Below are 61,775 nucleotides of genomic sequence, written 5' to 3'. Positions count from 1 at the left end.
TAATCAAAACGATTTGGACTTTGGGGTCAAGTGAACTTGGATTTGTGTTTTCTTTCACATATATAAAGACGTATCCACCATGTATTGAGGCATGAATATGTATCAGAATGCAGGAAACAATGTGTCTGGCGCTCAGAATTTCCTAGGAGAGGACCCACAGACTTCCCCCCGCTTAATGTGCCCCCCCCAAAAACCCAGGAAAAACCCTGTACTATATTTTTATTATTCAATTCAATTCAATTTTATTTATAGTATCAAACCATAACAAGAGTTATCTCGAGACACTTTACAGATAGAGTAGGTCTAGACCACACTCTATAATTTACAAAGCCCCAACAATTCCAACAATTCCAGTAATTCCCTCAAGAGCAAGCAGTGGCGAGGATAAACTCCCTCTTGGGAAGAAACCTCGGACAGACCCAGGCTCTTGGTAGGCGGTGTTTGATGGGCTGGTTGGGGATATGATGAACAGTTGCGATAATAGTCAAATTAATAATGGAACAGTGACTTCAAATGGAAGTCGTAGTAGTTCATGTCATATCAGTGCCCTGCAGGGCGTTCCAGGATGTAGCGTGGCCCAGCAGAGCATGGATGGACGTAGCAGGAAGCAGCAGGGTTCACCAGGACACAGCATGGCATTGAAGGGCACTGCTGAGCTCAGCAGGGAGTGCAGCAGGACCACGGCGACAGCTGCAACCAGGATCTTGGTGCCAACGTTCTCCAAGGAAATACGCTAGGGGAAAAAAACATAAGGTATGTAAACTCCCCAGAAGCTAGGATTAGTAACAAGCATTTCTGGGACGGGATACACACAAACAGTGTCAAAGGAAGGAAGAAAGTCCCCCAGCAGTCTAAAACTATAACAGCGTAACTAAGAGAGACAGGACATAAGGAGAGGTATTAAACTCCTGCACTGATATTTCACAATAAAAGCCTCCCAGTAGCTCATTAGAGACAATCGCTCCCTTTCCTGGTAGCTTTTTAGGTGGAAAGAGACACCAAAGATTATTAAAGTCGCTTTTGTAACTGATTATAAAGATGATGTATGGAGGAAAATGTGACATTTTGTTGCACCATATAATCTGCAGAGCCAGTCAAAGAAAAGCTGTAGTATGTTAGCTATTAGTGTGCCTTATTCATTGATAATCAAGTACTGTCACATTAGACAAGTGTATATGTTTAACTATATTCTTTTTTCGTCCCTCAAGAAAATGTGATCTTTTTTACAATAAAAGAAATATGCAATATAACAATTTTTGACCATTATTATTATTATCATATATGTGTGTAAAACATATGAAAAACTAGAGCACACATTGATTTTACATTTATTCTGCTTAGGTGCTGTCCAAAACGGCTTGGGTATGACGGCAGGGAAAACTGTAAATGCATTAGTGAATCAAACATGTTGGTAATCTTTACACCCCCCATGTGTAACTGCTAGAGTTCTGCACAGATCTTAAACAAGACCCAAACCTGGCCCGGACCTACGTGGTTCTCCTGAACCTGATCAGAGATAATGTATTTTAATGTTTTCTTTCTTCAAAGACAAAAGTTATATGCTTACTTTGTAATACCTGTCCACCACTAATATATTTATATTATTTTTGATATTTTACACATTATACTCAGCTTCATATTTTAACTTTGAACTATTTTAAGTTGTGGATTCTCTTTTCTTTAATGATTTTCTTTTTAAACACATTTAATGAGCGTTGTTGGAGGGAGCCCGAAATCTATGAATTTCATTTCAATGATTGCTTTTCTGTAATTGATGTGCATGTGACAACTTGTTGAACACATGAATGTACAGTGGAGAAATGGAGGATTCTGCAGGAGCAGTTTGATCTGTTTCTATACAGGATTTTATATATTAATAAATAATACAAAGTAGCCATTATGGTCACATTTATCTCACACTGTTATATTTGTTGTAATTGAAGTTAACTACAGCTGCCATGCATTGTTAACAAAACAAATGGAGTAGCTTTCAAGTCAGGAGCTGAGTGTTTAATATTCAAAAGATAAAGAGGTTTCTCTGCTGAGACTGCTGATCAGAGAAGAGGATGACAAACTGGGATAAGAAACTGATAAACGGTCCTAAGGTCCCAATTATCTCTTGTCACAAACATTTCCTTCTGTCTTTTAGAACGTTTAAAAGTTGGCTCATTCACTCTGGACTTGCAAAGCCTTGTAAGTAATGAGTAGGATTTTAAAATGCATTGCAAAATAAACTGGCAACCAATGGAAAAGATACTAAACCATATTTAAAGTGGTGATAGAATGATTATATAGGGTATTTTACACTGTTCCTTAAGGTCTCATAATGGGGTATGTAACATACCCTGTGAATATGGCTCTATTTGGAACAAGAGCTTTTCTTCCAAATATGGTATGCTCATGAATATTCAGAATGAGCTGCGCGCTGATTGGTTTGAGCAAACTACAGAGAAACACATGGGAGACTCGACAGCAGGTCTCACATTTCAGACACTGCAAAGTTATACATTGTTTGTCGGACTAGTTTGTTATTAAATTCACATATGCGACTTTTTTAAGAGAGAAATCAACTATATAAAGCTCAAATATGGGCCGTTTTACGAAAATGTATGGATAATTGCAAATTTGGTAAGACTGTGTCGGATTTCAGCGCCGGTGCTGCCTGTGTTGCTGCCTTGCCGCCCGGCCTGCCTTCCTTCACAGACCCCTGCCTGCTATGAGGTACTTGGAGCTCCGTCACAACTGGCAGCCCACAGCACTCCATACCCGCGCAAAGTCACCGTCTTTTGGGCTAATGGACAACCAAATGCTGCTACCCTGACAGAGCTCCAGGGCCTGCAACTCCCCTCTTACTGCTAGTTAAATGGCCCATGTGTGAGAGTGAGAGCGCGGTTAGCGAGCTTGTTACACCAGCAATCTCTTACCAAGTTACACACGTCACGCCACCTATACAACATCTAACTAAATTTCTTATAAAGCTAACAACGGTGTCCGATTTCAAATTAATGAATATTTGTGAAGACTAGGTGTTTTGTTACCTGCTAGCTATATGTAGCTACAAATCACGGATAGATAGCTTCATTTTTGGCGTAATTCAAGTATATTTACAGTTTGAATTTCGTCACGCCACTTATACAACATCTACCTAAATGTTTTGTTTTCAAGGTAATGAATATTTGTGAATTTCAGAGGAATTCTAAGAGGAGGCTTGCTAGCTCTCATTGATAGAGCTACATCCAGCTGCAGGCTCTATCAATGAGACTCGCGGACAAGCGGCGTTTATTTCCCCAATCGTTTGTTTAAATAACTCAACACATTATAATTACACACATTATAAGATTAACTGAAACCTGTGGTAAGAGATTGCTGGCGTAACACTCTCGCTGACTGCGCTCTCACTCAAACATACCGGGCATTTAGCTAGCAGGAATAGGGGAGTTGCAGGCCCTGGAGCTCTGTCAGAGCAGCGGCGTTTGGTAGTCCATTAGCCCCAAAACTGTGATTTTGAGCGGGTATGGAGTACGGTTGGCTGCCAGCCTAATGGAGCTCAATCGAGCTCACAGCAGGCCGGGGTCTGTGAAGGAAGGCAGGCCAGGCGGTGAGGCAACAACCCAGGCAGCACCCGACAAAATTTGCAATTAGCCATCCATTTTCGTAAAGCGGCCCATATTTGAGCTTTACAGGGAAATGCACACCCGTCGCTATGGGCGGGCCATAGGGGGCCGGGCCCGCCCCCAAAAATGCTTGTGCCCCCCCACTTGAGGCACAGACCTCTTAAAAAAATTACTTATCATATCATAGTTATCATAGTTGCTAATTTTGTGTTGCATTAATGTTGCATTCTTTATCATTAAAACATTAAAAATATAAATAAACAATGTTGTGATTTTTGTTTGATTGATGGGAATCTACACTGCAACAGCCTATCACGGCCTTACTAAAAAGAAATTTAGGCTACGACGGCGCGTAGCCACGTCAGTGTAGCCGCTCAACAGTTACGCGCACATTTTTGAAAGCTGGATGAGTTTTCGCCGGCTTACTTTCGCTTCAGTTCGTCATGGATATCCGGAAGTCGTTGAAAAGCCCCACCAACATTCTCCTCTGCCAAATTGGATACGAGGCCCGGCCTCCTGATATTGTCGTTGGAGAAGGAGCCCTGGACGACAGTCTGAGCCTGATGCTAGTAGCTCCGTGGAGCCTGACCCTGGGCCTGGCAGGACCTGCAGGTCAAGTGCAACTGCGACTGGGGCAGCATTTGGGCCACAACTAACTGTTGAATCAGGGGTGTGACGGACAAACCCAAACAGGTTGTGTTGAGGAAATATCCAGTCAAAATGTTTAGTTAAAAAAAACGATAATTTTCCTCTAGCTGGTATTTGAACAGGGACTGGCTTGCGTGGTGCGTCGGTGGAAAAGGACTCCGCATTTTGTTATGCCTGCAGGAAATTCACATCTGTATCATCGGACGCGACCTTCTTCATTAAAGGGGTTTAAGATTTACAGACAAGGGCTTAAATAAGCATGCAGCTTCAAATGACAGGAGGGACTGAAGAGAGGACATGCTGCCTCCACTCAAAGTACCGGTAGGTTCAGTGTGTGTGTGTGTGTGTGTGTGTGTGTGTGTGTGTGTGTGTGTGTGTGTGTGTGTGTGTGTGTGTGTGTGCGTGCGTGTAGGCTATATAGGCTACCTGGTCATATTGCTGTTGGTTATGTTTAACGTGATGATTACGTGCGAATAGTATAACAAGAGTATATGATTATTATAAATATACGTACTGTACGCTAATAATAATTGTGCCCTCCCATGTATTTCATATGCCCCCCTTAAGACTGAGGTCTGGCGACGGGTCTGGGGAAATGTAATGGAATAGCAAAGATCTGCTTGACCTAGATTCAGAAGACTACCTGATCTCAGGTCAGTTGTGTAGCATATGTAAATGTTGGGGCGTGACTGTTCTCTTAATACACCCATGGGCGTGACAAAGTTACAGGTCTTGGGAGGTTGACGTCAACTTCCAGCTTTGTTGAGATTCGCCCATTTTCAGCGGCAGTTTCAAAATATGAAAGTTTCATAGTAAAGGGGTGTCAATGGGATTTTGAGCTTCTATGTATGTCCTATTTACCCACCGAACTGTCGTTATTCAACTATGACAGAGTAAAATCGGTTTTGCATTCTATCACCCCTTTAAAGCAGAAAACAATACACATAACTCTTGCAAAGTTATAATGTGAATAGTTTCCCCTTCAGGCTTCACACTTTTGCCGGTGCCGTGCCAAAAAGTGATCACCTGCTAAAAACTGATTGCTGTCAGTGGGAGCGTGTGTATACACTTCCACAACTTACATGAACAACTGTGTGTTTCTGGATGTATTGTCCCTTAAAAAAAGGTATTTCAACAGTAAAGTAAAGTTCTGTATGGGCTATGATCTGTCAGATATAACCCTCAATCATTAAATCAAGATATTTTGAGGCAGAAACAGCCTTTCAAAAACAAGGTAGGAGCTGCGATCACTTTTTGGCAAAAGCAAAAGTTTATGGGTTGTATTGCATCTTTAAAAAAGGTATTTCTACAGGTAAAAAGTTCTGGGTGGGCTATAATCTGTCAGCTAAAAGCTTTATGAATGAAATCAAGTCGTTTTGAGGCATGAATAACCTTTCAGTAAGAAGGTAGAAGCTGAAACCACGTTTTGGCAAGTGGTAAAAAGGACTGGATTAGTTATAATCAAGGGGGCAAGCGTCTGTCAACAACGCTTACCTGAAAAGTGATTCTAATATCCTTCACTGGTCTCAGTCCAGAGCAACGGGATCTGTTGGTCCATTCTATATACTGTGTATGGTTATAATCAAGGGCACAGGGCTCTCCCACAGACATCAATCACTTTGTGGGACAACACCTGTCCACAATCCAGTTCTAGTAAGTAAATGGTACTGTATTACCTGAAATGATCTAATGAAGATTCAGCCGTTATTGATGAAACATTACGAGATGTCACTTCAACTGGCAGCTTCCTGTTGGCATTTCTAAAATCAAATTGATGGATATCCGTTGTAGCAATGGAGAACTTTAATCCCTGGCTGTAGTATGTAGTTTCTGTTGCCCCCATGAGGAAATCTAAGTAATGACAACAACACTGTGGGCGCATCCATATAATACAAGCTTTCTGTGACCTCCCCCCCCCCCCACCCTGCCCCTTCCTCCACACAGTTGTGAGTATCGCAAGGATGACACGGAGGATTACAATAACATGATGGACTCTTCAGAAGTGGATATTATCTTCTTGAGTTTCTGCGCGGGAAAGTCCCCGGACGCCACAGTCTTCTTAACATAGTCACACTGAGAAATACAGAGAGAGTTGTGTGGAGATGATAGTCTTAATTAGCTTTGTAGCAACTCAATTGGCAACGGCTTGAATGTAACGGATGTTCATTAATAACGAAAAGTTAAACACTAAAGCTTTAATTTTACAGTGATAATACTGGGCAGAATGTGGTTTAGATATTGCCGGAAAAGGAACAATGTCCACTTCTGTTTCCTTTCCTTTTAAATTGTGAGATCATTGTGCTCACACAGCGAATAAGGAATCAGGGAAGATAACTTGAGACACTCATCATCTGTCGCTGTGTATAATTGGTGCCAGTTTGACCACAAGAAAATGTTGATATGACACACATGGGGATCAGGTTATATGCATATACGAATAATATGTCAAATCGAGAAAATGCCCTTAGACCTAACAATGTGAACATCATCCAGCCACTAACAGATACATTTAAATCTGATTCATTCGATAGTAAGTTATTATTTTGTGTCTTAAATCCATCAGCCATTTTCATATTATATAGAGGGACTACCAGCAGTTGCAGCATCCTGAGCCATTTTGGTAAGGCTACTTGGAACAATCAGTCCAGAGTAGTTTGATTCTCCCTGAAAGAAGTTGAAACAAGTTGGCAAACTGAGAACGAACACAAAACCTGATGAGGAACTAAGAGAGGAAACTGCACATCCAAAAGGGGGGCTGAAAGACACATATAAGATCAAGAGACAGTACGTGAAGACGATAGAGTGGCAGGTGACACACCAACTGGACATGGGTCGTGTACTGGTTCTGTTCATGTTGCTCTGGAGCTCAGGTAGGACTTCAACCTGTTTAACTACAGTACAGCTGCCCACACAACACAAGTCTGGATTGTTGTTGGTTTTTATGTGCTTTTTCTTTATACTTTGATTAGTTAACTGTCAATTGTTTCTGGATGTTTGAGTTGAGGACAGTTCCGCTTGTTATCGTACTTGCAATAAAAAGTTAAAGGCCAATAAGTAGTAGACTACTTTATCAAACCGTGAGTGAATGTGAATGTGTGTCATAGGCCAGGATGGAAATTAACCCTCTGAGGACATTAATACAAAACCGTTTTTTCCATTTGCATTCGCACTGGCCAAGTGTCCATAGGGACTATAGAAGGGGTAAAAGAGTGATGCAAGCATGGCAACGGTCTTTATGGCGTTAAAAAAGTATGAACTCAATACTAAATCTAATGTATATAGCATATTTGTCATAATTCAAACAAGTCTCCCAAAGAGAAACAGTATCTCTCTCTCCCCCGCCTCTGCCTGCTGCACTGTTTTGTGTGTGTGTGTGTGTGTGTGTGTGTGTGTGTGTGTGTGTGTGTGTGTGTGTGTGTGTGTGTAAGACGGCCGGCCGACAAGGTTGGCAAAAGGAAGTTAACAATAGGTTCCTGTTAATCTTATGATGGACATGTGTTGTGATATTTAAACAAACAAACAGTCAATGGCAAAATAAAAGCCTCTTATTTACGAGAGCGGTCTGAGAGACCTCCTGCTTACAGCGGGGTCTCTGAGCAGGACTGGCCGAGTGACGAGCAAACGGCTGGGGCAGGCACTGGCTGGCTGTCGCGTCACTTTATGGAGCTGCTCAACTCCGAAAACCTTTAAGCAAATTTTCAATTCGGCATCGATTTTCACAAGACTGCCTATATTCGTAATCTAAACAGTTCATTTCTCGCCTAAAACTTTGTCAGAAGTGAATTTAGTGATGAATAAGATGGCGAAAACTGTTTAAATTGTCCCGTTGTTGATCTGTCAAGTACTGGAAAACCGACCCTCATTGACCTAGGTTCTTATGCGGAAAAGGGAACAGCGAAAAGACCCTGCCCTGAAGTAGGAGCTGAAAGAGGTACAGGAACTGCGGTCAGAGGAACTTAAAAATCCCCAAATTGGTCCGGTCAGAACATGAGAAAAAAGGGTTCTAGGAATGTTATGTTCTTAGAACTGCAAAAATCCCTAGAGGTTATTGTGCTCACACAGCGAATCAGGAATCAGGGACGAGAACTTGTGACACTCGTCATCTATCTCTGTGTATAATTGGTGCCAGTTTGGCCACGTTTTCTTTTTTTTACAAGAGATTTGAAGAATTTCAATAAGCAAACCTTAGACCTTCCAGCTTTAGGGCCAAATGGTCTCTTTACACATTGCTCTAGGAGAGATTTGGGCCTCACTATACAGAAAGCTGAGTTTGTTCTGAAAATGTTGATATAACACACATGGGGATCAGGTTATATGCAAATACGAATAATATGTCAAATTGAGAAAATGCCCTTAGACCTAACAATGTGAACATCAACCAGACACTAACAGATACATTTAAATCTGATTCATTCGATAGTAAGTTATTATTTTGTGTCTTAAATCTACCAGCCATTTTCATATTATATAGAGGGACTAGCAGCATTTGCAGCATCCTGAGCCATTCTGGTAAGACTACTTGGAACAATCAGTCCAGAGTAGTTTGATTCTCCCTGAAACAAGTTTGCTTTTATTTTTAAAGAATTATGCACACAAAAAATTCTCAACTGTTTTTTTTTTTTATATTTATTGTCTCCCGCAATTTCAACGCAACAAAAATGTCCAACTATTTGACAAAAGCTGTGCAAAAAAAAAAGGCATTTTGAGCTAAGCACCCCCCCCCCCCCCCCCAAAAAAAGGCTGCAAAAACATGGAGGGACGCGTTATTATGGAACCCACGTAACTTGTAGGAAAGGGTTTCCTAGAAGCATAGAGCTTGTCAGTCTGTGTGGGAGGATAATGTATATATTTATATGGGTGTAGTAATAATTTCCAATTTTTCAAACATGTTTGAAGTAATGAAGATCTAAGTAGGAATGTGAATAAACTTTTGTTGCTTGGAGAAAGTGTGCAGCCGTTACCCTTTCTTCACTGACGCTGCTTTCTGACTGTGATGTGCTGATGACTCACCTTTACCATAGAAACCTAAGTCAAAAACACAGACACAAAAATACTAGTTTGGTATTACCCCCTGGTGGTTACAGCTAGAAAGACTAAATGTTGACCCTGATAAAATAGTCAAAATAATATAGGCCTATATATGTAATTCCCTCGCAGGCACAAGTGTCTCTTTTGCTACTAGTTTATTCAAAACTTATCTCTAAATTCATCGTGAAAAAACTAAACACAAAGTATAAGGAAAACATATAGACCATATTAGCATCCTACTCAAAACATAAACCATTCATCAAAGCAAAATACAGAAATACAATGCTACAAAGAAGGGAATCGTCTTCGGAGGTCTCTTTAATCACTGACTTTACATTAAAGTCTCTTTTATTACCATTGTCAAACTTTTCACAAGAGCATAAACCGTGCTTGCTGCTAGCTTGCTGTTGTTTGTTGTGGGTCTCTCACGTGCATCCCAAAGAGCCTTTCTCAGAGACTTCAAAATAAAACTACTTTGAGTCTTACCAAAATAAATCACTTAAATACCAAAAGTGATTTAAATATATTTTCAATTATACATCATGTTATGAAGTAATTTCAACAATTACAATTATAAAAAATAGTTGTTTTAGGGGAATAGAAGTTGAACTCTTTAGATTTGTTATTATTAACCACTGTGTTATTATTCCTTACAGTTGATTTATAGAATAGCTGGCTAAATAACTCATGTGGTTGATTGTAGAAGTACCCCAAAAGATGTTTCAAGCTTTTTAAAATTCTGTTTTTAAATTTCATATTTTTTTAGGAATAACATCTTAAAACCGGCATAATGCAATTCTGAAATATTTAATCGTCTTTACATTATCATCACAACTTGTTATCGGCTACAGTTGTTATTATTTCTAAATGATCTTTTATTTAAGTTAAAGTTGCATTAATTTAATTTGTGTCTACTAGGAATATTAGAACAATATATAAACACAACATCTGATATATCTTATGAAGTTGTTTAGCTAACAGCTTCATATTTAGATCCAAGAAAAATATTTTTTGCGCAGCATTGCTAATTTAAGGATTTGAATACAAAGGCCCTACTCACCCAGAAAATGATCATATTGTAATACAGATTGTGTGAGCAGCTCATAGCAACCGACAATTACGTTTCTTGTTAGCCGTAAAAACTCTCGTGGCTGTAGTAATTATCGCGAGAGCAGGTTTTAATGTCACTGCTACTACATTGCACATATCTGTACATGTTGTTCATACATTGTTCATATTACATAGCCATATTTATTCTGCTCTTATAACACTGCAATATATTTCTTGTCCTGCCTATGCACCACCTGTCTATACTTTGTATATCAGATTGCACTTTTCTGCTCATTTTGCACTTCTGGTTGGACGCAAACTGCATGTCGTTGTCTTTGTACTTGCACTCTGCACAATGACAAAGTTGAATCTAATCTAATCTTTTAAACCGTCAGTTTTTAAGCCCTCAATGTGTTTCGATGGCTTGTTTGAATAATAACTGTAGAAACTGTAAAGGATGTTTCTACTGTAACCTTTCTGCCTGACCTGTCCAGAGCAGGACACATTTTTCGTCACACATCGTTTTTTTTTTTTTTTTTAGGATTCCTCCCAGGTTTCCAGACAGAGGGAAAAGGTAAAACAGAGAAACTAGATATAAATGAAGACTTACACAGGAGATTATTTTAGTAATTACTCTCTTGTTGCAAAGAAACTCTCGCACACTGTCTGACTTGCAAAGATACATTTAAAAAGGTTTTTGATCTAGGTTTAGTACCGAAACGTCACCAGTTATTAAAGTTATCTTATCAAGTTGGACAGTATGCAGGAATTTCTTTTAAACCTTTGACCTACCCATCCCTCTCCTACACACCTGTCTCATGTAATAGATGTGCGAAATATTTCTCTGTAATAATTACTCTCTCACCTGTGTTCAGATATTGATGATATCCGGTTGTTGGGAGGATCCAGCCGCTGTTCTGGTGTGCTACAGGTGAAGCGCCAGGGAGAGTGGTCAGAAGTGGATGACGACGAATGGGACCTTGTTGAAGGTAGATGCGGAGAGTAGCCTTGAGCAGGTATTAACACTCAAGGTGAGGCAAAGGTGATGTGAAAAAAATGATGGGCTTTATTATCAATGACCCAAGTAAGGTCCATAAGAAAAAATGACAATAGAAAGAATTAACAAAATTAAGGAAAGTAACTAAAAAGCACTTTCAAAAAAAGATAAAATTCAAATTGACTTAAGTCAAAACAATCAAAAGTATAAATACACCACTATTCGCTATAGTAGACCTTAAATCAGGTTTAACGTGGAGATCCTCCAGCAGACTTACGTCCTACTACCTTCACGTTATACTCCAGCTCTCTCCCTTCCTGAGCAAACACATGGCCACATCTATAGCCTGACGCCACCCCTCAAATTGGAACATACCAACCTGTAAAACTCAGGGGTGGCTCAGGTGAGTAGGCCGTAATGGCTTCATACAGCACACATAAATATACAACAATCTAAATAGATACAACATATAATTTATACAATAGGTATTACCATTAACCACAGCCACAAGGTATCTTGTTGGCTGTAAAATATAATACACCACAAGTCATGTTTGTGACAATCTATAGCTTTTAAACAAACTATGATAAATGCATTTAGCTAAGCCTATCAAATAGTAAATCACCGCAGCAATAGATGTTAAAAATTTGTGCACAAAACTACGGGATTAATACAGGGAATTCGATAAATGACAGACAATATAAAACCAGTATAAATAACCGGACATAGACAGTCAAACAAACATGTACAAGCAACATTCTTCACTCAGTCTTTGAGATTAAAACAGGTAGCGCATCGCTACCGTGACGGCAGCCATGCGCCCCGTCACAGACCTGAAGTTAGCAGACGTAGTTTGCAGACATCTGGACTGTGGCTCTGTGGTTCAAGCTTTATCAAAAAGACGTTCATTCTCAGACCCTTATAGCAGTATCACATCTTCCTGTCTTGCATCTGGACCTAGACTGAAGAAATGTTTAACAAAAAGGTCCCAGACTTGGCCTACCCGTTTGGAAATCATCTGCTCAGGTAACAACATTCAGTAACACAAAAACACAAATTCCAAAGCAAGCTCATAAGTAGGTTTGTTGCTGGAGGCTTATGGCTTCAAACCTTCCAAGCTATTCCTCTTACATCAGCCACCAGAAGCGGACTGTCACTGAACTGGCCTGTATCAACGCATTATGTAATAACTTATGTAATAACATTGCAAAATGTAATCCATTTATACTTCATTATGTAATAACACTCTCATTATTCAATAATTTGCCACATTTAGTAATAAAACCCTGCTACAGACTCTGTGACGCCAGGTGGAAGTTGTAGGTAGCCGATATAGAGCCCCATACAATAAGCAGTAGATGGTAGTTCAGTTTACCTGATAAAGGGGACTTTAGCTGGGTACAGGGCACCCGAGTTGCTGGTCATTTTAAGTAGACGACAAAAGTGGGCGTCATGTGGCGACGGCAGTTAAGTTTAGGCACCAAAACAAAGTTAAGTTTAGGCCCCAAAAATGACTCAGTCGGACAACACATGATTGAAATGTTTATTATAACAGCAGAATATTGTGGTTGGCGGCCAGACTCTGACCTCATCACTCCATGGTGATTGGGTTTACACAGTGATGGGAATAACGCCGTTATAAATAACGGCGTTACTTTTTTTCAATAATGAGTAATCTAACTGATTACTCTTCCCATCTTAATTACGCCGTTACCGTTACTGCCAAAAAAAAGTGGCGCCTTACTATAATTGAAGCTGTTTTTTTCATCAGACCAACTAGATTTATGAGTCTGAGCAGAGAGGCAAAGACTTTTTTTACTGTTCTTCATTGGTTAGGGCAGTGCACGACACAAGCGCATAAATGCTGACGATTGGCTGAGGTTGAATAAAATGTCATGGCAAGCCAATCAGAGGTAGAGTTGGGTGGGTGTTCGAAAGCATGCATAGTCAGACACACAACAAACAACACAAGCGAGTCAATCAACGAGAAAGAGACATATGTAACCGTTGATGAAATCAAGGAGACGGTTAACTTTTCCTGCTCCAGATTTTCCACCTTGGTCAGAAAGAACAGGGGAGACTAGAGTTACTACTCGCTCCAAAGCTAATCGCCGTCACTTTCTCATTTCTCCCTCATTCTATCACCTGCACACACACACACACACACACACAATTTTTTGCACTACAATGAGTGTATATATTTGTTATTTATTTTTGGTATAGTGCTTAACAAGCATAATTTAATTTTGCCCAGTTGTGGCCTGTTGAGGTTTTGTGTTATTTGTATCGATCCACTAGCCTGACAAGCCAGACCCACATCCAGATGTTGGGTCTGGGAACTCACCATTGAAAGGGCTCAATCCGAGGGGTGGGATAAATGGTCGTCTATCAAGTTCCCTCTGCACGTAATAGGATAGCACTACAACCAGGCAGAGCAACAAAGAAGGTGAAGCTAGTTTATCGATTAAACTTTTGCTGTATCCGGTCGACAAAACTCCTAACGCATCTTCCTTTTTTAACAATGACTTCAGTGCCGTTCTTTGTCCTTTTCTCAAAGAAAAGCTGAACTCCAAGTCTTCCAGGCCCACAGCGTTCCTTTACAGCAGCAGTTAATGTGGTGCACACAGTGAAAAAAACATGTAATACATAGGAATAACAGTGCCTAACATTTCGTAGCTATATGTAGGAATACTTCTGGTTTGGCAACATAAGGCCCCGATCACACAGAGAGCACGTTTTAGCAGCCTTGGGCGGATTTTTGTAATTGTTTTCAATGAGAGTGACATGTTTTGCTCGCTGCTTTTACATTGCTGAGCGCCTCGTATTTTTCTGCTCTACGTGCCGTCCATTTTTGCAGCATTACCCTGAATGCCTTGAGTTGAAAAAAACTTTACTCAGAGTGCCCACCGTCTTATTGCTGTTTGTCTTCATTGTAATGTGTCATTAGTGTTATTTTGCCATGCCATATACACTTTCAATTCTCTGTCTGCATGTTTTTCTGTCTTTCTTTCTCTTTCTCTGTCTGTCTCTCTCTCTTCTCCAGACTCTGTCAGGCTGGTGAATAGGACTAGTCTGTGTTCAGGCAGACTGGAGGTGAAGTCTAACCATTCTACCCAGTCATGGTCCTCAGTGTGTGAAGATGACTTTGACCTGCAGGATGCAGAGGTGGTCTGCAGGGAGCTTGGCTGTGGGGCTCCTTTAGTCCTCCAGGGGGCGCTCTATGGAGACATAGAGGCTCCAGTGTGGACCAAAGAGTTTCAGTGTAGAGGCCATGAGTCTGCTCTGCTGGACTGTGACAGCTCAGATAATAACACCTGCTCTTCTGGCAAAGCTGTCGGACTCACCTGCTCAGGTAGAAGAGGAGTTGCAGCCAGGGTTGGACTGGGACAAAAAATTGGTCCTGGCATTTTTTGGCCCATGCGGCCCACACCCACCGTGATTGGTCAGACACATTCCCTGCAGACAGTCCTCTTAAAATAGGCGTGCATTCTATTATATGAGTTGCCTAGTGTTCTGCATTCATGTGATAGTTTTGGATCCTTCAAGAGGGGTCTCAAGACTAATCTGTTGATGTTAAATAATTCATTAATTTTTAGAGTTATGAATTGTATATTTATGGTATTTTATTTATTGATATTACATATTGTATTGCCATTATTATATGGGATTAGTTTTGTGACTTTAATTCCAAGCAAAACTTCTTAAGTATCAAACAAAAAACACTAACTCAAGCAAAAAAAATGTCTCCTCAAAGGTAAAACTTAAAACTTGCAAACAAAACATTTGTGTAGTTGTAAACTATTGGTCTTTTATTTGTTTGATATTATGTCCTTTTGTTTACAGTTCCCTCTGCTTCTTTCTCAATGATCAGTCTTTTGCTCTCTCCATCACGTTTGCAGTCATGCTCCCAGCTTTCTCCCCTTGCGCTCCCTGAGTTTTGCTTGCGCGATTGTGACACAAACATCTCGCATGGCCGGGTCTTACAGGGGGCGTCCCCATTGGCTAATGAGTGTTAAGGGAAACTTAATGGAACCTTTGAGTGACAGCTCCCTCAGTGCAGGTAAACTAACTTTAATAATTTATACAACTTTAGGGAGGGTAGATATAAAACATAAAAACAAAAGCAACAAAACAAGTAAAAAACAAGATAAGGAAAAAGGGGGGGCAGGTGACTATGGGTAGGCTGAGGTGAAGAGATGGGTCTTGAGGGGAGGAAGATGGTGAGGGACTCAGAGGTGGGACTCTTGGGGAGGGAGTTCCAGAGCCTGGAGCTGTGGAGAAGGGTCACAGCCCACAGAGAGGTGAGGATATTTTTAAAGGTGGCAGAGATAAGGGTTCTGATGTAACTGAGGGGAGAGTCAGTAGTCCAGTCGGGAGGAAGGCTGAATGAGTCTGGGGGTGATTTGGGATTGGGAGGGAAAAGAAAGGAGCTCGGAGAGGGTGAACAAAGATACCCAAGTGGGGCCTGGGAGGGGAACGCCGGTTATTGGTGATGGCAAAATTTTTGTTTAGTTGAGATTGCACCAGGTTTTGGACAGCCGGGGGGTGGGGGAGGGGGGATTGCGAGGTAATCGGGTTCGTGTCAGCTAGCAGTGGAGTCCAGGTAAGTGGCGGAGTATCGACCAGAGGGAGATGTAGATGAGAAGAGGAGGGGGCCAGACGAGCTTGGGGAACACCTTGACTGTGTGTGGCAGAGGTGTGTTGGGGAAAAAATGTTGGAAAGGTAGGGGAGTACCACCGAGGTTTGACGGTGAGCAGATTATGCTCACAGTACGGGCTGCCCAGGGAGGAGGATGAGGATGTGAGGGAACCGGTCAGCAAAGGTGAGGAGGTCGTTGAGGACTTTGAGGAGAGCGTTTCTTTGTGTAGGGGCAAACCATGAGAGGTTCAATAGGTTATTGGCAAGAAGATGGGTTGTAGTGGGGAGGCACTAGGTTCAGGGTTTTAGACAGAAAGGGGAGGTTGGATATGGGTAGTTGTTGAGAGAGGAGGGATCCAGACCAGGTTTTAAGATTGGGGTGACAGTGCAGTTTTGAAAGCAGAGGGACAGTTCCAAGGGACAGTGGAGTTGAAGAGGTTAGTGAGTAGGGGGACCGGAGGCAGGACTTCAGAGTGGAGTGGGAGGGGGTCAAGGGAGCAGGAGTGGGTTTGGAAGAGCTGATGAGTTTGGAGATTTCGGAGGAGTGACTGGGTTAAACTGGGAGAGGAGGAAGTGTGGAGGGGTCGGGAGGTCTGGAGGGATGGAGAGGGAGGGTCCAAGGTAGGTGTGGATACCTGGAAGTCGAACAGGGGATAGATTTAAAGATTATTTTGTCAGTGAAAAAGTGGGGAATGAGTTAGAGATCCGGAGGAGGTAGGAGGCTGTTGGTCCGAGGCTTGATGAGGTTGTTCAATGTGGAGAAGAGGGTTCTGGGGGTTTGCAGGGGTGTGGGTGGTGAGAGTAGGAGATTTGGAGCAATGAGGGCATCTTTGTAGGGATGAGATGGGATTATAGGCTCATGATGGACTGTGAGGGATATTTCTTGTCAGCTTCGTTGGCCAGTTTGTTTCATTTTCGAGTGCAGGTGTGTACCAGGGTGAAGAGGTGTTAAAAGTGACGAAGTTTTGTTTTGAGGGGGCCAGGATGTTGAGGGAGGTAGACAAGGTGGAGTTGAGGTGGTCTGTGAGGTCATCGGGTGAGGTGAGGGTTGAGTCCAGGTGGAGAGTGGTGGAGAGCAGGTCGAGAGATGGTGGGGATAGATTTGAGGTGGAAGGTGATTTCTTGAGGAGGCGGGGCGGGGTTGAAAGGGATGGACCGTATCAGTTTGTGATCAGAGAGGGGAAAGAGGCATGATGGAGGTCGAGCACTGGTTGGTTGTGGACAGACCAGGTGAGGATACCTTTTCTGGGTGGGGAATGTGACATGTTGGGTGAGAGAAAGTTATCCAGTAAAATTTTGAATTCTGATGAGAGTTGCATGGGGGAGTCCATGTGGATGTTTAAGTCACCGATAGCAGCAGACGGGGAGAGAGAGATGAGGCTAGTGTGGGAGTTCAGTAAAATCAGAGAGGAAGGAGGGATTTGGTTTAGGTGGGCGGTAAATGAGGATGACTGTCATGGAGGAAAGAGTTTTGAGGCAGATATTCAAACGATGATACTGAGGGGGAGGGTGAGTTCTGTGATCCGGAAGTTCTGATTGAAAAATGACGGCACTCAATGCTGGAGCGGGTTTGCAGATGTAGTTGTAGCCGGGGGATGCTTGGTTGAGGGAGAAGAAGTCGTTGGGTTGTTGCCAGGTTTGGTGAGCAGAAGTTATAGACTCAGAGTCTGGTCTGGAGGACACACAAGCCACTCCACAGGGGATTACTACAAGATTAATAAAGTGTAAGTATTGATCATATATATTATCTGTGATCTACGTTGCAAGCATGGTTACTAGACATTTGTTGTTTCGTTGTGTTAAGTTACTAGCTAGCTAGCTAGTAAAGCTTTTTTAAGTTAGCATTTAAAGTTAGCTATACTGCTAACGTTATCTAAAACTTGTAGCCACCGGCTCCCTTACTGAGCTAATTTACCATGGGAATCATGTATTCTTCGTGAGGCCTTACTCAATGGAGCTGTATTAATTATCGTCTTCTCTCTGTAGAGACCTGCAGGACCCGAGCAGAGCTACGATGCTCTCCCAGGTAACCTTAGGTTAGTAACGTAGCTATATTATGGTCTATTAGGAAAAAATATTATCCAGCTAACTACTAATCTAATTGTTGTGGTTGTTATTGGCCTGATAATACACAATGCTAGGGTATTGGTTAAGTTGTACAATGTTGAAGCTGTGAATATAATGTATTATATCTAGAGGTCGACACATACTGTACAGTACAAATGCAGTGTTGGCACTGCTTAACTTGTTCATCTTTATAGTTTTGTGCTCATCTATACTTTCCTAGTTATGACAAAGACTGGCTATCCTAACTCTAATTAAATGTCTGTTGCATTTGCAAGCAGGTCAGCATAAGGAAAATGTTCATAGTGTTTTTAAAGGCTACACATTTGCTAATGGCTACTTAAAAGCAAGTTATTTTTAATTGTAAATCACACAACCTTGGAAGCCTCAGTTATCAGTAAGAACTTTGTTACCATTTGATTTGTGTAAGAAACTTTTTATAATTTTCTATCACAGCTCACATCAGGCAGCAGGCAGACCAACCAGGAGGACGTGGAGCAGCAGAGGGAGAGGAGCCTTCGGTCTCTCCGTGGAGGAAACACTGTGTGCGAAGGCTTCAAACAGCCAGGGTATAGACCAATAGCGTATGTGTTGATCATATTTTGCTCAGATACTCAATGAACACTTACAATAACCTTTTTCTTAAGTTTTCATTGGTGTACTTTTAGTTTCTTAGTCCATTGTATGTCAATATATCCTACTACAGTATACTGTCCTGTAATTTAATAGTTTACATTGTCTTACTGTAATTATATTTTAAATTGCACATATATTAAAACATTTTTTTACATTCACCCTTGTCTGTTTGGTTCATTATATAAAACAGGAAATAAGGTTGAGACTATTATAATGCTTTATTTTTAGTCCAATATAAAACTTCACATACATAATGGATATTTGAACATATTTTGCTGGGGCCCCGGTGGTAGAAGAAGCTGGAACTCAGTGTCAGTCATTATTTGCAGTACATCACAGGTCAGGGTCAGTTTTTCATCACCAACAATACACAAACATACTGAGTAATTGGGTTATGTATTATATATATTTCACATATTCAGTTTCACCTAAGGCAAGCTGTATTTCTCTGCTGACTTGTGTCTGCAACAACACTTCTGAGGGTGGTGCCGGAATATCACACAACTCCTGGACGCCTGCGATCATCTGGTCTCCTGAGCTCACTGATGGGCCACCGCTCCAGTCTGGACGACAGCCTTTTCTGCAGGACAGTTCTCTGAAGGGCTGGGATGTGGCTGTAGTCCTTCACTTCCTTGACTTCTTATTGTAAAGCTTGAAGTACCTTATTGGATGATAAAAAGTGTTTGAAATTAGCTCAATAATAAATAATTGTAATAAAGCCTGCACTCTAGAAACATTTTTCTAGCTTTTCTGAACACTACTGGAACACTTATTTCTGGAATATTATTGATCACACTTTCTAGATTCCTACCTCCACGTTGACTATATGTGTAAAGTAAGATATGGCCAGCCACCAGGACACATGCACATCACATCAAACCATAAGGATCACTAAGCAAAGTATTTGTCAAGGGCCTGGTGTGTTAGTTAAAGTACATAGTTTGGACAGTAGTAACACTATGCATTAATTCTAAATATTGTTGACATTTACAGTGCTAAAAAATACAAAAAAAACGTCCGTTATCTGCCATCTTAAGGTAGTGAAAAGAAAGAAGAAACAGTGTGTACAGATGGAACATTATCTAATGTATGTGTTGAACTCTATATATGATATATTACATCCACAGCTTCTACATTGTACAACTTAACCAATACCCTAGCATTGTGAATTATCAGGCCAATAACAACCACAACGATTAGATTAGTAGTTAGCTGGATAATATTTTTTCCTAATAGACCATAATATAGCTACGTTACTAACCTAAGGTTACCTGGGAGAGCATCGTAGCTCTGCTCGGGTCCTGCAGGTCTCTACAGAGAGAAGACGATAATTAATACAGCTCCATTGAGTAAGGCCTCACGAAGAATACATGATTCCCATGGTAAATTAGCTCAGTAAGGGAGCCGGTGGCTACAAGTTTTAGATAACGTTAGCAGTATAGCTAACGTTAAATGCTAACTTAAAAAAGCTTTACTAGCTAGCTAGCTAGTAACTTAACACAACGAAACAACAAATGTCTAGTAACCATGCTTGCAACGTAGATCACAGATAATATATATGATCAATACTTACACTTTATTAATCTTGTAGTAATCCCCTGTGGAGTGGCTTGTGTGTCCTCCAGACCAGACTCTGAGCCTCTAACGTTAGTTTACCTGCACTGAGGCTGAGCTGTCACTCAAAGGTTCCATTAAGTTTCCCTTAACACTCATTAGCCAATGGGGACGCACCCCTGTAAGACCCGCCCACGCGAGATGTTTGTGTCAGAATCGCAAGTAAAAACTCAGGGAGCGCAAAGGAGAAAGCTGGGAGCATGACTGCAAACGTGATGGAGAGAGCAAAAGACTGATCATTGAGAAAGAAGCAGAGGGAACTGTAAACAAAAGGACATAATATCAAACAAATAAAAGACCAATAGTTTACAACTACACAAATGTTTTGTTTGCAAGTTTTAAGTTTTACCTTTGAGGTGACAATTTTTTTGCTTGAGTTAGTGTTTTTTGTTTGATACTTGAGAAGTTTTGCTTGGAATTAAAGTCACAAAACTAATCCCATATTATTAGCCTACTATTTTGCTTAATATTGGCTTATCAACTTTAAAAACTGATTTTATAGATCACACAGACTTCAAATACAACAGTTAGTAGTTAACAGTTAGGTTACCTGACAGCCACTAACTTTAATGTTACAGCCAAACTGCTATTTCACACACACACACACACACACACACACACACACACACACACACACACACACACACACACACACACACACACTTCAAGTTATATAACCATTGCAGGCAGACCTCTGTACTGACATGTTGGACAAACTGGACAAACTGGGAGGAAAGTAGGGAGAGGAAGAAAGAGGGGAGGAGAAAAGAAAGGAGAAACACACAAACACTGCGTCGGCCCACTGGGAAAATGCCCGGTATGCCAGATGGCCAGTCCAGCCCTAGTTGTAGCTTTGATTTGGGTTTCTATTTTATTAATGTGGCATGACCTATTTTTACCAATTAATCTTGTCTGTTCAGAGCCCGATAATTTACGGTTGGCGAGAGGATCCAGTCGCTGTGCCGGTGAACTGGAGATGAAGAAAGAGGGAAAGTGGAGTAAAGTGGATGCCAAAGATTCTGCCTGGAATCTAAAGGCAGCAGATGTAGTGTGTAGACATCTTGACTGCGGCTCTGCTGTTTCAACAGGGAAGAAAGAGAGCAATTCCTACACAGTAATATGGAGTATTAGCTCAACTTGTCTTCAATCCAAGTCTGCAGTTAGGGAGTGTATATTAACAAAGTATTCCATTTCCCTTTCCTACCTGGAGATCAACTGTGCAGGTAGGTAACACCACACCAGGCAATACTTCAGCTATAACTGTAATCTCAGTCTTTTTGTTTGCATTTACATTTCATAGATGCTTTTGTTTAAAGCGCCGTCAAAATGAGGTACCATCCAGGAGATGTCATCAAGAATATGAGCATGGAGCAATGCATAGGTTTATGGGAAATGAAAAGGCAGCATGGAGAACTATGGCTGGATGTACCCGACTCAGAATTAATTCAGATGAATCAGATTTTTCTGTTCAATACGAATATGAAAGTGCTGTTTTATGACCCACCCATCCACCCCGACCTTTTCCCTAAGCAGTCCACAGCGCTTTGATACAGCAGCAGTGTATGTGTTACCTACAGCTGTATGGTTCATGAGCAGCCTGATACGTTGGACATTTGATGTTCTGGTTGGGCGACATAAGGCCCCGATCAGACAGAGCGCGTTTTATCAGCCTTGGGCGGCTTTTTCAAGAAAAGTGAAGCGTTTTGCTCGCTGCTTTTGCGTTGCTGAGCGCTTCATATTTTTCTGTTGCATGCAACTAGCATTTATTCAGGAGTGCCCTGAACACCTTGAGTTGAAAAATCTTCAACTCAGAGAGACAAAAGTGCCCAAAGCCGGAGATTTGGTGGTTGCCTAGCAAAAATAACAGAAACACGCAACAGGCAGCTCTATTGTATTGTAAGGTGTCAGTGTTTTTTTGCAATGCCATACTTTTAAACACTTTCAATTCTCTGTCTGCGTGTTTTTCTGTCTTTCTTTCTCTTTCTCCCTCTGTCTCTCTCTCTCTTCTTCAGACTCTGTCAGGCTGGTGAAAGGGACTAGTCTGTGTTCAGGCAGACTGGAGGTGAAGTCTAACCAGTCTACCCAGTCGTGGTCCTCAGTGTGTGAAGATGACTTTGACCTGCAGGATGCAGAGGTGGTCTGCAGGCAGCTTGGCTGTGGGGCTCCTTCAGTCCTCCAGGGGGTGCTCTATGGAGACATGGAGGCTCCAGTGTGGACCAAAGAGTTCCAGTGTAGAGGCCATGAATCTGCTCTGCTGGGCTGTGATAGCTCAGATAATAACACCTGCTCTTCCGGCAAAGCTGTTGGACTCACCTGCTCAGGTAGAAGAAGAGCTGAAGCTTTGATTTGAGTTTCTATTTGGATAAATGTGGCATTTTCTATTTTTACATATTACTATTGTCTGCTCAGAGCCCGATAATTTCCAGTTGGCGAGAGGATTCAGTCGCTGTGCTGGTGAACTGGAGATGAAGAAAAAGGGAAAGTGGAGTATAGTGGATGTTGAAGATTCTGCCTGGAATCTAAAGGCAGCTGATGTAGTGTGTAGACATCTTGACTGCGGCTCTGCTATTTCAACAGGGAGGAAAGAGAGGAAGCATTACAGAGGAACATGGTGGATTAAATCAACTTGCCTTCAATCCAAGTCTGCAGTTAGGGAATGTATATTAACAAAGTCTACCTTTTCAACTTCCAACCTGGAGATCATCTGCTCAGGTAACACTACATCAGGCAATACTTCAGCAATAACTGCAATCTCAGTCTTTTCGCTTGCATTTACATTTCACAGATGCTTTTGTTCAAATCACGTCCAAATGAGGTACCATCCAAGCTACAGTAGATCCTGGAGATGTCATCAAGAATAAAAGCTTAGTTTTACATTCCATCTGACAGCGCCACATGGTTGCAGATGCATGCAGCAATGCATAGGTTTATGGGAAATGAAAAGGCAGCATTGAGTAAGTTATCTTATTCAGCCAGCAATGGAGAACTACGGCTGGATGTAACCGACTCAGAATTAAGTCAGCTGAATCAGATTTGGCTGTTCAATACGAACATGAAAGCGCTGTGTTTCTTGACCCACCCATCCACCCCGACTTTTTCCCTAAGCATTCCACAGTGCTTTGATACAGCAGCAGTGTATGTGTTACCTACAGCTGTATGTTCATGAGCGGCATGATACATTTTATTTTATTTATTTCATGTTTTGGTTGGGCGACATAAGGCCCCGATCAGACAGAAAGTGTTTTATCAGCCTTGGGCGGCTTTTTCAAGAAAAGTGAAGTGTTTTGCTTGCTCCTTTTGCTTTGCTGAGCAACTCATATCTTTCTGCTCCATGCGACTTGCATTTTTGCAGGAGTGCCCTGAAAGCCTTGAGTTGAAAAAAACTTAAACTCAGAGAGAAAAAGTGCCCAAAGCCGGAGATTTGGTGGTTGCCTAGCAAGAATAACAAAAACACGCAACTGCCAGCGCTATTGTATTGTAAGGTGTTAGTGTCACTTTGCAATGCCATATACATTTATACATCTTTCTTTCTCTCTCTGTCTCTCTCTCTTCTCCAGACTCTGTCAGGCTGGTAAATGGGACTAGTCTGTGTTCAGGCAGACTGGAGGTGAAGTCTACCCAGTCTACCCAGCCGTGGTCCTCAGTGTGTGAAGATAACTTTGACCTGCAGGATGCAGAGGTGGTCTGCAGGGAGCTTGGCTGTGGGGCTCCTTCAGTCCTCCAGGGGGCGCTCTATGGAGACATGGAGGCTCCAGTGTGGACCAAAGAGTTCCAGTGTAGAGGCCATGAGTCTTCCCTGCTGGATTGCGACAGCTCAGATAGAAAGACCTGCTCTTCTGGCAAAGCTGTTGGACTCACCTGCTCAGGTAGAAGAGGAGCTGTAGCTTTGAATTATCGTTAACACTTTATTTGAAGTGTGCAAAAGACTGACATGACGCAAGTCATGAACATGAACGAATCTTTATGAATGTTTGACTGTCATTGTAACATTGTAATGCAAAGTTTTAACAGTTTAAGATGTTTGTGTTATGACGATTTGAAATTAAGCATAACAATATAACCTGGCAATGTCTGTGTAATGACTTCTATAGGTTTAGACTACTGCTGGGGACTTCCCATGACACACTGAGCCAAGGGCGTAACTTTAGGTTCCACATGGTTGCATTGGCCAGTTTTGAATTACACCTACGCACTGAGCTCCTCTCTCCTCCTCTCTCTCTCCATCTGTGTGCATTCATTTCCCATTAATGCATGGTACTAACTTAGCTTCATGCCCGGAGCCCTTGTGCTGTCTCGCCTTGCAGATTTCCTTGGATTGTGGTGGCACCTGGATCATGTTTGCAGCTGCTGCAATGATCCTGCTTGACAGCCTGCTACGCCCTGCACTTCTACTGTTGTTATTATTAGTCTTAGTAGCCCACCAAGAGACAGGTTCTGTCTGAGGTTCCTGTCTGTTAAAAATAAGTATTTCATACCAAATGCTTCCTCTTGTAGGAATTGTTGAGTCTATCATAATTGAACTAATGACAAATCATGTTCATGATGGTGTCATGTCACTCTTTTGCACACCCTTCAAATAAAGTGTTACCAAATGTTCTCATAAAAATTACTTCATTTATGTGATTAATTATTCTGGTGTCTCCGTTCAGAGCCTGATGTCAGGTTGTCAGGAGGAGCCAGTAGCTGTGCTGGTACGCCAGAGATGAAACAACAGGGACAGTGGAGACCAGTGATTGACTGGGATTCTGAATGGGACCAGAAGTTATCATCTGCAGTGTGTAAACGGCTGGACTGTGGTTCTGCTGTTTCCACAAACATAAGCAGCTCTAGAAGAACACCTGTGTGGGGGATCAGTCGTTCTTGTGTTCAGTCTGAATGGATAGTACGGGAGTGTTTATGGTTAACAAGTTACAGGACAAGCCCCAAGAACCCGGAGGTGGTCTGCTCAGGTAACCCTAAACAGTGTATTTTTCTAATAAACTTTATCCTGTCATCTTATCCTGTAAGCGCGGTCGGGATGGTGTAGACTAGGGGCTCGGGTCAGCTATCCATCCTATAGTGTAGATGGCGCATATGGTCACTGCGAACCATCTGTTAATTCATACTGGTTGCAGTCAAAGCAGTTAAAAGGAAATTAATTGCCTTAATTTCAAGATGTTGTTTACTCCAAATACCTACCCTATCTACAGTATGTTATGTAACTTCCAAAATAGTAACATCAGTCAATTTTTGCCACTTTTCTTGTGGCAGGAGTTGTTTTGTTCTGGTTTAAGAAGACAGTTGGAGAACAATTAGATATAAAACAGAATGTAGGCTTTATAGGATGGTTCTTTTCTTTGGCAACTTTCATGTTTTTTCTCAAATGATTTACAGAGTCTTAGGCATTCTTTTATCAAATGGCTTTAAAAAATAGTGTATATAGATGCTGTAAATGGAGCATACCCTTCCCCCCCTCCCCCCAGGTTAGAGCTGAGCCCCGAATGTTTACAATGTCCGCCCCTGGATGAAAAACACATTTTACTTTGCTCAGTGTTTATCACTTTAACAAAACAAATAAAGATGATGGTAGAATTTTATATTATTGATATGAGGTCTTCATTTCTCATCCACTGTGTCCACAGATTTGCTGGCTCAGCCAAAAATCTCCTTCTCTACCCACAGTGATGGGGTTTCTGAGGCCACGCAGCAGGGGTTGCGAGTTCTCATGGGTTCCAACTTCACCATCAGCTGCTCCGTCCTGCCACAGTACCCAGGAGGCTCCTTCAAGCTCATCTTCAACACCTCCGACCCAGAACAGAAGACCTACACCCTGCCAGCTGTCAATCACTCGGCCCACTTCCTGTTCTCTGCTGCAGACTCCACCCACCGAGGGGAGTATCGCTGTGTTTATCACCTCTATGTTTTCTCCCATAACTTCTCTTCTGAGAGCCTGCCGCTCCATCTACCTCTCGCAGGTAACTTCACAGACAATCTGAGTCAAACAGGGAAATGTCACACTGACTTACATCTGGTCATTGGACTGGTTGTCCTGATGGTGCTGCTGGTGCTTGTGTCCGGTGCTGCCCTGTTTTTCTACTCCAAGGTACTACACACATACACTACACACACTATTAACTTTTATGTATCAAACTCACAGACATTTCAAATTAAAAGCCTTCCAGTGGTTCATCTCTCTCTTTCCTGGTAGGCTTTTTAAAAAAAAGAAAAAAAACATCTCCAGAAAATGCTGTTTTTCTCTCTCATGAAAGCAAACTGTAACATCAATAGAAGAGAAAAAAAAAAAAAATCGCCGGTCATGGAAACTGGACACTCTGACTACGTTTACATGCAGCCAATAACCCGTTCAAAACCGGAATATTAGCAATAACCCGGTCGCGCACGGCCATGTAAACACCGGCAAAAACCCGAATATGCTCATATTCCGGTTTTTAAAAACCCGAATATGCTACCTGGGTTACCCCTTTTCTAACCCGAAATTTTGGTCATGTAAACACAGCGTATCGGCATATCCCCATCAAAAGGAACATTGATTTGTGTTCTGGCATTGTTCTATTCGCAAGGAATCTTGGTCTTTTGAGTAGAGGAACTTCTTGTATGTGCCAGAAAACATAGTTATAATAATAATTATATACTATAATAATAGTTATATATATATTATATATATATATATATATATATATATATATGTCAATGCGAAAACCTGCGCGCGAGTATACCGGAAGTAAACAAGAAGTAGAGGTAAACATGGCGTACGCGCACAGCACCACACTTTTGGAGCGAGGAGGAAACCAATTTCTTTATTAGTGTGGTGAAAACCATGAATCTAATGTTATTTTGTTGACGGGCAGAAAGTACGAGATAGTGAGATTTATAAGAAGGTGACCGAAAACTTAGTGCGTCTTAAGGTTGTCCGTAGGCTACGTCCAGACGCTAACCGTGCGTCGCCGTTTACGTCGGGATATTGCCATTTGATTTCAAATTCCATGTATACAGGAGTAACTCTCTCTGCTCACGCATGTAAACGGGTTATTCCGAATGTTTCAGAAACCCGAATAGTGACCTTAACCCGACCATAACCCGAAAATTGACAGCTTGTAAACGTAGTCTCTGGTAGATATGCACATTTCCGGCCCTTTTCCAGCACTCTGCTGTGACACGCTTCTTCTGTAACTTCTGTCATCTCAGCCACAAATTCCTCTCGTCGCGGCCCAAGCAGTGCTCCAAAAAATCCAATTAGCCGGCACAGAGTTTTGTCAGAGAGACTTAATAAGTAACGGATATAAAAAAGAAGTCACATTTTAACTGGCCTCCACACTGCTTTGTACTGTTCACTAACCCTGTGTTGTAAGAATAGCGTATCTCTTTTGGAGAACAAAAAGGTATCTAAGACATTTCCTGTCATGTTTCTTTAGGCCAGCAGAGGGCAGACACCAAGACGAGAGGACAACATGGAGGTGCATTACCTCTGTGGTGCTGACGACTTGCTGGGTGAAGAGGCAGGAGGAGCGCAGGGCTCAGAGTAGGATCTCACAGCCAGATGGATGGCTCTGTTCTCAAACAGCCAAATCAGAGCAGTTCAGGTGTGGGATAATATCAGGCATAGCTTTCCTAGAGAAGACCCAGACAGACAAACAACAACATTGGCAAACTTTTAAACCATTGCAAAGGGGGTAACAATTATAGAATATGATTGTACATTCATGCTCTTTTTATTACAGAGATTTTTGGCACCCCCCTCCCCCCCCCAAAGAGATTTTAGCCAGCATCTAAAGGAAAATCACCAGCGCTAATACATCTTTGACTTCCAGCTGTCAACTCTCCTCCCCTCTCTCTCTCTGATATAGAGGCATCAGCATTACATTTAAACAGTCTTATAAGCGGTTGAAAGTTCCTTGTAGTCAATCAACATTTATTTGTATAGCACTTTACACCAACCTACGGGTATCCAAAGTGCTTTACAGAAAAGGACCAAGAATAAAACAACATAACATACAATAAAAAGAATAAAACATAGAATTGTAAAATCAGAAAAAGTTGCATTTAAACAGGAGGAAGAGAGATCAAATGTCACAGCCCTACTATATATTAAAAGTTATTCTAAATAAATAAGTTTTGAGTTTGGATTTAAAAAAGAGCTACGTCTTTGATAGTGCTAATGTTTATTTTTATTTAACCTTTATTTAACCAGGTAGGCCATTGAGAACAGGTTCTCATTTGCAATGGCGACCTGGCTAAGAAATCCATAAGCGTGCAAGACAACATACAGTTTCACATTCAATGCAACAATACAGAATACAATATGTTACATAAAGTAGAGTACAGGCAATACATAGCCGGTGCAAAGTGAGGTGTAAGTAAGTCGATGGATATGCAAAAGTGATATTGTAATAACATAATATATGTGAATAGACAGTCCGTATAAATGCTGAGATGTAGTAAAGAGTCAATGTACAGTTAGTGCAAAGTGTGGCCTAGATAGTTATGTAGATCAGTAATAACACAATATGCATGAATTAGGGATGCCCCAAATCCAGATTTTTGGGGTTTGGCCAAATACCGAATCCACTGGTTAAGATTCTGCTGAATCCAAATACTGAATCCTCCTCCCATCCTCAGTCCATTAACACAGTAAACACATTAATGAAGTAAACAACGTCCACAGCCTCTAAAATAGTTAAATGTAACAATTTAATGTTGAATTCACACGTTCGCACATCGCTAACCAGTGTATGATGAAGTTGTTGTGAAATGTTTGTTTAAAGCACTTAAATAAGAAATTTATGTTGTTTAGTTTAAAACAGTCTAAAGGAAATGGTACATTATAGTGTGACTAAAAGTCACTATTTACATTATTTACAGTACTTGATTTACAGCTGATATGTGAAAAGGTACAAAACCTTATTTGTTTAACAGTAATTTAGTTTTACTGCGAACCGTCACAGGAAGTGCTTTCAATTTGAAGTAGCCTACACGAAAGTTGTCTGTTGTGTACTCGTGCTAGCTTACTGAGATGAACGTGAGACGTTAGATGCAAAACATGTCCATCAAGCTTCAGTTGTTCACTTTCTTGTGTGTAAAACTGCAACATATTGAACAGTAAATGTTCATAGTAAAAGACAAGCATTTTTGGTCGTCACTACAGAAGGCGTGTTGGGTGGGTGAAATTAGAAAGCTAACGTTAGCTAACGAGCAGCAGCAGAGTAGGGTTCGGTGGAAAAAAATTCTAAGGTTTGGCAGAAACCGAACCCCGTCAAAAACCACAATATTCGGTCGAATCTGAACCCAAATCCTGGATTTGGTGCATCCCTAGCATGAATAGATAGTCTATATGAATGCTGAGATGTAGTAAAGAGTCAATATGCAGTTATTGTAAAGTGTGGCCTAGATAGTGATGTAGATCAGTGGATGTACAAAAATTGTGTGTCAACAGAGCTGGGAAATATAACAGTTGAGCATGCCAGGGCAGATGAATAGTGCAAAAGAATGTAAACAGATAAGATAGCAATGCAGGTAAAGAAGTGCATCTGTGCAATCATGCAATGGGGCATGATAGAGAAATGGAATAAGGGTGTGCAGAACACTGCATGAATGATGGAGAACAGTTAGCACATACAGTGATTGGACAGGAGTTCAGACAGATGTACTTTAAAGGCAGTTAGTGGGATAAGGGTTTTGAGTTTCCAGGTTTTTTGTAGTTCATTCCAGTCATTTGCAGCTGAGAACTGGACAGAGTGGCGGCCAAAGGAGTTGTGGACTTTTGGGGTGACCAAGGAGATGTAACTGCATGAGCAAAGGCTGCAGGTGGGTAAAGCTATTGTGACCAGTGAGCTTAGGTACAGCTGGGCTTTGCCTAGCAAGGACTTGTGAATGAGTTGGTACCAGTGAGTTAAGCGTTGAGTGTGTAACGAGGGCCAGCCAACTATTGCACAGAGTTTTGCAGTGGTGGGTGTTAAAAGGGGCTCTGGTCACAAAACATTTGGCACTATGGTAGATAACATCCAGTTTTTTCAGGAGAGATTTTGAGGCACTTCTGTAAATTACATCACTGAAATCGAGAATTGGTAAAATGAATTGCCTTTCAAATAATATTAAGTAAAAATAAAATTCAAGTTCATCGTAATGTACATTTCTACCAATTTAATTTAAAGGGGTGATAGAATGCAAAATCTATTTTACCCTGTCATAGTTGAATAACGACAGTTCGGTGGGTAAATAGGACATACATAGAAGCTCAAAATCCCATTGACACCCCTTTACTATGAAAATCTCATATTTTGAAACTGCCGCTGAAAACGGGCGAATCCCAACAAAGCTGGAAGTTGACGTCAACCTTTGTCAGCCCATGGGTGTATTAAGAGAACGGTCACGCCCCAACATTTACATAGGCTACACAACTGACCTGAGATCAGGTAGTTTTCTGAATCTAGCTAAGTCACGCAGATTTCTGCTATTCCATTAAAAAATTCACTTCTGAAACTTTTTTATGCGAGAAATCAACCATATAAAGCTCAAATATGGGCCGCTTTACGAAAATGGATGGCTAATTGCAAATCTTCTCTGACTGTGTGTCGGAGTTTATTGCCGGTGTTGGTGCTGCCTGGGTTGCTACATCGCCGCCCTGACCGCAGTGTCAGCGAGCTTGTTACGCCCGCAATCTTTTACCGCAGCCCGCAGGTTCCAGTTAATCTTATAATGGGTATGTGTGTTGAGTTATTTAAACAAACAATCGGGGAAATAAACGCCTCTTGTCCGCGAGTCTCATTGATAGAGCCGCGGTGAGATGGAGTCCATCAATGAGAGCTAGCTAGCCTCCTCCTAACTCTGACATTCACAAAAATACATTCAATTGAAATCCGAAATCGGACAAGTGTTAGCTAAGCTTTGTAAGACCTTGAGGAACCTGTAATATTCATGCCGTGACGAAATTTGTAAATATAATTTAGTTATGGGAAAGTGAGCAAGCTGCGATATTTCCCCATTGTAATGAATGGGACATATAGCAAGCAGCTGCTCGTCCTACAAAGACGCCTTGCGCTCATAAAAATGCCTTAAAATCAAATCGGACACAACGGTTAGCTTTATAAGACATTGGGGAATGATGTTGTATAAGTGGCGTGACGAAATTCAAACTGTAAATATACTTTAGTTATGGGAAAGTGAGCAAGCTGCGATATTTCCCCATTGTAATGAATGGGACATATAGCAAGCAGCTGCTCGTCCTACAAAGACGCCTCGCGTTCATAAAAATGCCTTAAAATCAAATCGGACACAACGGTTAGCTTTATAAGACATTGGGGAATGATGTTATATAAGTGGCGACGAAATTCAAACTGTAAATATAATTTAGTTATGGCGACAGTGTAGCTAGCTAGCTGGCGGTATTTCCCCATTGTAATGAATGGGACATATAGCCAAGCAGCTGCTCGTCCTACAAAGCACGCCTCCGCGTAAAAATGCCTTTAAAATCAAATCGGACACAAAGGGTTAGCTTCATAAGACATTGGGGAATGATGTTATATAAGTGGCGTGACGAAAATCAAACCGTAAATATATTAGAGTTATGCCGGCAGCTGGCCGCGGAGCCCCGTAGTGCAGTATCCAAAAAGGGTGACTTTTGCGCTGGGTATGGAGCCCAGCAGGGCTGCCGCCTTCGTCAGACTGTGTGGAGCTCCTAAAGTCCGACACGTCTTACCAAATTTGCAATTAGCCATCAATTTTTGTAAAACGGCCCATATTTCAGCTTTATATAGTTGATTTCTCCCCCAAAGTCTCAGAAGTGAATTTGGTAATGAAACATTGCAGTGTCTGGAATATGAGATTCTGGCGTCGCTTAATGTATGTGTATTGGGGATTCGCTCAACCAATCAGCGCCGCGTCTATAATGTTTGCGTTATGGCAAGTCGCTCAACCAATCAGCGCGCAGCTTATCTAAATATTCATGACCATACCATATTTGGAAGAAAAGCTCTTGTTACAAATAGGGCCAAAACACAGGGATGCATAAGGGCCAGTAAAATATCAACCAGGCCATTTTCAGCCCAACCAATGTTACATACCCCATTAGGAGACCATAAGGAACAGTGTGAAATACCCTATTTAAACATTCTATCACCCCTTTAACAGATTCAACAATATATTCATGCTTTTTTTCCAGTTTGTTTTTCTGGATTATGGTACTCATGTAAAGTATTATTGTCCTACCGGTATTTTAGTCAATGCGGATGTATGTGTAACTCAGCCAAGTGTAGTTTGTAGTAACGTACAGGTGCCAATAAATGGCAGTAGCAATATTGGATGTAACAATATTGGATGTAACATGGGTCTCATTAAGTCATAGCAGAGAATGACAGGCTCTGGTGCTAGTGACAGACTATTCAACATCAAAACGAAAAGAGTTTTAAAGTATGCGGAGGAAAACTTGGGTGAAAAAGCTGCGAGACATTTTGACATCGACCCCAGGAGAATCTGATACTGGAAGAAACCGAAGGAGGAGTTGACGAGATTAGCCGACAAGAGCAGAGCACAGCTAGCTAGCTAAAAGTTAGCTTGGAGCTAGAAACAAAGCTAGCTAGCTACCGTCTGTAACGTTCATCAGATACTGGTGTGCTACAAACTAGCAATGTGTTTTACTAAACTACTGTTGTAAGTATTTGCTAAAATGACGTGTTCTAAGATTTCTGAGGATGAAGGAGAGGCTAGGTTCGGATTGAAAGATTAAGCAAGATGGTTTAATAAAACAACATGAAAAACGATAGTCAAAACACAATTAAACATAAAACATAAAACACTACCAGCATCAGACTGCAAACATGCTTCCCCTGTCGGAACACAAGTTAGCAGCCATGCGACATGACAAACAATACACTGTAAACAGCGGACCTCAACTTGCTTCCCTCGCGGGTCACAGATTGAAGCGCCGAGACCTTCCTCGGATCACGCATTTATTTCCCCGCACCTGGCTCGTTCCTCAAATGAAATCTTCCCCTATTGGTCAGATGTCTCTCAAAAGAAAAGGTGTAGGCTACGCTCCCAATCAGTGTCCTGAGTGACCTACACCCGGTCAAAGGATCTTACCTAGACGGTGTCAATTGTTTCCAAACTACAGCAATACTCGTTCTTTGTCTTAATCACGTCTGGCTCGACAGGGGATGGCTCTCAACGTTGTTTAAACAATAAGTCTTCCAGCGCTTTTACATTTATGCTAAATAACAGCAATGACCTAATTAATTCTTTAGAAGCTATAGGTTTTGGGTGAGGCAGTCAAATGCTGATTAGTGTGGTGTGATGCAATCGGTTGATTCAGTGCTTTCCTCCAGCTACAGTGTTCATTCAAATAAAAGTACATTTTTATCAGACATCACCAATGTTTTAACTTTTTTAAACCTAACAGTCCACCCCTTCACACCTTAAAAAGGTGTGAATATCTATACAAGTTACAGAACAAAAATTTAGACATTAGCCAAATTGTAAGAACTAAATCATAATTTATAAAAGAAATTCATGTCCTTCTCTGACCTCATTATCTGACTCCTCATCTTGTATCAAGAAGGTTATTTTCTCTTAACAAAATATGTTCAGCTGGTTTTACTCACAGTGATTAGTGACTAGCATTCCATTTGAAAAAAAACAGATACACCAATTAAATCAGAAGCTATTAAAAGTCATTGACCAGGTAAAAACAATAGATGGGAAAAAATCTTAGAAATCAAAACCAAATTCTATTTTCCACACTGCACTTCAAATACTGCACAAGTAATAACTGGTTCTCAAATCTGTAATGCAATCAGATGGGTTGAAATCTATTCAATGGCAAATCTGGGGAAAATGGTGTAAGCTATGTGAAAGCACAGAGAGCAGCTGACATCAGTGTCCATTGTTGCAAAAGCTGCAGTATGGGGAATCTGAAGTCCAGATTTTTGAAAGTTCCTTGTTCAATATTGTCCAATCTGAGAATTTGGACAAAATCTCGGATTGCTGCTGGTTCATTCTTATGCAGCCAGCACCAGGTGGCAACGTCACCAATGCCAAAAACCTTAGCAGGCTATGGCGCACTCTTGACGTCACATTTGTGCCCCTAGCTTGGCTGCAGCTGCTGTAAAGAATTTTCTTATCATTTCTGTCCGAAGAATTGGCCCTTTAACAGTTGACTGGAAGGTGACAGATCAGAGGAGAGCCCAACGTCTCCAACTGGATTGACTGCTGGCCCAATTCTCCTCGCTCCCCTTGTTGGCGTTGGTAAACCATGTCTGACACCTGTGGATGTCATCACTGGTCTCTTCCTCCTTATCCCTCCTGTTTCTGAAACATGAAGATGGACCGGCTGTGTGTGCTGCTTGCTCCAGCACCTGTAGGAAAAAAAACATCCTTAGCTTTTTTGGTGTGTCAGCAGGCCCAGGGTCAGGGAGTGGGATCCAGTCTCCTTGCTCTGTCAGGAAACCACCGCAGGAAGTCAGCAGAAGTCAGCATCGCTGGTTCTCTCCGTCGGCGTCTGAACCTGGACTCCCCTTGACACTCTGCTGGACTGTTGTTGGAATGTGAACCTGGTTCCTTGTGATGCGTCTCTCTCACTCCACTGCAGCGCTGGTGTCCAGTAGCACCTTGCATGAATCTGTCCTGGATTCCTTGATCTCCTCGATCAGATGTAGTCATCAGGCTGAATGACTTCATCAGCAGGAATCTGGAGGCTGCTTTCACCTATGAATAAAATTACTGACATGCCAACACACTGCCTTGCGAAAAGTCATATTATTGATAGTTTGTCCTTGATTTGTCCATTAATTTCTCATGGAGAAGAAATTTCCTTTGTCATCTGTGTTTTCCAAAGTCCTTAAGACAATGGGCAAAAAGCTTCAGTCCATAACACAATAAATGATCCCAAAAAGTCATGAGTCCATTGTAAACATACAGTACAGATCATCAATTACAAAAACAAAAAACAAAAACTTCACAATTTTCTTTCTCAATGGGGGAAATGGGCTGCTTGATTCATCTTTTACTATTACTTCAGACAATTTTAACAAACTTGATCAAGTTGCTATTTTTGAGCAAATCAATTTCTATATAAGTCACGTGTCATTCTTTGTGCCCCATTCAACACTGAGAAGAAGAAGATATGTGTAGTATTCTGTGTGGCCTGCACAGAAAACTATCCAAATCCTCAACTCTCCCCCCATTTTTTATTTTTAACAAAATATTTATAAACTAGGGAATAGAAAAAATAAAAAATAAATAAAATCAACAAACCATAAAGAAATATCAATGGAAAAACTACTACCTTGACTCTCAAATTATTTTTTTCCCTTTTCAGAGAACTCCCTGGAATGCTCTGACTTGCAATGGGCTTCATCAATCACTCCGACACAGTCCTACTCAAAAGCAACAAGCCAAAAAGTAAAAGAAAAGAAAAAGATAACAGAAGGATCCAAGTAAAATGTATTAAAAATGTAGCAGAAGAAAAACAAACTCAAAATCCAGTAACCTACTTAGAATATAATGATTAATCCCTTATTTCAATTACAAAATATTCTGGCATGGGGAACATATCTAATAGTTCAGACAATGATTCAATCCTTCACTCAGGAAATCTGCATCTATTGCATTGAATGAGGTGTGAAAACCCCCCTGTGTCTCCTACACAGTCCTTCATTAACACAGGAGACAATACTCTAAGAGTTTGTTTGTTGGAAGAATAACTGAAACTTAGTCAAGGAACAGAAAAATGGATTTAAAGTTAAACAAGACTAAAACTAAGGTATTCCCAAGATTGTCCCTATAAGACAACACTAATCATGAACAAAAAAAAAATGTAATCAATTAAACCAATCATTTCCAATATTCAACGTTTTAGCAGGCATCTTTGCCCCCTTGCAACAGAGGGATTGAATGTTCAAAGCCGACACATATTCATACATTTTCTGCTCATTCATGCATTCATTGAGGAACTCCATTCAAACTTTAAAACATTCCACATTTTTCATACAGGGTCGGCGCCCAACTCTTCAAAAGACATTCATACTGATTAATCCATTTCCACTTTTTCCAGCCATTCTCACTGCTTGAGCTCGCACGCTTTTTCACAAAATTCTAACCAGTCATCCAGTCAGTTTTTCAATCATACAGCATTTACACCGCAATCTCTTCAGAAATTTCATTTCTCTAGTTTACCGTATTTTCCATAGTCTGACCCTTAGCTTTTTAACAGTAGATGCTCTGTTGTAATGATTTACCAACCAGATGGAGTCGCTGTTCGTTATCAGGAAATGGAATTTCCAATGCAAAACTCAACACAAACGAACATCCACAACCAAACTGCGTCTGTAACCTCAACACGTCCACAAATCCCACCGCTGAGCTGCACGCTCTCAATTTAAACAAAACAATCTTATTTACAATTTTTCACAAAACACACACAGCGCGCGCGAGTCGCTGCCGCAGACTCAAATCCCAACACCACAATTCTATTTCTAAAAATAAGTGTTTTCACACAATTCGACTATACCTATTTAATTGATTTTCCTATGTCCATACTATGGTCACGAGAAAAAACTGGGGGGCCCTCCACTGACGCCTTTTCTTCCGCCGCCGCGAAAGTAGCTTCTCCAGGGCCTATGTCCCCACAGCTGTTTAAGCTGGCTTTGAAAAAGTCTTAATCTTTCCTCAGTGCCTTACAGAGACTTACTCTGTTGCCGCCCTCGCGGTCTTTTATTTAAAATTTTTCAGAGTGTAACTCGGGCCGGCTGTTTACGGACTTGTACTTATTCTTTTCAAAGTCTAACACTCCGGCCGACTTCACGGGCATTTTAATAATTTTTTCAGGGGCTCCACCCCGGCCGACTGTACGGACCTAGACTATGCACACGGTACCAACACTTTCAAAGGCTTCACCTTCGGCCGACTTCTACGGGCTTATTGTGTGTGCATTAGCCTAATAATACCATGGATTTCGCAGGCCATTTAAGCTTCCCATCACCACATAAATCACACACCAATACAATTACTTTTGACTTATCGCTTTCAACGTAGGTTAGTTCTCAACTGGGCATTAGGCTACTTTTATCAATTACGTTTACAGATTTTAATAGACTTACGAGTTTATGCTGCTGATCTCTCCCACCTAAATCTTTCTAAATTAACTATTGCAGATTTTCGATAAAAACAGGTTCTGACTCACCTTTCAATTCTGGGCCCTGTGTGAGAGATCAGCAGACACTAGCTCCTTCTATCAGTTTGCCTTTTTCCTTTTGTCCTCCAAAAAATCATGTCAGGGTCACCAATTGTAAGTATTTGCTAAAATGACGTGTTCTAAGATTTCTGAGGACGAAGGAGAGGCTAGGTTCGGATTGAAAGATTAAGCAAGATGGTTTAATAAAACAACATGAAAAACGATAGTCAAAACACAATTAAACATAAAACATAAAACACTACCAGCATCAGACTGCAAACATACTTCCCCTGTCGGGACACAAGTTAGCAGCCATGCGACATGACAAACAATACACTGTAAACAGCGGACCTCAACTTGCTTCCCTCGCGGGTCACAGATTGAAGCGCCGAGACCTTCCTCGGATCACGCATTTATTTCCCCGCACCTGGCTCGTTCCTCAAATGAAATCTTCCCCTATTGGTCAGATGTCTCTCAAAAGAAAAGGTGTAGGCTACGCTCCCAATCAGTGTCCTGAGTGACCTACACCCGGTCAAAGGATCTTACCTAGACGGTGTCAATTGTTTCCAAACTACAGCAATACTCGTTCTTTGTCTTAATCACGTCTGGCTCGACAGGGGATGGCTCTCAACGTTGTTTAAACAATAAGTCTTCCAGCGCTTTTACATTTATGCTAAATAACAGCAATGACCTAATTAATTCTTTAGAAGCTATAGGTTTTGGGTGAGGCAGTCAAATGCTGATTAGTGTGGTGTGATGCAATCGGTTGATTCAGTGCTTTCCTCCAGCTACAGTGTTCATTCAAATAAAAGTACATTTTTATCAGACATCACCAATGTTTTAACTTTTTTAAACCTAACACTGTACGCTCTTATTGTAATCTACCAGCAATACCGTAGTACCTGTATTTGAAATAAATACCCGGTACATTTACAGGGATCAAACTGACTGGTGGTGTTTGATTCATTCTGACCTAAATTGCTTTGTCGCCCCTCTGGCTGTTGTTGTATATGGTCATATATATATTTATACGGTACGTCAGTATATATATCAATGGTATATGGTGATATTTTTGCAAAAATTTCTTAAAAAATGAATGATCTCTGTTCACTGGAACGCTACGGTTTCTCATTTAAAACAGTTTATTTAAAACAATTATACTTATCAAACAGATTGAATTAGAAATAAAGGCCTGCCTCTAACAAAAGCCTGGCAGCTAGAGTTCTGCACGAGACCCATACCCAGACCAGACCTACGTGGTTCTGCTCAATCTCCTGTACCTGATTAGAGACAGATGCTGTATTTTAATATTTTCTTTCTTCAAAGACAAAAGTTATATGCTTGCTTTGTAATATCTGGATTCTTTTTTCTTTAATGATTTTCTTTTTAAACACATTTAATGAGCGTTGTTGGAGGGAGCCCAAGATCTAATAATTTCATTTCAATGATTGCTTTTCTGTAATTGATGTGCATATGACAACATGACTAATTAAAGGCTCTCTTACATATTGTCGCTGTCGGGCGAAAACCTGAAAAGAAAATGGTAATTTGAAGACATTTTGTTGAGCTATTTACCTTTGAAAAAAGTCAGATGAAACTGCCTCATCGCTGTTTAAATATTTGTAAAAGCCCACAGACAGACAGACGTAAAATTTTATAAAAATGTAAGATATAAGGTCTATGCCCGGCAGCGACGATATACAGAATACCAAATGAATAATATTTGATTACTAGTGAGAGGTTGAACAGTTAAAAAATATATGTAAACAATTATTCTCACTTTTTTGTTTGGTTTTATCACTGATACAGATTTTTAGTTTAATAAACTTTAAGAAAAAAAGTCACTGCTCCTGCACTTTTTTATTTCATCAAACTGCTGAATGAAATTATTTTTATTGACCTCAGCTGCTAAGACATTGTCCTCGACATAATTTACGGGGGGATGCGGGGTTTACAACCCCCCAATAATCAGAACTGGCCGGGGTTAAATGCTGTGGCAAGCAAAGATTTGTTAAGATGTGTAGAATTTCTAAAATAAAACATCCCGAAACATGTGTAATATTTAGAACTTTAGGTTTTTAACAATACAGCAGATTCATTAATTAATTATACTATTTACATAAATAAAGACCTTTGCACCATAACTTGATGCAGAAAAGGCACAAATTGTTCAAGAAAGATTCACCAGAATGCAGGAAATGAAGCGGTTGATGCTCAAAATTTCCTGGGGGATGACCCAGACACCCCCATTATTAATTGTCCCCCCCCCAATGCTGAAACAAACATTTTTGTTATGGAACAGCACTGGAGGTTGGACCCAAAAGCAGACGTGACACAGGAAATACGTTAAAGTGATTTAAGAAAGATAAATATATACAGAGAATAGTGCAAGGGGCAAGGGGTGTTGTGTCCAGGGGAACCAGTGGTGAGCGGTGGGTGCAGTTCACTCTCCAGAGCATGCCCAATTACTCAGGGTCTCTTGTCTGTGGGTCTCTTGTTTGTGGTGTCGACCATGTGGAAATGGCATCCTCCAAAGTCCAACAAACAATTCCAACATGTGGAAAACTTCTTTGAATCCAGAGAGAAACAGGCAGGCAAGCAAGCAGGCAGAAACCCGAAAAACAGGAATTACAGGGGACAGGAATACAGAGACACACACGGGTAGACTAACACACACAATGTCTAAAAACAGAAAGAAGGACCTGACCTGAAGGGATGGATCCCAGATGTCCAAAAACACAAGGAGTAAAAGTCGACCCATGGAGGGCGGAGGAGGACGATCCAAAAAGTCAAAAGCAAACATCATAGAGGTGAAGGGAGAACAAAGATAGGTGCACTGGAACAGTCGACAGCAGGGCTCGGGAATTGAGGACAGTGGAACTCAGGGATTGAGGAACTGAGGCAACCCCAGGGCAGCAGGCAGACTGGCGAAGGCAAAACCCCTCTGGCGGCCAGCGGCATAGCTGGAATCCCTCTGGAGGCCGAGCAGGCGAAGGGGCAGCTGGACAAGGAGGGGTAGGAGTCGGCCAGACCACCGACGAAACACGGGGGGCAGGAGTCTCTGGGATGCCGGGCACCAGCAAAGTCTCTGAAATGCCGGACAACGGCACAGTCTGTGGGGAGCTGGACATCGGCAAATTCTCTGGGAGACCGTTCAACGAAGGCCCAACGGTCATTGAACGCCCAGGATGGCAGGTCCGCTGAAACTCTGGAAGGTGGGTCACAGGCTCGGGGTCGCTGCACAGCATGGGCTTGGGGCTGAAGAGAGGTTGAAGCGGGGCATGGCAACGGGAGCCATGTCGTCCCTTTCCCTGTATACGGCCTCCACGGGTCCCAGGGAATATGGCCAGGCGGGTACACTCAAAGGACTGCTGGTGGTTAGGGGGGTTTTGTTGACCAGGTAGCAGTTGAGCCGACAGACAGAAGTTCAGGGGAGCTTCTAGTAAATGTACTGGACTTTTTTCTTCCAGCTTGAAGGCTGGCAACATCGGACGCCGCCTACCAAGAGCTTGCGTCTGTCCGAGGTTTCTTCCTAAAAGGGAGTTTTTCCTCGCCACTGTCGCACTTAATGCTTGCTTTTGGGGGAATTACTACAATTGTTGGGTTCTTGTATATTATAGAGTGTGGTCTAGACCAGTGTTTCTCAAATGGGGGTACGTGTACCCCTAGGGGTACTTTGGAGGACTGCAAGGGGGTAAGTGAGATATTTAACAATATGTTTAATAGTTACAAGACTGTTGTCCAGAACATTTTTCCTCTTTATGTAGAATTAGAATTGACATTTGTGTCGCCTTCTTTGGACCTAATCTGGCTTTCCTTCCTGAAAAAGTTTAAGAACCACTGGTCTAGACCTAGTCTATCTGTAAAGTGTCTTGAGATAACTCTTGTTATGATTTGATACTATAAATACAATTTAATTAAATTGACTGCTTTGAACTCCTCAGTCTGTCTAGCACACACAGCAAAATATTGGAACAATGTCATAAAAGTCTCTGGTTCTCCTCCAGGTTGAAAAACATCATGACTTGGAGAAGCAGGCAAAGAGGCAGGCCGGGTCAAGCACAAAGAACCTAGCAGGCCGAGCAACAGGCAATGGTGGTTGGCTGGTGGGTGAGTCATTATGGCTAGTTTTAAGGAAACAATCAAGTCTTTCCTTGATAACATCGAGGGTGGGAACAAAGTGACTCACCCGAGGTCTCTCCGCTAACCACTGCTGCTGCGTGGAAAACCTTTTAAGGATAGGGGCATACTGTTTAGGTTTGGAGTTTAAGAGACTCTCCACAGTCTGGTCGAACAGTGACACCCTCTCCTTGAAGAGACACCTCTGTGCTGGGTCCATGATGGGTCAGGTCATTCAGTTACAGAATGGCACTGGAGGTTGGACCCAAAAGCAGACGTGACACAGGAAATACGTTAAAGTGAGTTATAGTCCTGCAAACGATTAAAATATTTAATCACAATTAAATCGCATTAATGTCATAGTTAACTCGCATTTTTATCTATTCTAAATGTCCCTTGATTTCTTTTTGTCCCATTATTTTTTGTCAGTTTAATGCTCTTATCAACATGGAAAAGTGGATCGGCTTGCTTTGTACAAATGTTTTTTATTGAAAACAATATTTGCATATACTGTAGTGTTCAATTTCACACTAATATTCTTACTTGGAGCAGTCATTCACACTTTGAGCAAATAATCTCTCACACAATGTAACGCTGTCCATCAATAAAAAGGTGAAAAAAATACTTTGTCACACAAACAACCCCTTCAAAATAAAATTACAAAGTGCACATCTAAGGTAAACTAGGACTCAGCCTATAGTGCAGGTATACATGGCTTAATACTTTCTTTTTCTCAAGTTTGCTTTTGAACATAGCAGTCAGGCTACTGCTCTTTATTCACCAGAGGCTCATCAACCCAGCCTCTTATTTCAGAAAGAATGCACAGTAACAGTTACCAATAAAAACGGAAGCCTACAACTTTTTTGCTTTGAGCCAGTCTCTCAAAAAGACAAGCCTGTTGACATTTTCAGAGAAAAGGGAAGCAAAGATAAGGAGGGTTCACTGCTGAGACTGCTGATCAGAGAAGAGGATGACAAACTAGGATAACAAATGACAAACGGTGCTAAGGCCCGAATTATCTCTTGTCACAAACACTTCCTTCTGTCTTTTAGAACGTCTAAAAGTTGACTCATGTACTCTGGACCTGCAAAGCCTTGTAAGTAATGATTTTAAAATGCATTGCATAAGAAACTGGCAACCAATGGAAAGATACTAAACCGTATTAACAGGTCTAAAAAGTCTTAAAGGTGCACTATGAGTTCCTGCATGATTTCAGCACCATTTCATTTTTATCTCAAATCGTAGGCAGCTCTCAACACAGGGGTCGTAAACGTCAAACAAACACCAGGGGCACAGGCTGTGCACCAATATACAACAAACCACGTTCCAGCCAATCACCCACAAGATGGTTGGGGGAGGGGGTGGGGGTCATTACAGTTACGGAAACATAGGGGGAGGAATGAATGAATGAATGAATAAATTGTATTGGTCATAACCAAAGGGTAGGGTCAGAAGCTTCAGCTTATGTAAGGCAACAACAAATCAAAACATGCCTAAATCTACCTACATACATACATATTCACAACTTCCGGCATGCTGGTTGTTCGTCCCGTCTCGTTTTGTTTGTCTCCTGCGTTATATTGCTACTGAGTTTGTCAACAAATGTTGTGTCAACGGCGTGGGTGTACGATCACCAAACATTGCTGCTGATCCGATCCTCTATGGGGGAGTGCGGTGGTGGATGTACCTGGAGTGTTACGGGTGAGTTTACAGCCCCGTTCATCTGTCCGTCTGCATCAGCTGTTTGTATGCGGCATGGAGAGGGCCAAATACGACCCACGAATAAACGGCAGAGAAAGCGAGGAAAAAGGGCAGGGAGACAAGTTCAGCTGAAAAAACTCCGGAAGCTGGGGGTCTTTGATTGCGACTCCAGGCCTTCATGTCTTCGCTCTGTCTTCCTTGACGTCCCCAGTGCTCTGGTCCTGGTGCCCTGGAGAAAACCTGTGCATCTGAGGTTGCTGCCACGAGCCTTTCTCCCTGCTTCTGGTGCTCCTGCATCGCTCAGGATGTGTTTAATAAATGCCCGTTTAATTGCAAATAAATCTCTTTTGCTCAGTGATTTATTTACTTCCAAAAACATGGACTTTATGTTGCTCCCTGAAACATGGCAACAGGATTTGGAATATTATCACTTGAATGAGCTCTGTCCTGTGGACTGTACTTTTATCAGCACCCCAAGACTCACAGGCTGAGGTGGAGGTCTTGCTTTGATTTTTAAAAAACATTTCATATGCCAGTCAATGAGCATATGTCACCGTTCTAGTACATTTTATTGTATTTTAATTTATCGGCCACCTGGGCCAGTGGCTTCTTTTCTTAATGAATTTTCTGATTTCTTATCATCCACCATTAAGCTGGAAAAAGTGATTATTGCTGGTGATTTTAATATTCATGTGGATGATGATACTTGCAAAAATGCTGTTGAATTTGTAAATATCACTGAATCTTTTAATTTTACTCCTACGCACAGCAAGGGACATACGCTAGATCTTGTTTTTTCTCATGGTTTGAACATTAATAATGTTTGCATCGATGATGTATTTGTTAGTGATCACAAATACATCTCATTTGATCTGGTTTGTAATGAGGACCCTGTGCCTGCTAAACGAGCGTCCTGCTCATGTTTGATCAACCAGCTTACTGTTGAGAAATGTTCAGCCGCAAATGTGGACTGTAACCATTTTTTGTCTCATTTTGTGGACAAGGTTAGTGCTATCAGGGCAGGCATAATTCCATCAGTAAACCCCCATATTGTTACTCATCAGAGACTTTCAGTACTGGACTCCTTTTTCCCCTTGTCCCTGAATGATTTTATTAAGTTAGTGGGCTCGATGAAACCTTCCCAAAGTCCTGTTGATATTTTACCAACATCTTTACTTTTAAAATCCATACATCTGCTTGGACCATGTTTGGTTTCAATTTTAAATTCATCTCTTCAGCTGGGCCAGGACCCTAGCTGTTTTAAGCATGCTGTTGTCCAGCCTATATTGAAAAAGAACAATCTTGATGCAGCTTTGTTTAGAAATTACAGGCCTATTTCTAAATTGCCTTTTATTTCAAAATTTTTAGAAAAGGTTGTTGCGAGCCAGCTAAATAAAGTTTTGGATTCTAATAATATATTTAAAAAATTTCAGTCTGGCTTTCGAAAAAAAACATTCAACTGAGACTACTCTCTTAAAAGTCTCTAATGATATTTTGATGGCTGCCGATGGGGGTAAATGTTCTGTTCTAGTCCTACTGGATCTAAGTGCAGCATTCGATACTGTTGATCACTGCACTCTGATTGACAGACTGAAAACAACTTTTTCTCTTTCGGATAGGAGTTTTTCTGTATCTATGGGAACACACATGTCAGACTCTGCTCCTCTGTCTTGTGGTGTGCCCCAAGGTTCTGTGCTCGGCCCCCTGCTATTCAGTCTTTATATGCTTCCTCTTGGTAAGATTATTGGTAGTTTTGAAGATATATCTTACCATTGTTATGCTGATGATATCCAATTATATTTCTCTTTTAGCCCTGATAAGCTAGACAAACTGTCCTTGTTGCACAATTGTTTAGCCTCCATTAACAAATGGATGGCTGACAATTTCTTGCAATTAAACTCTGACAAAACTGAGGTGATGATCTTTGCCCCAGACAACATTACCCCTAGGATTAGACAGGCCATTGGGACTCTATCAGTTTCTGACTGTAATGCTGTGCTTAATATGGGTGTCATTTTTGACAATCATGTGAAGTCTGTGGTTCGTTCCTGTTTTTTCCATCTCAGGAACATTGCTAAAATTAGATCTGTGGTTTCTCAAAAAGAGATGGAGATGCTTGTTCATGCATTTATTTCTTCTCGTTTGGATTATTGCAATGTACTGTACACTTGCTTAAACAAATCATCCTTGGGCAACCTGCAAGTCGTACAGAATGCAGCAGCAAGACTTTTATCTAAAACCAGCAGGAGGTCGCACATTACTCCTTTGCTTTGTCAGGGTCCCACCGTCACCAGCACTCACTCCTCCCACTCGTTTACATTCCCCTTCACTCACTCCTCCCATCCGTTCACTATCTCCTCAGTACTGATTACTCACACCTGCACCTCATCAGTCCACTTCATCAGTTCACCACCTGCACCTCATTAGTCCACCATCTTTATATACAGCACATGCTCAATCACTCTTTGTCTGGTCTCGTCGTTACACGACACATAGACTCTCTCCTGCTACTTACACATCGCCTACCTGAGTATCCTGCCTGCTATCGTCCTCCTGCAGCCTTCTGCCGCCTTAAGACTCTGACTACCCAGCTAAGTTCTGTTTGTTTTGGACCAGCTCACCATTTCTCCTGTTGGATTTTGTGAATAAAGTTACGTTTCACTTACCACTCAGTCTGACTCCTGCTCATTCCGTGACATGCTTAAGGCTCTTCACTGGCTACCGATTGGTTTTAGAGTGCATTTTAAAATTTTAACCATTACCTATAGAGCCTTACATGGCCAAGGTCCTTCGTACATCCAGGAACTACTGCATGCACACACTCCTGGTCGCTCTCTGAGGTCTTCAAGCCAAGAACTTTTAATTGTTCCTAGAACACGTTTTAAAACAAGAGGTGATCATGCATTTTCCGTGGTGGCCCCAGGGCTCTAGAACTCTCTCCCTTTAGCCTTGAGAGCTTTGGATTCTGTGGAAACCTTTAGAAAACACCTGAAGACTCATCTTTTTAGACAAGCATTTTATTAACCATATAGCTTTGTATGTGTTTTTATTTTGTTTCACTGTAAAGCACTTTGTGACCCCTCTTGTCTGTGAAAGGTGCTATATAAATAAAGTTTACTTACTTACCTACATACATACCCACAGACAGACATAGATACATAAATACATACGTACAAATACCCATTAAGGGTCAGTGCTTATATACATTACAATTGCCACCTTTAGGTAAATAATATCATAATTAATGATGACAACCATAATGGTAATGATGTTTATCGTCATCAACATGATTATCCACCTTCGCACACAATAATATTACTCAATTTCTATACTTATCTAGTATGTCTTTGAACCCTTTTTTAAATTTAAAAACATTCCCAATATGTTTTAATTCCCTTGGCAATGCGTTCCATAACTTCACGCCACAGACAGAAATGCACCTGCTTTTCATTACTGTGTTACAGGTAGGTTGTTTCCAATTAAGGTCGCCTCTGAGGGCGTAACCCCCTTCTCTTTCTCTAAACATGATTTGAAAGTTGGGAGGATGTAGATTTTTTCGGGCTTTATACAGAACTAACGTAATATTTAGGTTCACCAGGTCCATGAATTACAGTGTGTTTGACTTAAGAAACAAAGAATTAGTATGAGCAAGCTTGCTCCGTTTTGTTTGGTATTTACTTGGAACGTCAACCGAAGTGACGTCATGCAGGAACTCATAGTGCACCTTTAAAGCAGAAAAAACAATACACAACTCTTTTAAATGGGGCTAAATTATAATTTGAATATTTTCCCCTTCAGGCTTCACACTTTTGCCGGTGCCGTGCCAAAAAGTGATCATCTGCTAAAAATTGATTGCTGTCAGTGGGAGCGTGTTTATACACTTCCAAAACTTACATGAAAAACTGTGTGTTTCTGGATGTATTGGCCCTTTAAAAAGGTATTTCAACAGGTAAAATAAAGTTCTGAGTGGGCTATGATCTGTCAGATATAACCCTCAATCATTAAATCAAGATATTTCAAGGCAGACACAGCTTTTCAAAAACAAGGTAGGAGCTGTGATCAATTTTTGGCAAATGCAAAAGTTGATGGGGTTGTATTGTGTCTTTAAAAAAGGTATTTCTACAGGTAAGAAGTTCTGGGTGGGCTATAATCTGTCAGATAAAAGCAGTCTTGTATGTTGTTCATTTAACAGTCTTATAGCAGAGGGAATGAATGAGTTGGCATAACAGTTACTTTTCCGTATTGGCACATAGTAGTGCCGACCTGAATGCATGATAACAAATCCATTACTGAGTACATGATCAGGTTGGCACAGTATTCTGTCTGCCTTCTGGACAACTCGGGTTTTCCAGAGAGAACAGAGATCTTTTAACTGGGTACCAGTGATTTTTGAGCATACCTTAACAATGTCTTTCAAGCTCTTTTTGTCTTTTATGGTTAGTCCATTAAACCAACATATGAAAGAAAATGTTAATAGGCTCTCAATGAAGGCTTGATAAAATGTGCATAAAATTCTTTTTGCAGACCCCAAAAGAGTTAAGCTTCCTCACTAGGTATATTCTTTGGTTTGCTCGTTTAATAATAATGTATGGGTATGTGATGATGTGGGGCTATTTTAATTCCAAAGGCCAAGGGAACTTTATCAGGATGCATAGTATCCTGGATCCATCAAATAACTGGCTTTTACAAATAAAAATATGCCTGCCTCTATGGGAATTTAACATAGGGGTGTACTGACTTATGCCCCCTGTATATTAAGGAAGAACATTTATTTAGTTACGATACATTATTCATTCACAAAGACAATTGGTGTCCTTAAAGGTTGGATTTTTCCTCATTTGTTTAATTAAGGCATTAAGACCCATTTTCAAAATATGATTTTTTTAATTCCTCTCTTTAGTCAACTTTAGCATGGGTTCATAAACTTATGAGCACAACTGTATGCTCCACATCACCAATGTTGTAAAGAAAACTGGTGTTTGCAAAAAAACTTAATGCGACACAAGAATCTGCTGGGATGTAAAAGCATGTCCACGATGGGTGACGTTAGTGATATGAGGATGGAAAAGGTTATGTAGGCTACATAACTGATAGAATGGGAAGAAAAGTGATACCTCTCAAATAGGTAGTTATCTGGAAATGAAAATATATCTAGTCTGGGCCTCAATATCATCTCCCAACGTATGTTTAACTCCCTGCGAAGTAATACAGCTTCTTCATCAATGGGATCGTCAACAAAAGGAAATGCCATTTTTGGAGAAAAAAATCCTTTTATAATCTGCCTAACACGGTTAATAAACCAACCATTTTTTTTTATTCATGCAGATAACAAACAGCGCTAAAATGTGCCTGATACAGACTTAATGAATGAATGAGGAAATGAAAGAGTGCTGTATCAGAGGGAGGAGACTGAGAGAAGAAAACCTGCTCCCGACCAGGTTAGGTTCACAGGCTCAGTTACCATAGTAACTGACTCTGAGGTTAAGTTACCTCTCTTTCTGAAATGGGCTGGAGTTACCCCTCTCTCTCAGGTTTGATTAACCTCCCTTTCTGAAAGAGAAAACCCAGAGTTTCCCTCATCTCAGGGTTAACAAACTCAGAGTTTACACTAAACTTGCTTTCTGAAATGGTCCGGACCCCAGTCCACAGTCCAGTTCTACTAAGTAAATGGTACTACATTACCTTAAATTATCTTATGAACATTTAGTTATTAATGAAACATCACAAGATGTCACTTGAACTGGCAGCTTCCTGTTGGCGAGCGGAGAAAGCACACAAAATCTGATGAGGAACTGAGAGAGGAAACTGCACATCTGAGGAGAGCTGAAAGACACATATAAGATCAAGAGACAAGACGATAGAGTGGCAGGCGACACACCAACTGGACATGGCTCGTGTACTGGTGCTGTTCATGTTGCTCTGGAGCTCAGGTAGGACTTCAAGTTGTTTAAATACAGTACAGCTGCCCACACAACACAAGTCTGGATTATTGTTGTGTTTTATGTGTTTTTTTTATATACTTTGATTAGTTAACTGTCAATTGTTTCTGGATGTTTGAGTTGAGGACAGCTCCGCTTGTTATTGTAAGTGCAATAAAAAGTTAAAGGCCAATAAGTAGTAGCCTACTTTATCAAACCGTGAGTAGGGTTGGGACGTCTGTGTGTTTGATTCTTACTGGATTTAATGCACTTTGCAGACAAACACAGCTGTCAACAGTCCTACAAACAGCAGCTCCTGCACTTTATTATTTCATCAACCTGCTGAATGAATTTATTTTTAGTTTCAGTTGCTAAGACATTGTTCTCGACATAATTTACGGGGTTATGTTATGATCAGAACTGGCCGGGGTTATGAAGTCAAAGAGTTTAAATGCTGTGGCAAGCAAAGATTTGTTAAGATGTGTAGAATTCCTAAAATTAAACATCCCAAAACATGTGTAATGTTTAGTTTTAACAATACAGCAGATTCCTTAATCAATAATAATACTATTTACATAAATAAAGACATTTGCACAATAACTTCATGCTGAAAAGGCACAAATTGTTGAAGAAAGATTCACCAGAATGCAGGAAATGAAGCGTTTGATGCTCTAAATATCCTGGGGGACGACCCAGCCCCCTTTGTTTATAATTTGTCCCCCCAATGCTGAAACATTGCTATTTTGCTAGATAGGTGGACATCTCAAACTAGCTGCCTGCCCCATGAATACACCGTGAAAAAGCCCGGTCTCGGGAGACAACGTAAACCTCAAACAACACTAGGGGCACAGGCAATCACCGACAAGATAGTTGGGGGAGGGGGTGGGGGTTAGTGATAGTTAGTTATGGCGCTTTTCCATTACATGGTACCGGCTCTACTTGCCTCGACTCTACTCGCCTTTTTTGGTTTTCCATTACGAAAAAAAGTCCATGGTACCTGCTAACAGGTACTTTTTTTAGTACCACCTCAGTCGAGGTTCCAAGCGAGGTGATACTAAAAGGTGACGTAAAAACCTGCAGACTACAGATTGGTCGGAAATAATCGTCACTGATCACTGCATCATCATTGCTAGCGACAGACGGGGGTGTCCTGAACCAACCTAGCATTTTTAAATAGTTTAGCCAGCGGTGGTTGTTTTGCTGCCTCCAGCTTCTTTTGAAACAAAGTTTTTCTTGGTTCTGCGGAAGCTCCACGCAGAGCTTTCTCCGTAGCATACAAGTGGCCTGATTTTTATACTTCTCCGCTAGTATGTGCGACAAGCCGGTGTGTGTGTGTGTGTGTGGGGAGTGGGTGATAGAGCGAGGGATCAGTGAGAGAGTGACGGCGATTAACTCCGGAGCAAGTGCCGACTCTAGAGTCATATAGTGAGAGAAATAAAGTGTCTCCTCTGTTCTTTCTGACCACGGTGGGAAATCTGGAGCAGTAAAAGTTAACTCTCTCCTCGATGTGAAGTTGTTTATGGAGAAGGAGAACCAGGAAATGCAGCGCTACCAAGCCACGCCCACGGCAGTCGCTATGACGACCAGCCACGCTGAGGCGGTACTAAAATCTGCAATGGAAAGCGGACGCACAGTGCATTGCGTTGAGTCGAGTCGAGGCGAGTAGAGTCGAGGCAAGTCGACTAGGTACCATGTAATGGAAGAACGCTTTTAGTCATGACAGTTACGGAAACATGGGGGGGAGGGTCGAGCTTGCTCTGTTTTGTTTGGTATTTACTTGGAACGTCAACAGAAGTGACGTCATGCAGGAACTCATAGTGCAGCTTTAAAGTAGAAAAACAATACACGTAACTCTTTTTAAATATGGCTAAGTTATAATTTGAACATTTTCCCCTTAAGGCTTCACACTTTTGCCATCAATCATTAAATCAAGATATTTTGAGGCAGAAACAGCCTTTCAAAAACAAGGTAGGAGCTGTGATCACTTTTTGGCAAATGCAAAAGTTTATGGGTTGTATTGCGTCTTCAAAAAAGGCATTTTTACAGGTAATATGTTCTGGGTGGGTTCTAACCTGTCAGATAAAAGCCTGAAGACAATGTATATTCAATGTGTCTAAGCTATAGTCAGGGATTAAAGTGAAAAAAAATCTTTTGACTTAACGTTTTTTCAGGCCAAGTCATAAGTAGGGTTGGGTACCGTTTGGATTTTTACGATTCCGATGCCGAACTGGTACTTTTAAAACGATTCTGATTCCTGAACCGATTCTTGAAAAACTGAAAAATGACATCAAAGAAAGGCTCTTGTATGGAGTTTTTTTTTTTTTATTGAAAATGATTTCAATTTAACAATATATTAACGTTTTGAAGTACTTAAATATATAATAAGTAAACCTAAGTCATACATATACACACATAACTACAATAATTTAACAAACATCAGTTACACTTTATTTATTAACAAGTAACAACTACATAAATGTTGTTGAGTTGGTATGCCAACCAGCTTCAAACTTTAGCAGTTCTTTTGTAGACAAATTACCATATTTACCTTCTTTGGCAAGATAGGACACCTCTCCTGACTTTTGGCATGTCCTGCACAGGAGAAAACTCTTTCAGATTGTGTCCAAGAGGCCTGTACACACCTAGGTATGAGTTTGAAAGGGCAGACAATTTTGGGGAGGCTGTCCCGCCTCCCCCACCACCAGGCTACAGGGTCTTGTCCTGAACGATAGACTAGCAGAGCAAGTGTAATATGTTTACTAGTGATCCTGTGCAGTGAATGGTTAATATGCTTTTACGTCCGTTTTGGTGAGCCCAGAGGGAAAATATGGCATTTTAAAAGTAGCTTACATTTACGCTAGCTAGCTAACGGTAGACTACAGAGAAAGTGTGATATTTTTACGACCGTTTCGGAGCGTGTACAAAAAGCCGTCTATCAGCAGTGATTGTAGAGTGTCGGAGAATAGCGCGGACACGCTCTTCACACCGCGAGTGGGCACCTGCGCCACTCTGCGGAAAAGGGAGAAAAAAAAAATTTCTGCCGCTGTCCGGAGCGCCAGAGGGAAAATATTTCAGTCGGAACCAAAATGAGGAACCGAAATTTGCGTTCTAATCCGGTCCGAATACTACCGTTTGCGTAGGAACGGTACCCAACCCTATTCATAAGCTGTTCACATCTACCTATAGCACCCCTTTTGCAATCGCGCTCTATTGATTTTTAATGTACAACAAGATGCAAACAGCAAAGTAAAGGGAGTATTGCAAGTGTATTTTTCACTGTTTTTATCTATCTCAGACAGGTCTGTGCCTTCCGTTAGCAACAACGCATCCATGACGGCTAGTGGCCTAATGGTTACCATTAGACGCACCCAAATAATGATGCTAATATGCGAGGAAACTGGTTCTGGGTTTTGTTCTATATATTAATAATATTTTGTAGCAAAGTTATAAGTTGACTATTTTAATTGCATGATTATTTCACTTACTTTTCATTACTAGCCTACACTTCTTATCGCCCTCGTACATAGAGCTCACAATCGATCATACCCCAAAAACTTCAACAGCTTGGCCTACCTTATCAGCTGTCTCGATTGTGTCACCATAATCCAAAAACTTTTAGACCGTTCTTTAGTCCTCCAGACGTGTTTTTTATGCAAACGGGCTAATGAGACAAGTCTGTAGCTAGCTTACAGCATAAACAAAGTGAAACTTATGGCTATTGCATCTTCTTGAGCTGTCACTGATTGAAACACAGGAAGTTCTCAAAAACACTATTAAGTCTGTGAACATAAAACATCACAAAATTCGCGTTCATTCAACGGACCTAATATTTGTAGTTGCCTTACAAAAAGAAAAAAGCTGATAGTCTTAATTAGCTTTGTAGCAACTCATTTGGCAATGGCTTGAATGTAACGGACGTTCATTAATAACAAAAAGTTACATACTAAAGCTTTAATATTTCAGTGATCATACTGCACAGGATGTGGTTTAGATATTGCCGGAATAAGAAGAATCTCCACTTCTGTGTCCTTTTTTTAAATTGTGAGATCATTGTGCTCACACAGCGAATTAGGAATCAGGGAAGAGAACTTGAGACACTCGTCATCCGCTGTCGTATGTGTAGTGCCGGTTTGACCACAAGAAAATATTGATATGGCACACATGGGGATCAGGTTATATGCAAATACATGCAAATACGTATAAGTCAAATTTAGAAAATGCCCTTAGACCTGACAATGTGAACATCATCCAACCACTAACAGATGCATTTAAAACTGATTCATTCGATAGTAAGTTATTATTTTGTGTCTTTAAAATCAACCATAAAATCCACCAGTAATTTTTAAAAAAAAAAAAAAGGGTACCCCCCTTTTCCCCCCCCCCTGATCCATTCTGGTAAGGCTACTTGGAACAATCAGTCCAGAGTAGTTTGATTCTCCCTGAAACAAGTTGAAACATGTTGGCAAACTGAGAACCCACACAAAACCTGATGAGGAACTAAGAGAGGAAACTGCACATCCAAAGGGGGGCTGAAAGACACATATAAGATCAAGAGACAGTACGTGAAGACGATAGAGTGGCAGGCGACACACCAACTGGACATGGCTCGTGTACTGGTGCTGTTCATGTTGCTCTGGAGCTCAGGTAGGACTTCAACCTGTTTAACTACAGTACAGCTGCCCACAAAACACAAGTCTGGATTGTTGTTGTTTTTATGTGCTTTTTCTATATACTTTGATTAGTTAACGGTCAATTGTTTCTGGATGTTTGAGTTGAGGACAGCTCCGCTTGTTATCGTACGTGGGGAGTGACGCAAGCATGGCGACGGTCTTTATAGCTTTAAAATCAGAAAACAAATGCACCAAAAAAAGTATGAACTAAATAATAAATCTATTGTAAACAAGTCTCCCGAAGAGAAACGGGTATCTCTCTCTCTCCCCCGCCTCTGCCTGCTGCGCTGTGGACTTGTGTTTGTGTGTGTGTGTGTGTGTGTGTGAGTGTGTGTGTGAGACGGCCAGCCAGCAAGGTTGTCAAAAGGTAGTTAACAATAGGTTCCCGTTAATCTTATGATGGACATGTGTTGTGATATTTAAACAAACAGTCAATGGCGAAATAAAAGCCTCTTATTTATGAGAGCGGTCTGAGAGACCTGCAGCTTACAGCGGGGTCTCTGAGCATGATGGGCCGAGCAACTAGATAGCGGCCCCGGCAGGCACTGGCTGGCTGTCGCGTCACTTTATGGAGCTTTTCAACTCTGAAAACTTTGAAGCAAATTGTCAATTCTGCATCGATTCCGCGAGACTGCCTATGTTCGAAATCTAAACAGTTCATTTCTTGCCTAAAACATTGTCAGAAGTGAATTTAATGATGAATAAGATGGCGGAAATTGTTGAAATTGTCCTGTTGTTGGTCTGTCCGTACCGGAAACCCGACTCTCGTTGACTCCTTCTGCTGAAAAGGGAACAGCGAAAAGACCTTGCCCTGAAGTAGGAGCTGAAAGAGTTAGAGGAACTTAAAAATCCCCAAATTGGTCCAGTCGGAACACGAGAAAAAAGGGTTCTAGGAATGTTAGGTTCTAGGAACTGTAAAAATCCCTCGGGTCGGAAAGTGGCTATTGTGCTCACACAGCGAATTAGGAATCAGGGAAGAGAACTTGTGACACTCGTCATCTATCTCTGTGTATAATTGGTGCCAGTTTGAGAGATTTTAAGAATTTCAATAAGCGAACCTTAGACCTTCCTGCTTTAGGGCCAAATGATCTCTTTACACATTGCTCTAGGAGATATTTGGGCCTCACTATACAGAAAGCTGAGTTTGTTCTGAAAATGTTGATATGACACACATGGGGATCAGGTTATATGCAAATACGAATAATATATCAAATCGAGAAAATGCCCTTAGACCTGACAATGTGAACATCATCCAGACACTAACAGATACATTTAAATCTGATTCATTCGATAGTAAGATATTATTTTGTGTCTGAAATCCACAAGCCATTTTCATATTATATAGAGGGACTAGCAGCAATTGCAGCATCCTGATCCATTCTGGTAAGACTACTTGGAACAATCAGTCCAGAGTAGTTTGATTCTCCCTGAAAGAAGTTTGCTTTTATTTTCAAAGAATTATGCACACAAAAAATTCTCAACCTTTTTTTTAAATATTCACTGTCTCCCGCAACAAAAATGTGCAACTATTTGACAAATGCTTTGCAAAAGAAAAGGCATTTTGAGCCAAGCAATCCGCCCCAAAAAAAAGGCTGCAAAAACATGGAGGGACGCGTTATTATGGAACCCATGTAACTTGTAGGAAAGGGTTTCCTAGAAGCATAGAGCTTGTCAATCTGTGTGGGAACATAATGTATATATTTATATAGGTGTAGTAATAGTTTCCAATTTTTCAAACATGTCTGAAGTAATGAAGATCTAAATAGGATTGAAATGTTGTCAATAAAATTTTGTTGCTTGGAGAATGTGTGCAGGCGTTACCTGCTTTCTGACTGTGATGTGCTGATGACTCACCTTTACCATAGAGACCTAAGCCAAACACAGACACATACAAATACTAGTTTGGTATTGCCCCCTGGTGGTTAAAGCTAGAAAGACTAAATGTTGACCCTGATAAAATATTCAACATAATATAGGCCTATATATATAATTCCCTTGCAAGCACAAGTGTCTCTTTTGCTACTAGTTTATTCGAAACGTCTCTCTAAATCCACCGTGAAAACTAAACACAAAGTATAACGAAATCACACATACACATACACAGCCCCGAATTTTTTGAGTGTAGCCCCGGATGTATTTTGAAAAGTTAATTGACAAATATGAAACCGGACAATAGCCTATATAAACAACCAAAATCATAAGTTGCCTTATTTCATTGTGCTTTGGCTTTGCACATGCTGCATATGGTTCAGACTCAAACACACGGAGCTCTGAAGCAGACCTGTGTGTCACTTAGTGTCCACTCTCGCTGTAAAAATAGAGATGAGCAGCGCGCCTTCCCTGGTCTGTGCAGCTTCAGGTTTATTTATAATGGACGCGCTCTGCTGTGGGGATTTCACTTCCGTGTATTTCTGCCATACTTTAGGTTTTCCACCTCTGACGTAGAGCCAATCCAATCCAATCCAATCCAATCCACTTTATTTATATAGCACGATTTTAACAAACAAGGTTTCCAAAGTGCTGCACAAAAGGTAAAACAAAGTAAATAGATAACACAATAAAAGCAGAGGTACCCACTATAAAATAAATGCAATAAAAAACAATTTAAATTGAATTAAATAAGTAAACATCAATTAAAATATGCAAATATGCACAGAAAATCAACATTCTACCTGGTGTTAAAAGCCAGAGAAAAGAGGTGGGTTTTAAGAAGAGTTTTAAAATTAGACAGAGAGGAGGCCTGTCTAATGTGCAGAGGCAGTCCATTCCAAAGTTTTGGAGCTGCAACGGCAAACGCTCGATCCCCTCTGAGCTTGAGCCTAGCTTTAGGCACCATCAGGAGCAGCTGGTCAGCTGACCTGAGAGATCGGCTAGGGGTGTAGGGGTGCAGCAGCTCAGAGAGGTAAGGTAGGGCAAGGCCATTCAAGGCTTTAAAAACAAATAAAAGAAGCCACTTCCTTAAACGTTCGCTCATTCAGAGACCAGAGTCTCTGTCAGAAGGTCTGAGACCTATGCACATTTAAGGAGGTTACTTATTCAACAAAAGATGCAAAAGAGGAGGAAATAGTAAATGATACCTATAGGCTACATGTGTGCTGACTCAGATATAATTAGAAAAGCCGATCTAACGGAGAATAAATACATGAAAACAATACAGAATGACCGACAGCCTTACTACCATATATTCCATTATGTTTTTATATTTGGATTGTAATTTATGTTTCCCTTTACATAAAGATATTCGCAGCATATATTGATTCAGAAAAAGTTATAAATAGGTGCATAGAAATTCACCAGAATGCAGGAAATGAGGAGTTCAATGCTCAAAATGTCTGGGGGTCGACCCAGACACCCCATATCATAAGTCACCAAACAAATCTGGAAACAAAACCTTGGCCTTTGGGTTGCCAGGCCAGTTATGATAAGGCCAAATGTTGGTACCACCTAAATAACATCTACAAACTGGGCAACTAAAATGAGCATACACTGGTTATGAACAAGCTGGGCAAGCCAATCGATGTCTTTCATTGCATTCTGTTTATTTAAATGGGTCCGGGCTAAGCCCCGAATCTACTCAAGTCCTAGAAACGCTCCTGGATATTAGCGTCCTACTCAAAAAATAAAACATTCACCAAAGTAAAATATAGAAAAACAAAACATACCTCGTTGGCTGCATGCTACGAAGAAGGGAATAGTCTTCAGGGTTCTCTTTAATCACTGACATTAGATTAAAGTCTATTTTATTACCATTGTCAAACTTTCACAGGAGCATAAATAGGTTGTGCTTGCTGCTAGCTTGCTGTTGTTTGTTGTGGGTCTCTCACATGCATCCCAAAGAGCCTTTCGCGGAGACTTTAAAATAAAACTACTTTGACTCTTACCAAAGAAAAGCAATTTAAATACATTTTCAATTATACCAATAGTTGTTAACCTTATTTGTTATTATTCCTTACAGTTGATTTATAGAATAGCTGGCTTTATACCTCATGTGGTTGATGGTAGAAGTACCCAAAAGATGTTTCAACCTTTTTAAAATTCTGTTTTTAAATTTCATATTTTTTAGGAACAAAATCTTAAACACAGCATAATGCAATTCTGAAATATTTAATCATCTTTACTTTATAATTACACCTTAATGATATCGGCTAGAGTTTATATTAATTCTAAATTATCTTTTATTTAAGTTAAACTTGCAATCATTTATTTCTTTTCTACTAGGAGTATCAGAACATTATATAAACAAAACATCTGACATTTTAGCTTATAAAGTTGTTATAGGAAAAGCTTTAGCTAACAGTTTCATATTTAGATCCAAGAAAAAGATTTCAAATACAAAATGGAGTATTTTTTGCAGCATTGCTACTTTAAGGATCTAAATACAAACCCCCTACTCACCCAGAAAATTATCATATTGTGATACAGATTGTGTGAGCAGCTCATAGCGACTGACAATTACGTTTCTTGTTAGCCGTAAAACTCTCGTGGCTGTAGTAATTATCGCAAGAGCAGGTTTTAAACAGTCAGTTTGTGGTTCGATGGCTTGTTTGAATAATAACTGTAGAAACTGTAAAGGATGTTTCTACTGTAACCTTTCTGCCTGACCTGGCCAGAGCAGGACAAATTTTTCATTTATTTTATGTTTTTTTTTTTTAGGATTCCCAGGTTTCCAGACAAAGAAAAAAGGTAAAACAGAGAATATAGATATGTGAAGAATTACTCAGGAGATTATTTAACTAATTACTCTCTTGTTGCAAAGAAACTCCTGCACAGTGTCTGACTTGCAAAGATACATTTAAAAAGGTTTTAGATCTAGGTTTAGTACCGAAATGTCACCAGTTATTAAAGTTATCTTTGCAAGTTAGACATTGTGCGGGAGTCTCTTTTAAACCTTTGAACTACTCGTCCCTCTCCTACACACCTGTCTCATGTAAGACATGTGTGAAATATTTCTCTGTAATAATTACTCTCTCACCTGTGTTCAGATATTGATGATATCCGGTTGTTGGGAGGATCCAGCCGCTGTTCTGGTGTGCTACAGGTGAAGCGCCAGGGAGTGTGGAAAGAAGTGGATGATAATTACTGGGACCTGAAGTTAGCAGACGTAGTTTGCAGACATCTGGACTGTGGTTCTGTGATTCAAGCTTTATCAAAAATACATTCATACTCAGACCCTTATAGCAGCATCACACCTTCCTGTCTTGAGTCTAGATCTAGACTGAAGAAATGTTTAACAAAAAGGTCCATGCTTCAGGCTACCAGTTTGGAGATCATCTGCTCAGGTAACAACAATCAGTAACACAAAAACACAAATTCCAAAGCAAGCTCAAAAGTAGGTTTGTAGCTGGAGGCTCATGGCTTCAAACCTTCCAAGATATTCCTCTTACATCAGCCACTAGAAGGGGACTGTCACTGAACTGGCTGGTAACAACGCATTATGTAATACAATTTCAAAATGTAATGCATTTATACTTCATTATGTAATAACACTGGCATTATGTAATATGTTGCCACATTTAGTAATAAAACCCTGCTACAGAGTCAAATAAGCAGTAGTTGGTAGTTCAGTTTACCTGATAAAGGGGACTCTGAGCTGGGTACAGGGCACCCGAGTTGCTGGTCATTTTGGCGGACATTAGAATTAAGTTTAGACGACAAAAAGTGGGTGTCATGCGGCAACAACAGTTAAGTTTAGGCACCAAAATAACTCAGTCGGACAACTCATAATTGAAAGCTTTATTATAACAGCAGAATATTGTGTTTAGCATCCAGACTCCGACCTCATCACTCCTCGAAGATTGGGTTCACGTGAGATATTGGGGATAAAGTAGCTTTCCTCAGGCTGGAGCCTGCAGGTGGATGCTTGAGTGGTGGTGGGCTTTGCAGTCCCACTGACGAGCAGCTTAAATATAAAAAATAAAATAGAAAAAACTTCAACTTAGAGTGCTCACCGTTTTATTGCTGTTAGTCTTCATTGTATTGTAATGTGTCTTTGTTATTTTGCCATGCCATATACTTTTACACACTTTCAATTCTCTGTCTGCATACTTTTCTGGCTTTCTCTGTCCGCCTGTCTCTCTTCTCCAGACTCTGTCAGGCTGGTGAATGGGACTAGTCTGTGTTCAGGCAGACTGGAGGTGAAGTCTAACCAGTCTACCCAGTCGTGGTCCTCAGTGTGTGAAGATGACTTTGACCTACAGGATGCAGAGGTGGTCTGCAGGGAGCTTCACTGTGGGTCTCCTTCAGTCCTCCAGGGGGCGCTCTATGGAGACATGGAGGATCCAGTGTGGACCAAAGAGTTCCAGTGTAGAGGCCATGAGTCTGCTCTGCTGGACTGTGACAGCTCAGATAGAAACACCTGCTCTTCTGGCAAAGCTGTTGGACTCACCTGTTCAGGTAGAGTAGAGGAGCTGTAGCTTTGATTTGAATTTCTATTTTAATAAATGTGGTATGACCTATTTTTACATATTACTCTTGTCTGTTCAGAGCCCGATCATTTCCAGTTGGTGAGAGGATCCAGTCGCTGTGCTGGTGAACTGGAGATGAAGATAGAGGGAGAGTGGCTTGTTGTGGATGTTGATGATCATTCTGCCTGGAATCTAAAGGCAGCAGATGTAGTGTGTAGACATCTTGACTGTGGTTCTGCTGTTTCAACAGGGTGGAAAAAGATGAATTACTACGCAGTAATATGGATGATTAGATCAACTTGCCTTCAATCCAAGTCTGCAGTTAGGGAGTGTATATTAACAAAGTATTCCCTTTCCCTTTCCAACCTGGAGATCATCTGCTCAGGTAACACTACACCAGGCAATACTTCAGCTAAAACTGTAATCTCAGTCTTTTCGCTTGCATTTCAACCCGGTCTCACGGCAGTTCGTGTAAATGTCCACGTTATTCTTAATCTATTGATACGTGTTCACGGAGACGTTTTTCTCGTTTTTTACGTGTAAATGTCACATTATTTTTTACGTGTAAATGTCACATTATTTTTTACGTGCAAATATCACATTATTTTCTCGGGGAAAGGACGCCGGGAGGCGGCCGAAAAGGACGCTCCATAAGCCGGGAGGCGCCCGGGAGGTGCCCGCGAGACGGCCCGTGAGACAGCCCGCAAGGCGGCCCACTGGGGACGCCCCACAATAACGGGATGGCGGAGGTTGGGTTTAGGAAAGAACTTACGGGGAAAGGGCGCCTTAAACGCCGGGAGACGCGTCACAGTAACACGCGGGACAAAACGCCACACGCAGGGACGCCATCCCGGGAAACAAAGCGCCGCAAACGGGACGCGATCCCCGCTCGCCCGGGTGAAAGTCCCGTGTTGTTTGACCCATCCACCACCCCGACCAACCTCCCTATGCGGATTTTCGGCTTTTTATATTACTCCCTACAATTTCGTGCTGTGGCCACAAAATATGCTTCCCATTGAAATACATTACTTCACATTTTCGTGTTGTCCACCACGTAGAAAACAACAAAAATGTCTCCGTGAACACGTATCAATAGATTCAAATAACGTCACAAAGTACGTCCAAACGAGGTACCATCCAAGCTACAGTAGATCCAGGAGAAGTCATTAAGAATGAGAGCTTAGTTTTACATTCCATCTGACAGCGCCACATGGTTGCAGGTGCATGCAGAAATGCATAAGTTTATGGGAAATGAAAAGGCAACATTGATTAAGTTATCTTATTCAGCCAGCAATGTGGAACTACGGCTGTATGTACCAGACTCAGAATTAAGTCAGCTGAATCAGATTTGGCTGTTCAGTATGAATATGAAAGCGCTGTGTTTTATGACACACCCATCCACCCTAACCTTTTCCCTTAGCAGTCCACAGCGCTTTGATACAGCAGTAGTGTATGTGTTACCTACAGCTGTATGGTTCATGAGCGGCCTGACATGCTTTACATTTTATGTTA

General features: G+C 41.1%; 2 protein-coding genes across 3 annotated transcripts in view; both read left to right on the top strand.

Annotated features, from left to right (window-relative positions):
• The first annotated feature begins 7,089 nt into the window (after window positions 1-7,089).
• Window positions 7,090-27,933, top strand: LOC120551203 (scavenger receptor cysteine-rich type 1 protein M130-like). The gene is made up of 11 exons (XM_039788438.1): window positions 7,090-7,132; window positions 11,216-11,329; window positions 14,381-14,689; window positions 21,211-21,404; window positions 21,501-21,513; window positions 22,303-22,611; window positions 22,700-22,831; window positions 23,848-24,156; window positions 24,940-25,239; window positions 25,912-26,372; window positions 27,703-27,933. The coding sequence occupies exons 1-11, from the start codon at window positions 7,090-7,092 to the stop codon at window positions 27,811-27,813; spliced, it is 2,295 nt and encodes a 764-aa protein (XP_039644372.1). The 3' UTR covers window positions 27,814-27,933.
• A 25,643-nt stretch (window positions 27,934-53,576) lies between these two features.
• The window catches only part of LOC120574297 (scavenger receptor cysteine-rich type 1 protein M130-like), a 17,052-nt gene continuing 8,853 nt past the window's right edge, over window positions 53,577-61,775 (top strand). For both annotated transcript variants that reach the window (XM_039824601.1, XM_039824600.1), the window contains exons 1-5: window positions 53,577-53,833; window positions 58,513-58,542; window positions 58,842-59,138; window positions 59,944-60,252; window positions 60,343-60,648. In XM_039824601.1, the coding sequence (XP_039680535.1) occupies window positions 53,791-53,833; window positions 58,513-58,542; window positions 58,842-59,138; window positions 59,944-60,252; window positions 60,343-60,648 (985 nt within the window). In that variant the 5' untranslated portion in view covers window positions 53,577-53,790. The remainder of the gene's footprint in view (window positions 53,834-58,512; window positions 58,543-58,841; window positions 59,139-59,943; window positions 60,253-60,342; window positions 60,649-61,775) is intronic.

Source organism: Perca fluviatilis, chromosome 2, assembly GCF_010015445.1.
Source record: "Perca fluviatilis chromosome 2, GENO_Pfluv_1.0, whole genome shotgun sequence".
Lineage (NCBI taxonomy): Eukaryota > Metazoa > Chordata > Actinopteri > Perciformes > Percidae > Perca > Perca fluviatilis.
The sequence above is the reverse complement of the archived record's forward strand: the minus strand, read 5'-3'. Positions and strand labels throughout refer to the sequence as shown.

Excerpts from the sequence above, each read along its gene's own strand:
- LOC120551203 (XM_039788438.1), top strand. The coding sequence starts at position 7,090 with ATGGGTCGTGTACTGGTTCTGTTCATGTTGCTCTGGAGCTCAG. Across the intron at positions 11,330-14,380 it reads CGAATGGGACCTTGTTGAAG|ACTCTGTCAGGCTGGTGAAT; the intron begins GTAGATGCGGAG and ends TCTCTTCTCCAG. Across the intron at positions 24,157-24,939 it reads TGTTGGACTCACCTGCTCAG|AGCCTGATGTCAGGTTGTCA; the intron begins GTAGAAGAGGAG and ends GTCTCCGTTCAG.